We start from the raw sequence: 72,089 nt of genomic DNA, 5'->3' as shown, positions 1-72,089 counted from the left end.
TATCCCTTCAATTGTGACTACATATACCTTTCTATGCATACATAAAAGATGATCATGCTGAGTCAAACCAGAAGATTTATCTGGCACAGCACCCTGAAGTGGGGAACAAAAAGTGCTCAGGGAGAGAATATACAAAACTGGCAAATACGGATTCTCATGTTCTGGGAGCTAGTTGTTTAAGAAGTGTATCTAATCTTTTCTTCAGTTTTGTCTTCTAAAACCTTTTACAAAAATGAATTTCTATAATTAACTATACATTGTATGTAAAATATTTTTCCCTGTTATATACTTCTTGCATGAAAGAACAATGATACCCCGATGCATACAATCAGTTAATTGCAATACTAATGTGCAGATGTTAGCATTTGGAAATTTTCATGCAAGTGTATGTATGCGGAAGCTTGGGCCAATTCCCCACTGGAAAACAAGCCTTAAATGTACATTTCTAAGTGACTACTCAGTTATAAATTCAGATAGTCATAGAAAAAAGATTATTTATGAGCAGTCTTATTATGTCCCTGTCCTACAGAAACTGACTGAAATGGTGATGATACCTAGGGAAGCAACATAAATGCTCATGGCTATTTTTTTACTAAATATATGGGTGTTACTCCAGTTACATTAGTGAGAATTATGTGTGCATATTCAGAGGGAAATAAATCAGCCTGCAAAGTACTGAAAGTGCACAGGTGTTCCCACTTTTAATTTTTTTTTCTCATTAAATTGCTCATTTGTAATTTCCCCATGTATTTATATCCCTTAGAGCTCTCAGCTGAACATTTTTCACACAATAAATCCTCACAAGCATTTATAGCATCTTGATTCTCTGGTAAATAGTCTGTATTCCTTAAGAAAAAGGGGGAAAAAAACCAAAACAAAATGTAAATATAGCAACATGGAGGAATCTAAGGAAAAAATGATAGATCTCATTGTTTCAATCTGCAACATTTTGTGGGAAAGTGTCCTCTACTTGTATATAGACTATAATTTCTTTCCTCTGACAGAATAAGTTTTTGAAACTGAAATGGAACCTGAGTCTGTCAATCAGTTATTCAGATTATTTCATATCGCTCAGCCTCCATTCAACCCTCCAAATTAAGGCAAAGTCTCCATCTTTCAGATCTTTCTCTGTATGACAGTTTAACTCTCTGGACCTTCCAGTCTATCTGTGCATTAAGAATGCATTCATACCATCTCGTATTCTCCCATGTCATCTAGAGAAAAAAGGAAAGAGGGTGTATCTAGTTTATTTTAGAAAGGTTTTGCCCTTCATAAATATAATCTTTTCCTGTTATATCTAACCAAATTTTGAAAAGATAATTTTCTTAGTTCAAAGATTTGTAAACACTCTTACCAGTGGGGGCACATGACTTGCTTCAGTTTGGGTTGCAGAAGAAAGCTCTCTCTTGGTATCAGGTGCTAAGTATAGCTGCAAATGCCTCTACACCGTGAGTTACCTCAGAACCACTGCTCTCTGCAAGGCCTGCATGTATCCAGCCATAGCATGAATGCAGCTGGGTCCGTGGTCTGAAGCTTGCGCAATGCATAGTGCAGGAATCCAGATACTGTCAGTGTGAGCAGACTGTATAGAGCAAGAATGAAGGAGATGATAACCTGGAGCAGGTGAGATGGTTGAGTTATGCCCCAGTATAATGTACCCAAAAAGATGCTTGGCAGCAGGATGGGAGAAAAAGATGAGCTGAGAAATGACTAGTCTGCCCAGAACTCAGACTTGCTGCTACTATTGTAATTAGTCTCACCTGCAACTTTCTCTGTTGGTGGTACCAGTGTAACTGAAATGCAGTAACAATTATTCTGACCTGCCAAATGCTGATATTGGCTCATTTACCACTATCTCAGGTAGCAGATGTGCAGAAGCTTCTTGTCTTAATTTAAAAAAAATCCTTCAAAGCCTCTCATCTTTCATTCAGTATCAGAAAATTATTTGATTTCCATATCACAGGCCTCTGACCTTCCAAATGTTACCTGCTAACTGAATTTTCAAACAAGTGTGCAGATAGTCAGTCCTGAGCAGTGCAAGCATATTTTGCACTTCAAATTTTTGCCCATATTGGAGTTAACAGGAGCAGTGACACATCATTAGTCTTAGGCATATGGCAGAACTCCCATCTCTCTTTCTCTTCAAATTAAGCTTGAAAGTATTGCTTAAAGATATGATTTCTTACAAGCAGGATTTTTGATCCATTTACATCCAAGGTGAAGTTAGTTGATCATTTTAGGCCTTTAACTGTTAATTTAACAATTCTTGAGTGTAACATAAGTTGTTTAAGTGCTTAATTTTTTTTGTAAAATATTAACCTTCATGTGAAAATTATATTTATTTTTCTATAGATTTGCTTCTTATAAGGTTATGATACCAATATTGCATTTAAAAAGAGGTAACAAACCAATATGACAATAAGAATGAAAACAAAATACCGCACATCTTAAATACAACAGAATCTCATACTGGGCTTCCACACTCAAAGCATATACTGCCTTTATTAACAATTCTACTAACTTACTAAATATGACAAATTCTTCCACATACGAGAAAAAAATTCTGTCATATTACTACACAGTTCACTTGGAAATGTGTCCTCTGCAAGCTGTTAAATAGGTAACTGGCAAAATACATTTTCAAGAAACTTGCTGGTACCACAGCACTGAATCTCAGAGTATCATAACTTAAGGAATGGAAAACAACTTTTGCTGCTATTAATATAAAGCACAGCTGATTTTAGAGTCACCAACTAGTTCTTAGATAATTCTTACACAATAGTTGTCACCTACATTACCATTTATTACACCGCATAATTTCAAAATTTATCCAGAATGTAATGAAAATTTCCTTGTTAATCAGTTCTTGGTAAAAATAAAGACTAGAGCAAGTTTAAAAATTACAGGAAATTGTATTAACCTAGGCTGCTGATTTTCTATCAAAGCCAATAACATTTTCATCAGCATTACAGCCATTTTGTTGTATTAGTTTCACTGGTAGGATGGTGAAATTAGAATGTAATGAAGAAGGTTATTAATGAACAATTGCAGCCAATTATCTAGAAAAGCAAGGCAGATAAATATTAGAACAAAACAATCATTTTATGATTCCAGCCTATGTCCTTATTTCTGTGACAATCATACCCTTCCTCCATATTACATATCTGTACAACCAAAAGATGGCAGTGCTTCATCAACAATTCCTACAAAGTTGAAGTTTATTCTTAGGTCATCATTTACAATATATAAAAGCTTTAAGAAAACGCAGTTTTACAAGTTATCCAGTCTCTGATCAAATATCCAAGGGAATGAAAGGGCTTCCAGTTTGTTTTTAAGGTGTTTAGTTCTCTGGCATCTTACAAAGCTTACTAGATTAATATTCTCTGTCTCAATTATAAAACAAAATTTTGTAGGATAATTAATAAATATAGAGAAGTCAATTTCTCTTATTCTCAGATTTAACAAACTTAGGCAATTCTGTATCTGCAAATCACTCATCGTCATAACTCTATAGTCCTTCTTCATACTCATGATACAACAACTGATACCAAATCCTTAACCATTTTAAACAGAGACCAAAGACAGAAGTTTAAAACTTTGTATTAACCCAGTGATGTAATTTGTAGTTTTTTCCTCTATATTTAAAGAACAGCATGTCTGTGTCATAAACACGAAACAGATCTATGCTATTTATCATGGCCCTAGATTTTGTTTATTTTTATGATGCTTCTCAGAGATACATTCTATTTCATGTAAAACATCTTTCTGTAAAAATAAAGTAACAAAATACCAAGCCATATACTTACAAACTAATGAATAACCATGTTAGAATCAACTAAGTTGCTCTGTTCTAATTCATTTATCAGAAAAGGATTATATTTACTTTTGATCAGTAGTGTTTGCTGTTCTAATGGTTTTGTTAGAAAGTTAATTCAGCCCTCTATGCTTCATTTTTTCTTTCTTAAAATAAAGATAATGATACTAATATTTTATAAAGTTTTTAATTATACTGATAAGACATATATATAAACATACACAGACACATAAACACAAATAGGCATGAAAATAGGAGCTACATACTGTGAATAGTCTTTTTTATATTTCAACCTCAGTACAATCTTTGTTGTGATCTCAGGTCTACTTTTTAGAAATTGAGTAATCTAGCCTAAAATTCATCATCTCTTAATTTCCTTAAGAAAGACAGTCATAAACATAGAATTACTAGACTTCTTATTCCTTAAAGGTAAAGCATAAATATTTGCAAGCTTTTTTTGGAAGTGATAGCCCGGAAATGCTCAATGAACTGCACATCAGAACATTATGTCCCTATTCCTCAATATAAATTCAATTTCTTGAACAGATACACATCTCACTTTTTTGCTAATGTGACTTTATGCATGAGGGGCTATGTATAGTGGCTTGAGATATCAATAATGCAGTTTCCAGAAGGTACTACAATAGTATTTTTAAATAAAAATTACTTTTCTGCCAGGTGACCTGCCAGCTTCTCACATGGTTGGCTATCATAGACAAGCAGCCTTTGGTTATTTTGGTTGCATACCAGCATTTATATTTGCTTATCAGTCTATATTCACAACAGAAATGCCTATTTCACATTATGCAAATCCCTGCTTTTTTACCCCTTGTACTTTTAACAGGTGTATGTCTGTTTAATTTTAATTAAACAAAACTTTATCTATTCAGGACAAAGTAACTCGTTCCCAAGAAGAGCTTGCCACTAGACAGTCAGCATCTTTTATATGAACAGTTTCTTCCATCAGATGGTGATAATCTGGGGAGGGAAATATTGTAAGGGTAGGCTTGCAGACAGAAGAAAGTGAAGGAGCAAAAATGCCTCTGTTTCTTTAACAGTCTAGTACTTAAAATGATACAGGCTGTCTGAAACGTTCTTTTTTAGCTTGGGAAAATTTCAGTGCATGCTCTCTTTCACCATACATCTGTTTTAGATAAGACCCAAACCAAACTGTTTAAGTTTACTTTACTGACTTAAAATATCTTCTAACAAAGCCTTTCATTCAAAAGAGCCTTCTAATTTAAGATGGATTTTTTAATCTAATGCTATAGAAATAAATTTCTTCAAGTAATATTTTCTAAATTAAAAAAAGGAACATAACTCTGCAATTGCTGATGGCAGCAGATTCCTCCTATACTAATTATTTGTCCTCCTAACCTGTATGTGATCAGTGACACTTTTTGCCTGAGCAGATTCTTTCTTAAGATAATGATATTCAATAACTGTCAAGGCTTCTTCTCCCAGATTAGATGAATGCTAAAAAAGTCTAGATATCCGTATGCACTCAGTGTGCAATCAAAATTAACTTTCTTCCTAATCTCAACAAAGTATATCTGTTAGCTAATTTGGATGTCACTTGGATAACGTCAGCATTTAGACACCACTTAAACAAATATTTAGTCTAAGAAATGAAACTTTACAAAGCATATTATGAAACTTTACATTAAGATGAAAATTAATATTTACAATCTGAGGACTAGTTTGTGTAACAAAAGGAGATGATAAGGATGGTACCATATGGTAAAGGTTTGTATTTTTATTTTATAATTTTTTATATATTTATACAGGCATGCAAGGGTAGCTTCAGAGAAAAATGAAACATATATTTTCTCTTGGCTATCATTTATGTGTACAAATACAGCTCTTGCTCAGATTCCCACTGTCTCCCACTTCAGCACATCATACTGTAATTTCACTTAAATTCTTAGGATATATTCATCCAGAAGATCCTTTTTCTTGCACCTCTGCATTCACCATGACATTTTTTCCTGCTTTTCTTGTTCTGTTACACCAAACACAACCTGATTACCTTTTATTCCACTGGCCTCATGGCTTATTCTATTGTGTTTTTTCACTTGTCAGTACTGTCCAGCATGCCAATCTCCATTACAGAGAGTTTAATTTTCCAGCAAGTATCTCCATGCTTTGTCTCTAACACAAAAGTGGTAAACTGACAATTTGTAAATAAAAATAATAGTACTAGTCAAAATTAATAACGATTAAACTTAATTGTTAACTTAAGGAAATTAATAAATAAATTAATAAATTATAATATAATCTAATAATATAAATTAACAATAATTAAACTATTATTTATGTCCTTCACTTGTTGTGAAACATATTGTTAAAAGGTTGTGTGCAAGAAGCTATCATCAGTGCATTAGAGGCTTTGCTGCAGTCCATGGAATTAAGATGAATACTTTTTATTAAGGTATAACAATATTTTGTTTACCTAAACAATAATTTACAGAGTTGCTCAAATACTCTGTGTAGTGGAAACATCTGGACAATGTAAATACAAACATAAAGTCTACATACCAGAAAGCAGAGCTCAGAAGTATCCAGGCTAATGCTGCCTAAAGCCAACTTGACATGGCAGAGTGTGAGCTTGTGACTTGTTTAATAGTTGCTAAACCATTCTGGACATGAGTTGATTCCAGAGGAAATATAGCTGCTTTAACACAGTGCTACAAATGGGTTACTAAGTCCCCTAGATTCAACCTAGGTGCATTGTATTTAGCCATCTACACCACAGCATGATTATTTCTCCAAATTCAATTACTTGTAAACAGATAATCAAGTGCTGATTCTATATTGACCCTCCATTTTTAGTGCACTGTAGTGACATAAATTGTTTTTTCCACTTCTAGTGTTCATGCCTTTTACAGTGGCGGGTTGTATATGGGCCCTTTAACCTCTTTGTGCTTTTGTTTCCTTGTTAATGTGTAGGGGAATAGACAGGGATCGGCGACCGGAAGATCACAGGATGTGACGGAAAGATAGACTCCTCCCCATAGGAGTGGCAGGAACAGGAAGCTCAAGAGCTATATAAGCGTGTGACGCAGTTAAATAAACGGACATTTTGTATCCATCATATTGATGTCTGTGCATCACTGTCCCCAGGGTGGGTAGAGCCCTGTGTCCCGGAGATACGCTGCCCAAGATAAGTTCTCCCACAGAAGCGTACAGCTACATTAAGGGACATAAATTTATATCAGTTGCAAACTTCATGAGTAGATGAAGATGTAAGTCAATATTACTAAAAATTAGTGAATTACTATGGCAACAAAAGCTATCAGCAGACTATAAATATAAGACAGCTAGGCAGGATAAAGCCAGCCTAACAACATCAAGCCATGTCTTTTTCATGCTCGCATTTTTGTAATGTGTCAATGGAGAATCTAAATCAGTGGACTTACAGCAGCATGGAATAACCACAAGTGCGTCCTCCTGAACTGCACCATCTGTCCACTGCATCACACTTACTGTCCTCCTTCAAGATCAGATTTTATCACTATAGTTGGCATTTAGTTGCTTTTATTGCTTACTCTTACTTTTTTATACCTCTTCCCTTTCTTTTTTTTCCTACTATGCACAAATCAGCTTTGCTACTCCAGCAGTGAGAATCATCCTACCTACTGTATGATGTTATAATTATAGTCTGTGCTCTGAACTATCAATCAGCTCATCAAGAGCATTATAAGCATTAAATGGAGATGTTTAATATATTTTTGGGAGTATTTCAGCTTTTCTGGTATATCTATTTTTGAGAAGATGAAAAATTGTAGTCTGAGAACCATAATAGAAATATTTTGAAATATCTCATTTTTAAAAATTTAAAATCAAGAAAGATAAAAAATGAATAGCTATCACTGCTAAGCTTAGAAACAAATTTTAATTGGGTATCCTTTTCAATATATTCTCAGTTTTAATTAATTGAATAGTTTGATTGAAGTGCAGATTGCTACAAATGGATATTCTCACTCTCTGATTGGTCTTTTCTAAGAAAAAAGGGAAAAAGCAAAAAAGTCTTAATTGTACTCTACCTATGAGGATCAGCCTTCAGACAGGTGCTAAAATGCTTTTTAACCATGCCCCAGTTGCTAATGGATGTTCTAGAAGTCTGAAGAAACAAAAACATTCTCTTTATTGGCCCTTATTTTAAGGAATATCCATACTAAGCCAAACCCAAGAACTGGGACTATCTTTGATAAAGATATCTCTTGTCCCATTACACATACTATTTAATGAGGAAACCTGCAGCTTGCAAGGAAGCTAAAGCACTTTTATATGACATAATTTTTAGGTTGACTGCCCACAGATAGCATAAAAGCAGGTCAGATTCTTTCCTAAAGTAAATATTTTAAATCATTGGAAACACATACTGTATATAATTAAATCTTTAAATTACTCTAGTACTATTAAACACATTATTTATGAATATAAATGTTCTCCTGAAAGCGAAGCTTTTAAATATTTTAACCGTAAGCAATATGAGATACCAATAAATCGTGTATTCATCAAGGTTTTTTTAAGACAGTTCATATCAACAGAAAGTACACTATTACACTCAGGAACACAAGAAATTACACATGCACAGTCAAGTGGCTCTTCCATGTACCTTTAGTTATCTATACAGTCTTTTCTACACATTCATTTTTAGAACCGTTCCAATCTGCAACACATGTACTATGACTATTTCTGCATATTCTGAGATTTTTTTCACAGATTGTTGGAATTTTTTGCTAACTACTTTCTGTTCAGTTAAGGACATACACTTTTCAAATAATAGCCTCTCCATGATTCAAGTAAATAAAAGCTAATGTGATATATATTAGATTTAATCATTGGTAACCATGAAATTATTTACTATTCTAAGCATTTAGGGTCAGATTGGGGTTCTTTTTGTTAGAGAGAGGGCTTATATTAAAAACAAACTCCACTAAATATATACTACTTGGCTGTTTTTGGAAATTGACATTTAAATATAGATTCATAGAACTTGTGAAAAAGCAACTTTATGAGTCAGCTCTTAAATTCCTGTAAATCAGCTTACTCTCATTCAGCTAACTGAAGATCTGATTTTAAAAATACAGCATGGAACTCTCACTTGTCTTAGACATGATCAGCAACGCTCAAGTATTTTTTTCAGGAAATTTTGTGCTCTTTTCACTTTGTCAAATGGCTGTACTACAGACAAATGGCATAAGGCATAGTGACATCTGAGAAATGCTAAGAAGCCAGAGATTTACTAATCCTCTTTTAAGAATACTGAACAATGTGGAAAAGGGAAAGAAAATCAAGAATAGCATTTTTATGCACATCCAGCTCTGCCTCTCTAGATAGAAGTGTGAAGTGAGGATTGTTTAAATGGGATGGAAGAAGGTGATGAAAAGCAGCATGAAATCTATCCACCATGTGACCAATGCAGGACACATTATACAGCTAAAACAGAAAGGCTTAAAACAGTAAATATTTCCCAAAATTTAAAAAGAATTTAAAAAAAACAAAAAAAACAAAAAAAAACTAAAAACTTTTTAGATTAAAAAAGAGCCACAGAGGTATATTAAAATATACTCCACTTTCTTTGATTCATCATCTGTATTATGATGTTATGACAAACTCTCCATATTTTGAATGAAAAGACCAATGAGTCCTCTCTAACCTCACAGGTTTCTCTGTTTCTCCTCATCACTCTCCTAAAGTTTGTTTTTTTTTTCCCACCCCAGAATTTCCTGCTTTAGTTTGAAATTTTACCACTTCTTGATGAGTGAATCTTTAATTTCTCCTATCGTATTCAGAAAAGCAGAGCTAAGTTTAGCTGAGAGCTAAATTTAGCTAGATATATGAACTCTTATTCTCAAGAATGATTCATGTGCATGAGGGCATTTTCTTGACCACCAGAAATCCATGAGCATTTCTTATCTAATGCAGTGCAGCAGGGCACAGCAGGGGCCAGCGGCTCCCTGGGGGAAGGGGTGCTATGAGCATGGGGTCTTCCCCAGCATGGGCAGGCAGGCTCCTGCAGCCAGGGCTGGTCCCACTCTCCCAGCCTGGCAGCAGAGCAGGCTGGGTGGCAGCCCCAGTCTCGAGCACTGGGTACCTCCCTGGGGACGGGGACAGGCCAAGGCCAGGCCGGGATGGCAGCCTGCAGGCAGCGGTCAGGATAAAACCTAATGAGGGGAACTTGGGTGAGACACAGAATGGACATAGAACAGCATGGCTGTGGGGATGTGGATGGGGTGAGACTGGGCTGAGGGTCAGGATGGGGGTCTGGGTCCTGGTCAGACCAGGGCATGGCTGCACTCAGCTGCGATCATGCCTGACAGCATTGGCTTAAATCTGCTCCTGAGCAAAAGCAGGGGGACCCCTCACTGAGCTGTCTTGATGCTCTTTACCCAGGCCAGCCCTGCCTTGTGTCCAAGCTGGCTCTGACCCCCAACAACCAAATCCCTTCTAGCCAAGGTGCACTCAGGTGCCAGAAAGCATAATTGCAGACATTTTCATGTTTTATATATGTACTGCAGGAAAGAGCTGTGACCAGCTGTTATAAATTTCCTCAAATCTGTGGTGGCATCCAGAACACTAAGAAGGAGGAGGAAGGTTATTCCAACCAGGTGCCATTTACATGGGGGAAACATATGTGTACCTAAATACATATTTTCAAGTTTCAACCAAGTTTGAGAAAGAAAACAATTACATCAATTCATTTTTTCCCCTTCTTTCAACTCTCAATAAGGGTGAAAACTCAGAATATACAAACTGCCTATGTAAACTGAGATATTGTCGTATTTACCATAAATATTATCAAAGCATTATTAGAACAGTTGCTATTTTTAATTCAGGGAGGTAATATACCTCTGTCTGTGTAGATGGATATATGGAAGCCACTAAACAATGTCTGTGCTGGATTTCTACTTTTGTGTTATCAGTACAAGTGCTAGTAAATGGACATCTAATTTAAGGAAAAATAGGAGAAACCTCTGGTTGAGTAGCATGAATGGATAAAGGTACCTTCTATGGAGAATACACACCTCTTCTATCCCTAATCATGTGTTATCTTTATGAAGCTTTTCACTAGATCAGTTCTTTGTGAAACAAATGTTTACAGATCAAAAAATGGATACTTACATATGAATATGCTCAATATTTTTGTCTATTTTGCAGGTGTTATAAAAAGTCTGGTGAAAACAGGGAAGATAACAAAAGAGAGAAACATATCTTAGAGATTGTTTACCATTCCATCATTGAAAATCAAAATTCTACACACTGATCTTTACTTGTTATAAGAGCAGACTGGCTTCAACTGCATGGACTTACAGAAACACATTATACAAATAGCAGAGGGAATGCTGCCTGGACATTTGTGACATTGGAAACACTGCAGTATAAATTCTGGCAAGCTACTTCAGTCTTTCCCACTCATTATGAATTCCCTAAACCACTAGTAAATTAAACAAACAAACAAACAAAACCCAGCTTCAGAACAATTCTTTTTGATTGTTTGTTTTTTAATAATTAACTCAATTTTATGTCTTACTTGCTTTTTATGACACTAACAGCTGAATCACATGAAATGTAGTCTCCAAGCACTCACTGACTCCAAGCAGCTTTCTACTCTACAGTTTAAAAGGGTAGTATCTCAACTAAATATATTAATTTTCTGGCATCAGAGATAGTCACCACCATTTTTTTGTTATTCTTGCTAATTACTTATTTAAATTTCCTATATATTATTTGATATAATTCTTATATCAAAAGAATTATAAGCAAAATTTCTCTGAGTGGTGAAGCATTTTATTGTCAGTTTTGTATTAACTTAACCTGCAGCAGACAACACACCAATCATTGACTTCCTAGAAATAAAGCACTGTATAGAAGACAGTCGTGCTGTGTCAATTGTTTAAAAAAAGATATCTTGTGATATGAGATCTTAACTTTCACAGTCACAATAGTTTAATAATCATTTCAAGTGCCTCTTACAAAAGTTTTGAAGGCTGACAGATAACTTCTAAATATAGTGTTCCATATGTAAGTCTCTTGTTCTGCAAAGAGTTGTTTGTTCCGTTTTTAAAATGCTAGCCAGTTATAGAAATATTACGTGTCGTCTTTATGGAATATTCCACACAAAGAATTTTCTTAGTCAGAGGAGTCTGAAATCTAAGAATTATGCACAGAAAAGTTATCCATTGAACTTGATGAAATATTCAAAGCAGGAGTGGGTGGTGGGGTGGAGGTGGAAAGGATGTTGTTCTATAATATAAAGATTTGAAACGAGAGCATAAATTCTGTTCAGTCAGTTCTTCCTCTCTCTTTAAATCAATATTGTACAATTTTAAGATACTGAGGTGCTATACATTCAGGTTTCCCTAGACATATTCACTACTTCCTACTTTACTCCAATTTTCCTCACTGGGAGAAAAATAACTTTTAAAAATAATCAATTTTGCTGGGAATTCTAGTCATTGGATCACAAAACTTTGCATTAAACAGCTACTGCAGAGACTAATGGCGGATTCAGTATAGTCATTTGGTACCTATCTAGTGTTTTTGACACAAGAAAACACATTTTTGATAGTCTCCTTGTTTTCTTAAATGCCTCCAACTTACATAGCTGAAAAAGTCCCATTTATTTTGAGTTTCTTCAGTGCAAAATACACAGTGTATTTTTTTGGTTTATTTGTTTTATTTTAAAAACATAATTGAAGGAAACTAATTGCTTCTCTAAACTTCAAGGAAAAATCAATTATACATTGTTTTTTGTCTTTAATATTTAGTTTTAATTACAAATCCAAGCAAAACCCAAAACTCTAATGATTTTAAATCAGTCTTTATATGTGAAAAGCCAACTCAAGTTCTGACCGTAAATGGTACTTTTATTAAAGGTCTCCTATGCTGCATTGAACACCTGAGTCTGGAGAAGCCAGCTTTTTTATACAAAGCTATAGGTGACAAAGTAGTGTCTGAGATAGGTATCATAGCAGCAGTTGATTAGACAAAATGGGGTACGGTACTTCATATGAGGATTATTTAATCTACCATGAAGCAAAGTGCTTTTGTTTTTTTAAAGGGTTTTTAAATCTCAAGATGAGGATTTTGTCCCAGCATACTGCATCAATCAACACGGGTATGCTAATATTAGCAATATGAATATCTAACAAATAGTTCTGCATTCTACTGCCTAGGTGAGGTACCTAAAAGCTATACATTTCAATATTTGATTTATATATACCAAAATCCTTTGGATTAAGCTTTAACTTCCTTGTAAAGCACACAGACCTACAGCTAAAAAGCGTAAAAATAACTGTGTAGAAAAATTGTGATGTGTTATTATTATTTTACATGTTTGTGCTTCAAATATTCTAATTCTAATTATTGTGCCCACCTACACTGGACTGCGAATGTTCAAAGAATAATAATAAACAAGTTATGTCCTCAAATCACACAGACTTTTTAGCAACTCAAGTGCAATAAGGTAAACAATAACTGCATACTTTAAATAGGTATAGACAGAGAGATTTTGTAATTATCCATTTTCTAATATTTTAGTGTTTAATGAAATTTTATTTTAAGAGTTCTATTTAAATGATAAACATTTTTTTATGGTATGTTTTAGGCAGGGGAGCAAACAACAGAGGAGAGAAAAAGCCTTGAAAACATGGTAAAAAAAATACATAGAGTGAAAATATAGGCCAGAATTTTACTACCTGTACCTACAGCGACATTTTTTCAGAGTTTTGCAGTTTTTACAGAGTGAGTTTCAAATGAGGGATGTTATTTCAGACAATACCATTGTAATAGTAACTGGTAGGAATAATAATTTTTCTAGGTTCATGTATACATGTGAGTGTCTCTGTGATGATATTACAAAATTATATTCAGGTTTTTATGCCTCATTGATTTATACTTGAGTTTTAAGCACCAGCAAGCACATTGTCTAGAAGATTGTTGTGTGATCAGTGTTTTTTAAGATTATTTTTGGGGGTTTAATATTATTTTATGATGATTTTCAAAAATACTTAAAATACTTAATCACCCCCTTGTGCTGTAGTTCACCTCTTCTTGGGTTTCTTTCTGCTACCTCTCATTGGAAAACACATGCTAGACTGATAGTCTTACAAACTGCAAATGCATCCAGTCATCTGTGTCTGTCTCTGATGAGCAGGGATGACCTGGAGATGGTCACAGATGTCAGTGAAGTCTGCAAATCCTTGATAGTGCTGCCAAGATTGCAAACAAGGGAGATAGTTACTGCCACTAAAAGAAATGGTAAAGATGTCCTGTGATCTGGACTGCAACAACCAGTTCATCCCAGCCAAAAAGAGGTGAAAGTTCCTATCAGCATCAAAACACCAGACAGAAGTAATGAGCTACCTTACCTATTTCCATCATTCTCAGATTTTCATGCTGTGCTTTTTTCGGGGGTGGGGGAAGGGGCTGTCAGCTTTACATTTCAAAGGTAGTAAACTTCTTCAGTTTCTTATATTTAGCAAGACATTATCACAGAAGTTTTCTGTGTAATTTGTCACATAGTTACTTCTTATTATTTACAGGCACACCTGTCATGCCAGGGCTCAGCTCTACATTGAATATTTACTGTCACTGTGAGCTGCTTTTTTTTATTTTGCATGAATCTGAGCTCTCAAGCACTTTGTGACCTAAGAAATACGTATACACGATATTAAACTACCTTAGCCTATATTTCATGCTTTGCTACTATTTTTATAGCATCAGTGAGTCTAAGGTATACCTGGATTCTTACACTTTAATGAACTACTAACTAAAAAACTGAGAAGAGTTGTCCATTGAACACCAGATAGGAGGAAGATATAAAGCTCATCTATGCGGGAGACAACAGGCAGTCAGAAATAGATTATTAGGCCAACATGCATGGTTTCTATGCCTGATAGAGCTGCTGATTTCCAATGATCTTTAGCAAGTCACCTTCTTGCTTTCTTATCTCTCCCTTTTATTTTTAGTCTATACTGGCTGTAAAAAGGTCAGGGTAAGGAATGTCTTTTACCTCATGTATAAGGTAAGATGGTAGGAATTAGGTTGGTTTGGGGTTTGGGGATTTTTTTCACGTGTTTTTCCTTGTCATAGCCTCTAAAACTAATTAGCCATGCCAGTTCTGAAGAAAGGGAGTCTTTGTTCCATGGGGACATAATTTTTGTTAAAGATCAGAGAGAATCACAACCCAGAAGTTTATGGATCTGTGGCTAAGATGTGTGTGTAGGACACAGAGCACTGAAATCATATCAGTGGTCTAAATAACATTGAGCATTAAGACATTAAGTGTCTGTGTCTCCATTAAAAAGAATGTAAGTATCTTTGAAATGCCTTGGCTTGATCCAGATGTGAAGCAATGATTTTTCCACGCTTATTTACAGATATTTGTCAGAGAGGAAAATTGATCTCATGCAGGTTTAGTGTTACATTCTGCCAAAATAATAATATGAAATCTCCAAATGCTACTGTGGTACAAATAAAGTAATAATAATAATAACAGCAATAACAGTAACAATGGATTTTATTACTTTTATGCACAGAAACAGGGTATATCTTCCTTGCCTTTAACATGTTTCCAAATTAAGTGATCATTGTAAATGTAAAATCTTCATATATTTACTGCTATAATCCAAGTCGATTCAGAAATAATTTCAAGGTCAAATAGGGGCCTATGTCAGCTATCTACAAGAGAATAATAATTTTTCTTTAGAGCAACCTCATCCTGATTTTTATGGTGATTACAAAGGAAATTTTGTTTTGTTTTCAGAGTAATTTTTTCTGATAAGAGGCAGGCTGGATACTTATTAGGAACAGTCAATTCAATATGAGTAAATGAAGAATAAAGATTTCTACCAAGTTTCCAATGTCAACAGGAAAAAACTTATACTGGAACTCACTTTATTTGATCTTACCCTTTATTTCTTCCTTCACTCTGAGAATATACTGATGGTGCAGGTTTAGCAATGTTTTCACACATTCTCCCTTACCAATCAGTTACTGGGGTGGACAAAAATTATATTTTCTGGAATTGATGAGGACAGGAGTAATTTGGTCACTGAAACTCTCCTTTTTTTTATTCATGATCTTTTTTCTCTCCTTATCTTACTTATTAAGAAGGATTTTGATTCAAGAGATAATGAATCCATTCCTGCTGCATTATTAATTTTGCATTAGATATTAAACAACAGTTCTTCTGAAGACCATATAATTCATACTAGTGCATTGCATTAATTCTGATTATGTATATATTTAAAAACAGATGGCCTTTATCAGCTCCTGTATTGATATGATGTATTTGCTCATATCTGCTCACTTGTAAATATGGCTCCAATTGCTGAAGAAACCTTTAGCTAATAATCTTGCTCTAGCAATTCCCATCAGCTTTTCTGCCTACTAGCTCTGGATTTCACCAGCCTAGCAATTCCATTTAATGATTTTTTGTTGCCAGCTCTTGGCACCATATACTCTTCATTTAAATTATAGTCAATCTAGTAAAGAGCAATCTCCAAAGCTGGGGAAAAAATACACCACTTAAAATATTCTCTCCCCTCACCCCTGTTTTTGGCTATATGAAGCCCTCTTCACTTAGGGTCTAGTTCTTATGCTAACTTTTTTAAGCCTTTCACTTTTTAAGGTGTTCATTAATTTATTTAACAAAAAAAACCCTGTAAGCAACTGTAGTCCGCATAGTCCACCTTAAAGCATATCACTGGAACTTTTATTAGATAAATTTATGACTTTCATGCAGATATGACTGATAAATGGATCATCTCTTCACAAAGAACTAAATTCAAAAGCTGAAAAGAATAGCAGATGAAAAGAAGGTCATTTCGTTTGACTTCTCTCAGCAGAAAAACAACGTGTAATGTTTGCTTCAAGCAGTTCATTACAACCACCTCTGAAACCTAAGAACAAGAGTATAAATGCACATATTACCTTGGCTGCTACCCCTCCTACCCCAATTAAAATGTTTTTTAAAGGTGTTTAAAACATGCAATAGCAAAATTTATCCCTGGCAGTGTTCTACTTGATTTCAAAGGATGATGGCTAAGATCACCTCAGAGTACAGTTTGCCCCTTAGTAATGTATGGTGATGGAGATGTACACTAGGGATTGTTTGTGTGGATTGCATTGAATTTAGTCCTAGGACAAGACAGAGAAGCCATCTGTGACAAGGACTGGTATCTCACTTGGACATGTGGTACTCAGATGTCCAGATAATTCTGACTCCCTTCTGTAAGCACTATACTATTTTCATACCTGCTCCCCCTACCTCCAAACTTTTCCTCATATTTCTCCTATTCAGTTACAATTTGCCTTCCCCAGTGCATTTCTTTCCCAGGTCTTCACAGTAGAGACAGTCTTATCACAAATAAGATGTGCATCTGCTCCTTGGAAAGCCTCTCACCTATTTCCCTACTACTTAATACCACTGACAGCAATACACAAATTCCAATTCAATATTTTAAATGTCACTGCATTCAATGGGATTACATGTTAATGTTTTATTAGCTTACTAATTTGCAGCCTAAACAACTGCATTCCACTGTTTTGGGTGGTTTTGGTGTTGGGTTTTTTTTTGAGGGGGGAGGGGAAGGTTGTTTTATTTGGAGATTTTTTGGTTTTTCTTTGTTTCAAAAATGGCAAATCATTGTTTCTAAAGGATATTGAGAACATGGGACTTCTGCAGGGCTAGAATCATGGAGTTTGGATGTAGATTTCAATAGTATGAAAACTAACTGATTAAGGCCACCATCCCTGGTAGAAGCTACCTGTAAAGCCTGGTTGACTTCTTGCTTCCATATCAAAAGGGACATCTTTAGACTTCACAGCTAGCTGCTAGTGATTTCCCTCTATTTAATTCTTCTCACTGGGAGTTCTAGGAAGACACTGTTGAAAGAAATAATATGTTCTTAATTACTAATTCCTTATGGTGATAGAAGTAGACACTTTCCCTTCCTTTGGTGTAACCCTCTGCTGACATTTCAGATCTCAAAAATCTCCTTAGGAGTATGTAGGGATACTATGGACCATTAAACTGATTTAACACATCCTAGGTTCAGCTCTATTCAAATGGTGGAAAACAACAAAATTCCTTTATTTATATGTGTGCGCCTAGAATATGTTTAGCTGAAGAAAATAGGAAAATTTTGAAACATATACAAAAATAAATTCATTTCCCCACCTAATTCTGTAGTTAATGCATGTTATGGGTTGGTTTGGTTTTCTTCTCAGAATAAACAGAGCAAAAAGAGAAAAAAAATGTTGCCCAGGAAGAAGAATTAGGCCTTTGATTTTACATTTTTATACTATCAACCTATTTTTTAAGTTAGACCAAAGTATACAAGACTGGGCTGACACAATCTCATAAATCATGTCTCATTTAAATGAACAACCAGGGTTTTTTCACAGTATACTTAATGTTTTATAATCAAATAATTTTTACCATTGATGGGCTAAAATGAGTAAGATACTTGCAGCTATGGTGCACTATTTTCAGCACACAGAAACATAATAAAATTATAATTCAAGATTGACTGTAAGTAATTATTCCATTACTAACTTTAAAAGAGGTAGTTATTAACAGACTCTACACTGCATAAAAAGAGAAGACGCTTTATTTTAAAAAACAGCTACTATGCAGTTCTAAAAAGCTGATAAATCAGGTTTGATTTATGTTATTAATATTCAAACAAATCTGTTAAAACCACAAGCTGATACATATATTCTGCAATCCATCAAGAGCCAGATATATATTGCATAAAGTAAACCCACGCATCCTAGAAATTTTATGTGAACAGTTATGCAATAGAGCCACTGCCACAGTGACTTTGACACTTAAAGAAAATCTATGTAGTAAAATAGCCAAGCATTGAAAGAATCTCGAAGTACCCTCTGAGTTAAAGTACACTTCTGTTTCTCTTGTTACATGCCAGAAATTCATCCTGGTCACTTCTGATTGCTTCATTTCCTGACTTCTGTGACTGCAGCTCTCCACCTGGTCCAGACAGTTTTTATCTAGGAAACACTTTGTTCCCTTTTTTGACAGCTGACAGTGGCTAAGGTACCCAGTCTCTCACTGTGTGCATTTGTCAGACTCTTCAGTTAGGAAAACCTTGTTGGCATTTGCAAAGTCATCCTGAGCTCAAGACAGCTTGCAGTCTAGTAAAAATAAAAGTGTTCATTCACAGCATCCAATACAAACAACTATGTTCTTTGTTTTGATAAAAGACGCAGTTGAAGAAATAAAAGTAAAGTAGCATTAAGGCAGAATTGGCAAAAGTGCTTCAGTTCCTCTGTCCATCAGGCTTTGTGTATTTGACACTATCATGACAGGGTTTCTGTCTTTCTACATTACTTCTTTCTAAGGTTACATCTTAAGTGACAACTCTTGTATCTTGGCATCTAGGTTTATAACTGATTTGCTTTTGAAGTACTTCAGAGGCCTAGACTCTTTAAAACCTGCTGAATGTAATTATTTCTTTTTTTACTAGAAGATATAGACTAGCCACTCTTTTTCACTGAAGTATGCATGTCTTAATAGCTGTGGAGATGGAAATGCCTCTCTTTTTAGACTAGATATCAATTCTTGGACTTGACTGGCCAATTTATGACTATTTGACTCCAGACAGGGAAAAAACGAAGTCTGTCTTTACTGGCCTAGGCACAACTACACATGAACTACAGCCAATCTAGCCTGGGTATGTAGCAATCCTACCCTTTGCAGCCCTCAGCTGCATAGCTGAGTTGTTGGTGCTAGCTGCAACACTCAATCATTTGGTGAGAAGTTTTGTTTAGCTGTCCTGGCTGAAAACTAACCGCTTTGTTTTATAGGACTGTTTTCAGGCAGCTGAGCTATCTCTGAACTAACCTGCTACATGTGTTCAGAAGTGCTGGCAAAAGGGAGGACAGAGTTATTCCTTGTAAATGGAACAAATAAGAGTGTTGAAGCAGGACCAAGGGAATTCTGATTAGTTTTGGTTGAAGATGCTGTGAAAGAACATCCTCATCATGTGTGTGTCAGTGTGAAGCACCTCCTCTACTGAATCTTGCCTTCGGTATTAGTTTGTACATGGGCTAAAACATTTATTAAAAAGCTGAGTAAAATCCATTTTGATCACTGATAAGCCTCAGTTGATTGAGATTTCCACCACATAAAGCTGACCATGTGTTTGCTGTAACTGATCATTTACTACCTTTCTTTTAAGAGTAGTACTGCATATGGCACAAAGCAGTTTATCTGTAGACAGGAATCAAAACAAAGCATTTGCCTTACAGAGATTTTATTAATTAGGTTATAAGCTTTCCTTAATGCAGAATGAATAGACAAAAATATGATCTAGAGTTTCCATCCAAGGAACCAACTTAACATTTACTGACAGTTTGATCCTCTACCAGTTGTGACTAGATTTAGCTGAGTCAGAAATTTAGTCATCAGTCTTGCTGACTGGATCATTCTGACAAGATAGACTCACCTCCCAAGAGTGTGAGGTCTGAAATGTTAGGGGTGTTGGGACTTTTTCTAAAGCTTTTATCTTGCTGTTTTAACATACAGGTAAATCTAGTCTTAACAGCTGCAATAATTTTTCAGATAATTTGAAGAATCAATAAGATCTGAAGAACCTAAAAACTTTAAAGTGAGCAGAAATGAGCTGTTAAAATGACTGCATGGCTGGAAATGACAGTCTCTTCAAAATTTTGCCAGGATGAAGATGATATATTCTTAAATAGTTTCAAGTTCTATTTGCAAGTAAGGACAGAAAATGAAGAATTTAAACTAAATCAGATGTGGTGTGTTTTGTAGAGAAAAAATAGATAAGGAGAGGACAGGATCATAAAGAGACTGAACAAGGCAACAAATACAGTAGGACTGATAGTAGAAGGGGAGATATCAGTAAATTAACTTGAAAGAGAGCCAGCAGATGTCAGGGACACATGAGAGAAATCAGGTTTCTCTTACTACCTCTGGCCACCTTTCCATCATACCACCCATTTTTTCCATGTCTAAGCCCTGGAAATAAAACTTAGAACAAGGATGTACACTTTGGAAATTCCTGACATTGCTACCAGTTTCCTTTGGGATTCTGAGCAAGCCCATCTTCTACAGGACTCAGCTCATATTCTGTAAAAGTGGACACTTCTACATAGCACTTCTCACCAGCAGTATCATAGGTTATTCTGAGAGGCATATTAAGAAGTATTCCAGAAACTGTAGCTAAATTCAGAAATACCAGCAAAGACATCTGAAAGCATTCTGGAGTTCAGCATATAACAAATTTGCATAGTTATTTAGCCAGTATATCATAGTGTCTGCCCCACATATGAACTGGGAGTGTAAATAGTTTAAAACAAGTTATAAAATTCTACTCATTACCTGAAAGATAGCCAGTCCCCATCTACAGATTGTGGCTGAGTCCTTTTATAATCCATTTACAATATTTTAAATAAAATTTTATTTCCTTTATGCCTATTAAAGTCAATAGGGTTTTGGTAGGATCTTTTTTCAGATTTGGTTTTCCATAGTGGCACCCTACATTCAGCATTGCATGAGAGGCATGGCAACCACTTACTGTTGGACAGTATCAATGCATGAATGCAGTAATCATCTATGTCTCAGAAATACATGTTAAAAACAAAGGAAAGTGAATGACTGAAAAAAAGGAAATACTATAAAGAGACATAGGAATCATGCCGGAAAAAGAGGCAAGGATCAGCCAGAAAAAAATCTGCACAGATCAGGGAATTAGAATAAATGAGGAAGAAGCCTAGTGAGTACAAGCAGAGGTTAAACACTCATAATGAAGGGGTTTTGTGTGTACAGACCAAACATAGTCCCATGTTGTAATCTACTTGGTCCCAGAAAGGAACCTGATATATTCTGGCAATAGTATTGCTGTACCCATCACTCTGATATTGAACAGCTAAAGAGAAAAGTCAAGTTCAAACCTTCCTGACTCAACAGAAAATTGGACCTACTATAAAGAATCATCTAATATATATGTCTTGCATTAAAATATGATGTCTGTTTAGTAGGTGGACTAGGAGCTGAGTGGAAAACTAGAGATATAATTCAGTCAAGCACTGCTCATAACGCTGATTGTTCAATTGGTTTTAAGCTCTAGTGATCATTACACACCTTTACTTTGGTATAAGTTTACTCTAGGTTCCTCTGATTCATATTAAGACTTCTCTTGAGTCAGTCTATTAGCACAGAGTATTCATGTGCATTTTATCTTTAGATTATGGCACTAATTATTATTTGTAGGATAATCCACTTATCCAAAGTAGTTAAAAAATACTTTTTCCACAAACCTTGAATTCTCCAGGGCCTATATGTTTGATATTCACAAGTAGCTGTCAAATGTAGAATATTACCTTTCTTAAGATCAAAGCAACATTCTGTAAAACATGATAAAGTTCTTTCTTTCAATAAAACACATATTTATCAATGTAAGGTGAGTATTGCAATATCCATACAAAGCATTTTTGGCCCAAACAGATGAAATAATTTAGCATTCACAAGGACTGAATAAGAATAAAGACATATATATGTATTAGTAGTACAGTCTCTATTCATTTTAACTCATTAATATTAATCAAACTGAAGAGTGAGATCCTGAAGTACCTTAGAAAATATCAACCAGTGCACTGCGTACTACCAGGTATTCTTTCCTCCCTTAAGCTGTCATAACTGACAAATTGTATTTTTAATATAAATAACAGATATATCCCTGTGTAACCTTTATGTCTACCTTAACGCATAATGTCTGAGTATCCTGGATTTGGAAAGAATACGAAGTGTTGCAAACAGCCAGTTTGAATAAGGCCATGTTGTATTTACTTCCTGGTGTGTGTATCTTCTATTTCTACTATTTACATAGTTAGCTTATATATTTATTTATTACTATATCTTATTGAAACTGAGCAGAATCAGTAGGGGGAGCTTTAAGACCCATGAGCTAAAATTGTTTTTGCGTTCTGCTACTGAAGGCTTAAAATGCCTGAGGGCTTTAGTGTTAAACATATTGCTCTGCTCAATGAATAGTGGCACAGAGATTTCTACAAATGTATGTTTGTTTCCAAAGCACTTGTAGGGTGCCTATAATCACCTTGTCCTTTGTAACATTGATTTCTAATATATATGGTTAGCCCAGGATATTTTATAACCCAAATGAAAAGCTCCTGGAAGTAAATATCACAAAGGACTGGAAGTGTATAGTTCATGCATCCAGAAATAGAAAATCATTTGTTTAAATAAACTCAAGCTGAGCACAGTAATTGATGGCTTCTTTACCCCCTGAAGTTCTATGAAATGACTGTGCCTTTATATAGTAATTAAAATGTGCCAACAACTATTTTATTGTCTCCAATGGAATTGTCAAGCATTGTTCCAAAACCAAATCAGAGGCAAAGCTGCTAAACATGGTATTATCTGCCATTGTAGTTCGCAGACTTGTATTAAAAAAAGACCAAATGTAACATCACACTTATGTCTCTATTAACAGTTAAGATCCTGAGACCCTCTGTTCCTTTCTTATGTATTAGGTAAAAGGTAGTTAATTACTTTTTCTTAAACAAAAAAAAAATCTGTTCCAACTGTCCTTTTCCCTTCTAAATCACCAAGATGCTGTAGGCAATGTCTTATTTATTAAAAAGGAGAATTATAAACCAAATTTAAAGAAGTGTTCTGCTTCAATCTTATTTTGGAAAGAAAGGTCTACATACCAAAGTTTACTATCAAAATGGTCTGGGGAAAAAAATATGTTAAACTTAGTTGTAAAGAATTCTGGAAATAAGCACACTAAATACCCATGCCCTATACTGATTTAGTTTTCTTTTTCACTAAAACGCAAGACTAGAAATGTACAGCGTCTGTATATATCAGCTGGTTCTTTTTTTCCATGGAGCCTATAACCAACCAAATGACAAACCAATAAATTCAAAACAGACTCAGGGATTCTTATTTTTTAGCAAATGTTATTCTAGTAACAAAAATTTTACTTGATTTTAAAACATAAATACATTTATAAGCATTAAATACTTTGAATTATTTTTATTGCTTACTTATTAAAAGCAAAAGTTATTTCTCTGCCTGACAATCATACTGTTCCAAACATAAATCGTTTGATGCCATCAGGTATATAGAAATATGAAATATGAAATATCTCTTCCACAGAAAGCACACTGCAGTTGTTAATAAGCCTAAAAATTACACATGTAAAATTCACATACTACCTCAAATCTTTAACTTTTTATTTTTAAGCAATCTTAATTACACAGTGTGCCTTCTGTTACTTCTGCAGGACTTCTTTCTCACACAGTGAACATGCCAGAATATGACCATTGAAGAAGGTAATTTTAGAGTATATCCATATATTCTTAATCTGTAGAAGTAACGCATCAGTATACCATTCTTCTTACTTGTAATTTAGAGGATCATGGCACAGTATCCAGCTTAAAGGTTTCACACTAATATCCTCCAGTTCTGTTTTCAGTTAAAATATTGTACATCTTTAGTCACTTAAAAGACTCTCAAAATAGATCTCAGAATTTGGTTCCAAGTGATTTGTCATTACTTTATTGTTGAGATCCCAGAACTCTAAGGAGATGGAAGTGGAGTAACTTCAGGGTTTCAGTATCCTTTTTTAGTACTTATGTGTGTTTATTTACAACTTTGACAATTAGATCTTGGCAAAACAAGTCAACATTGAAAAAAATGCAAAGAAATAAAATGTCTCCTTAGAGAATATATTTTTTCTACCCAGACACCTAATTAAAATATGAATTATATTTCCTAGAAAGGTAAATGGAATATTTTTATTATGAAAAACCTATTGATTTGGACACAGCAGAAAGAAGAATGATCATATCTTAATGTAGTTTAATTAAACAGCAACTTCATTAACTTTTTGTAATTATATATTTCCAAGCATAATTGACCCAGTGTGAGCCAAACTTTTCTTAATAAACATTCCCTGAGGAAAGCTAAATTCACAAATATTTTGCCTTTATCCCACCCTGCAGCAGTCCTACCACCTGTCCTCATTGAGGCTGAAGACAGAGAACAGGAGGCTGCCCTTCCAACTGCACACACGCCAAACTTCTTGGCTTCTCTTATTCTTTGTTCTCATTCCATTTAACTCGGGATCTAAACTTCTAAAGCATTCAGTAGTAAATGTTCATAAAATTAAAACAATGTGAAAGTGTAGTCACATCTAGTCTCTCCATCCCATGTTTTTGTCACTTCCAGGTGAAGGAACAAATTTCCTCCATTGCTGTGCATCAATTTGTATCTAAAATAGCTGTGCTAATCAAGAATGAGGAACTAAAAAGGAATAATTTTGAAAGCAGGCCTAATTCAGCAACCAAATAAAAGTCTCTTTCACCCTTTAAAAGAAAAGAACAAATACATAAAAAGGCAGTAGCTCTCTTATCATAGCTGCCTTTCCCATCTCTGCCGAAACTGATGTATTATAACTTCCAGATAGTCTATTTAGGAAAAAATGCTAAAGAGCTAAATTAAACTGTGACAACTGTCATTTTGCTAAATGGCTTCCTGAGACCTGAGATTTTTCACCTTCACTTTGTCCTATCTGAGGCTGCTTGCCATGGAAGTAAGTCCCAGCTCTCTCATCTCCAATGAGCTGGCTATCTTGTAGGCCACATTTATGTGGCCAGAGGCAGCATGCCTAGAACATACGGTAGTCTTAGCCCTAAGGTATAAAAAAAACCCCTTTGCCTTTTCTTCTGCAATGTATTTCAACATAACATGTAGTTATTTTTCAATTAAATTTTGAAATTCATTTCCAACTGCTACCTTTATCAGTTTTTGTTAAGTTTTGCTAAAAAGCGAAGCTATGTTTCCTGTTGTTTTCCTCTTTTCCACACTGTTTTTCACTCTTTGCTACTTTTCTATCTCTCTTTCCATTCTGTTTATTTAAAACGTCTTAGCCTTTGTCGTCTAAGAGTTTTTTTTACTATATTGTATTGGGTTTAAGTGGCAAGGTGGCGTGAGGCAGGTGTGCTGCAGGGCGGCCTCTGTGAGGAGAGGCCGGGGCTGCACCGCTGCACATGGCCCGTTCCAGCCCGTTCCAACAGACCCGCCACAGGACACAGCGGACCCGTCATCCAAGCTGGTGGTGCCTCTGCGAAAATAAGCTTAAGAAAGGGCAAAAAATACTGGACAGACAGACGCAGACAGAAAAGAAAGAGTGAGAAATGGTCAGAGAAGGCGCAGGAGAAGGTGCTCCAGGTGCTGGAGTACGTATTCCCCTTGCTGCCTATGAAGAAGACCATGGTGAAGCAAGTTTTTCCCCTGCAACCCATGGAGGACTACACCGGAGTAGATATCCACATCCTGGAGGACCCCACGCTGGAGCAGGGGGATGCGCCCTGAAGGAAGCTGCAGCGCATGGAGAGCCTGTGTACTCCTTGTAGGAACTGGAGCCTGTGGAGGACCTGTGCTGAAGCTGTCTGTTCCCAGTGGACTGTGGAAAGAACCCATGATGAGGCAGTTCGTGAAGCACTGCAGCCAGTGGGAAGGATAGGCACTGGAGCAGTTTGTGAAGGACTTTATCCCGTGAGAAGGACCCCACACTGCAGCAGGGAAGAGTGCAAGGAGGAAGGAGTGGCAGTGGTGAATTTTTATGAACTTAGTGCATAGAAGTTCCCCATCCCATGCACTACTTGACAGGAAGGAGGCAGAAAAGTCAGGAGTCAAACTGAGCTTGGGAAGAAGTCAGGGAGGGGGAAATATGTTTTCAGTTTTTGCCTTTGTCTCTCAGCAACCTACTCTATTTTAAACAGGCAATAAATTAAACAAATCTTACAGCTGAGCCTGGTTTGCCCATGATAGTAATTGGTAAGCAATATCCCTGTCTTTAGCTTGACCCACAGCTTTTCTATTTTATTTCCCCCCCGTCCTGTTGAGGAAAAGGAGTGAGAGAGCAACCGGGTGGGAAACTGGCAGCCAGCCAAGGTCAACCCACTGCACACTGTTGTGTTCGGATGTCCAGAAATGCGGGAGGGGGTGTGGGGGGGAAATATTCAACAGCCTGACATTACAAGCATGCTGTGTCTTGGAGTGGCTGCTAAGACAATGCTTTTTCCTCATGTTTCCAGGACCAAAGGTGCAAGCAAGAAATAGCACCACAGGCAGAAGATTGTTTATGCTGTTGTTGTGCTTTTCTAATTTTGTGTGTTTCTGTTTTTAATTTTCTTATGTGTTGTCTTCCAGAAGAACCTGGTCAGACTTCTCCCTAAAAAACAAACAAATATATCTGACTATCACTCTTCATACAAGTAAGTATAACAAGGAGTTATTTCTTTATGTTTGTTTTCTGGTTCACCTCGCCTTCCCTCACTCCACTGTAAATTTTGTACAGCCAGAAGAAGAAGGAATCTTTATCAAAAGCTTGTCTTCTTTCTTTCTTCCTCTCTTTCTTTTCTCTCCTTCCTTCCTTTTTTCCTTCCTCTTTTTCCTTCTCCCCCTCTACCTCTCTTATAATTCCTTCCAACCTTCATTTTTCTTCCGTCCTGTGTCTATCTTTTCTCTATATCTTTAATGAAAAATTTTTAAGAGCTTTAATGGTGGCTGTTGCTATGGAACTAAATGGCCACACTGTCTATTCTCTGAACACTGAACCATTTTGTAACATTTGTAGCTGTTTAGTATTTGATAACATTAGGGTCAACTTAGATGTTGTGTCCTATCTATTTCTCTAAAATTAACAGAACAACTCTAAAATTAAGCAAAAGTTGCATGGCTTAACAAAAGATAAAATAATTGCTGAATTTGGAAAAATTATCTGAAGCATTTAGAACACTGGAGAATGTGAAATTTCTGATACTTATGTGGTTATTAAATAGCTCTTTCCCTCCCTTTGTTCTTAAAGGAAACTATTTCCTGAACACCTGATTGAATTTACTGAAAATAACTGAGCAGAGAGAGGGGAAATTGAAAAGATACATTAAGAACCTGTGTTATTATAGTGAGTAGAAAATGCAGCCACTGGAAATAAAATAATTCTAAAATATATATTGGAAAGAGGAGTCAAATCCAGAATGGGGCAGGGAAAGCAACAGTCATTGATTATCTGCATTCTAAACAAACTAACCAGAGCTACAGTTAAAGATATCTAGAAGGCAGGTCCTCCATTAAGTTAGTAAAAATTAATTTCTCTAGGCTACATGGCAGAGAGAAGCATGGAAGCCTTTATGCAGCCATAAAATGGAGTTAACATGTTCATACACTGAAATATAGCACTTTGCACACATTTGTTCCCAAAAGAAATGTAGTTAATGCAATGCTATGCCAACACTGATGAACTGTGCTGCACCTGGTGCTGGAGTTCGCACAGTCTGTACTGGCTTAAATATAATCATATTTCTCTGCATTGCACATATTACTTTTTTAATTATTTTTTACAAAGCAAGCTAACCTAGTTCAAGAACAAAGACAGCAAAAAATAAAATTGTGTGTGTGCATAAAAATGTGCAGCTCAGCTATCTGATTGTGAAGCTAACAGTAAAGAAATTCAAGTTTATCTGCTTGGAGATAGCAAGCATGAGGATGTATGCAAACTATCCATCTTTTGAGCCACTTCACCTTCCTGTAATTGTGCTATAGAGTCCAGGAATGCCTATAGATCCATTTACACTCTAACTCAAGCCTGATTCAGAAAATCACTTTGCTAAACTCCTAAACCAAAGCAAGGAGTCCTATAATCCCAGGTCCTGAAACTCTCCAGGGTCCTGGTCTGGTCTCCAGGTCTGGTAGACCCTAAGGTAGTATGCTGCAGACTACTTTATTTTGGATCAGCCTGAATGAGTTCGCCTAAGGGGCCCATTGATTTAATAGAATTCTCATTTTTTAGTTCTTACAGGTGTTTCTGCATTTTTCTCTCTGTTAGTCAACTGTTGCCATTATCCTTCAGGACTGGAAAAAAATCTTGTCTCTCTCTGTCATCTCCAGCTTCTGGATTGTAAGATGGTGACAATAGAAGTAGGAAACTAATATACACTGGTCCCATAGTATTTAAAAGATATTATTAAGCACATTAATATTATTAGCAAGTAGCCAAAAATTATAATTAATGGGACTATTGTGATGGGCTGACCTTGGCCAGCTGCTAGATGTCCACACAGCTGCTCTCTCACTCACAGTATGGGGGAGAAAATAAGATTAAAAAGCTTGTGGGTTGAGAGAAAGACAGGAGGATCACTTACAAATTACCATCATGGGCAAAGGAAGCTCAAATTGGGGAAAAGTAATTTAACTTATTACCAATTAAAATAGATGTGGATAGTGAGAAACAAAGGCAAACATTAAAACAACACCTTTCCTCCACACCCCTCCCTTCTTCCCAAGCCCAATTTCACTCTTCCATTCCCAACACCTCTACCTTTCCCCCCTGCGTGGTGCAGAGGGATGGGGAATGGGAGGTTGCAATGAGTATGTAACAGTTCCCCTCTGCCGCTCCTTCATCCTCATGCTTTTCGCCTGCTCTGGAGCGGGTCCTTTCCATGGGTACAGCCACTCAGGAAAAATCTGCTCCAGTACGGGCTCTCCGTGGGACACAGTTCCTTCAGTAAATATGCATCTGCTCCAACACAGTCCTCCCCAGAGGCTGCAGGAAAATACCTGTTCCACCATGTCTGTGTTGTGGTTAGCCCCAGCTGGCAACCAAGCCCCACAGAGCCGCTGTCTCACTCCCACTCACTCCCACCACTGGCGGGATGGGGAGAGATTCAGAAGAGTAAAAGTGAGAAAATTCATGCGTTGAGATGAAGACAGTTTTATAGGTAAAGCAAAACAGTAATAGCAATAATAATAATAACAACAACAATAAAAATATAATGAAAAAGGAAAAGCAAAAGCCGCACACTCAATCAAAACAAAACAACAGATTCACTCACTGCTCCCCATGGGCAGGCAGATATTCAGCCATATCCAGGAAAGCAGGGCTCCATCACATAGAACAATTACTTGGGAAGACAAACGCCATCACTCCGAATGTCCTTCTTCTTCCCCAACCTTTATGTGCTGAGCATGACGTCCTATGATATGGAATATCCCTTTGGTCAGTTTCGATCAGCTGCCTTGGCTGTGCCGCCTCCCCTCCCGGCCTCTTGTGCCCCCAGGCAGAGCAAGGGAAGCTGGAAAGTCCTTGACTAGTATAGGCATTACTTAGGGACACTTAGCCACTACTTAACAAATAAAGCATCAATGTGCCATCAGCACTATTCTCATACCAAATCCAAAACACACTATACCAGCTACAGTGAAGAGAATTAACTCTACCCCAGCCAAAAACAGCACAGGCTTCTTCTATGGGCTGCAGGGGAATATCTGATCTGGTGCCTGGAGCACCCCCTTCCCCTCCTGTTTCTCTGTATTGCTTCTTCCCCTGCCCCACCCACCTGCCCAGTTCAAGAAAGACACAGACAGACTGGAGATGTTCCAAAGGAGGGCCATGGAAATCATCAAAGGGCTGGAGAGCCTGACCTGTGAGGAAAGACTGAGGAGTTTGGTCTTTTCTCCCTGGAGAAGAGAAGGCTCAGGAGGAACCTCAACATAGCATCTGGTATTTAAAGAGTGACTACAAAGAGGACACAGGCTCTCTCTTCACAAGCCACACGGAGAATACAAGGGACAACAGGTACAAGTTGCACTGCAAGAGGCTTTATCTTGACATTAGAAAGACATTTTTTCTAGTGAGAACAACCATTCATTGGAACAGCTTTCCCAGGGATGCAGTAGAGTCCCCATTGCTGGAGGTTTTAGTGATGCAGTTGGACAGGGTGTTAGAAAATCTCATCTGGGCTCTCTTTCCCACCAACAATTGGACCAGATTTTTCAGCATTTCCTTGATTGGATTTTTTTCCAAGGTTAGCTGCAGCTGACAGAGTCCCCCTGCACCTCTGATAATAAGATTGTCTTAGTGCATAATGATTTCTAGGTTACAATTAACCGAATATTACATGTGAAACAGCTATATACTATTCAGTATACCTCTATCAGTATCAGTAACGAGCAGGCAGTACCTTTCTACAATAGAACTGGGATACATCGATCTACAAGTTAACACCACAGACAAATGAAAAAATACATCTCATTTTCTAGGTATGGCTGGCTCCAAGATGAGTTTTGTTTGGAATATAATTTGAAACACACTACTTGTGATTGAGCTGTGGATCAAGTGCTATATATTGCTCCTTTCACTTAGGATTAACTGAAATATATGCAGGTCAGAAGAACTTTTAAATATGCTGCTTAAATGTGGTCTTGGAGCATATGAGCAGAAAGGTATGATTTATCTCCATGGTGCTATCAGAGGAGAAAACTGAAGCCATCTCCATGACACTTCTGTGATAATGATAAGTCTCTCTTCTGAAGGTCTTCACTTGTTGCTGCATTAGATATGAATCAATGACAACGACTCTAAATGAGCTTTTGTTCTGCAGATAGAAACTGTGTTGGCCCATTTATCTTACAGAAACCTTTGAAGGTTCATATCACTCCATAGTCCATATGCACTCGGAACTTTCTTTGCATATGAAATCAGTTGATGTTTCTTCATAAACAAGTGAAACTCACATTGAAAGACAAAGTGAGTTTTGCTTTTTGACCTCTCTCCCTTAGTACAAGGCAAGACAGCTCTGAATCGAGTCTAGAGACTATAAAACATCTTAGTTGTGAGAAAGGAGTATTCTGGTACTCATGGTTAAAATATTGATTTAAAAATTTGTACATGAATTTGAATTGCTTTCTGTGATGCTACTGATTTTGTCAACTAAGGATACTGATGAAGACAATAGCATTGAAGACAAGAATTATATTCTGTTTGCCTGGGGATGAATGACACAGTGCACACTACAGAAAATGACTAAGTGCTGCTAGTGTCTGACATCATGAACTGTCATGTATGAAAATACATTTTTACTGTCTTGCTAGTAAAGTGTATCAAAGCAGATATTGAGGTTTCTTAGTGTGTGGACCGTATTTATTATTCTAATGAACATTTAATCCTAACTATGACAAGAAGCAACATGGATATTAAAAAAATGAAGATTTGCTGCCCATCATAAATTGATAACCCAACATTTAAAATGGTAGGCCAGCTTCCAGACTGACAGCAGCTGTGAAGTTCTTACTGCTCATGCGGGTTAGTACCAGGTTGGTCTCTGAGTTGTTTTTCTTTCATGGTCCAAGGAAAGTTTGATCTATTGTCTCCAGGAAATAGTGGGTGGAAATTAAGGACATGACTACAAAAAAGTTAAACAACATTTCCATACCTGTTTCAAAGACATTTTATGGATAGAAATAAAGAAACACTAGGCAGTAATGGCAGCATCTCTTTCTTAATGCAAATGGCAGAGGCTGCAGAAACCTGGTACAAATCTGAGTGACTGGAAAGAAAGTTACTGTTCTTTGTATGATCAGGGAGTTTACATGTATTTCCTGCTGTATAGAAGTCTCTCCAATATTTGTCACCCAAACAGATGTCCTGCTCTGACAGAACCATAACCCATTTAGTAGGCACAGTGTCTTGAAGAGATGAGCAAAAAGAAGAAGAGTTATGCATAGCCCTGGGAAGATGCATATGAGATACCTTTCTCACTAAGTGAAAGGGTGGGGGAGTGAGTGAGTGGCTATGTGGTGCTTTGTTACTGGCCAGGGTTAATCCATGACAGCAAACAAATTAATCCATACTAATTTTGAAACAGTAAGGAAGTGTTGCACTGGCAAAGCAGAAAATAGCATTCATGGAAAATGAAAAAAAAAATTTAAGAAAGAAAAAGCGGGCTGTAAACAAATCATTATTTGGCTGTGGCTGAGGAATAATTAAGTTGATGCATCACTGAAAAAGAGGGAAGCCAAAAAATACTTTTTTGGGGCTGCTAATACATTTCAGAATTCTGCTCTTGGAAAGTTAAAATAGTGTGATATAACTTATGCTCTATTGATTTAAAATGTGATAAAAATTATTGTTAAAGCATAAGCATAATATGGTAGATGTATAGAGCGTTCTCATGCAGCTTCATTGATTCTTTTGTCAGCTGGATCATTTATTCAGAGATAAGATTGGCTATATCCTCACATTTGTATTCTTTATTATCTAACTGTATCTATTTCATTGTTTTATTATTATTATTAAACATGAATTTACATTCCTATATGTGTTGTCCCATTGAAAATAGCAAGAATAACAAGAAAGTATCTGATCAATTTCAAGGACTTGAATCAGGTCCTTCCTTTGTACTTATTTATGTTTTTTACAATAGTTTGGAAAAAAATTGTGCCTTTTTGCATTAATCTCCTTCCATTTCCTGAAGACAATAAAAGAAGCTTTCCTTACGCAATTAAATGGAAACAAAGAGATCAGAGAGAAGTGTCTGATCTTCACCTTCTTGAAGAATGAGTTCCCAATAGCTAAATGTTCTTCCATTTTTCAGTTTGCAGTTCAACTCTTTACCAGCCTAGTTATCAAAACGTAAGGGCTGTTGTTGAGGAAAGATTGGTCCTGCTAATTCAAGTGTGTCACAATGCTGTTCTTACAAACAAAGAATTATTCTGGATCAAATAAAGGCTATTCTTTTAATTGTTGGATTTTTGTTGCATGCATTTGTACACTTCTTAAGTATGATAATAAGATCCTTAATAAGATCTGATGTATTGTAGCAAGATAAAATGTTTGCTAATATGAGCCAGAATTAACTGCTCTTGCTGTAGGAGGGAACGTCAAATCATAGTAGATTTTTGTTTTTCTTCCTTCATTTCAGTGGTTATGTACTCTGCTTCACTGATGATCAAATTAGTGTGAAAAGAAATATTTCTTTATTAAAAAGGATGATTTTCCACAAACTCATCATGATGCAAGATATCCCAGTTTGTTATAAAATTCTGAAAAGACAAGCAGCTGTATGGAACAGTTCGTATTTTCTAAAACACTAAGCATAAAGAATGAGTAAGCAATATGTTTTAATGTAAAGAAGAAATACGAGTTTTGAACAAGACATATTTAATCTTTTCACCTCAAATGATTTCTTATTTCTCTGAACCTGTGAACAACAACAACAAAAAACCCCTCTGTTATTTACAACAGAGCCAAATTAATTAAAATAGGAGCATAATTTGTATACGATTTGGGCAAACTTCAGGAAACTCCAGAATGTACTTGCAAATAAAGATATGTGCACACATATGTAATGCATACACTTAGGTGAAACAGTAGACATTTTTATTAATGCAAGTCATTTTCTCACATATTCAGAAAAGTACAAAATAAAAGGATTTGTCAAAAAGAGAATACTGCACTGGTCTCAAATGTAGAAAAATCACATAATTGATAGGCTTAAGGCTTAGCGGGAATATTTGAAACAAGGATTGTTCTATGGTTGTACAGATACATACATACTGCAGTGAAGATTCAGATGCTAACCAGATCCTCCTTGCAATGCAAATACTGCAGTGCAAAATCTCATAGAAGTGATAGTCACAGCAGCAGTAATGCATTGGAGAAGAAGCTATATAAGGGGGATATTGTAAATGTTAAGAGAATTTTTTTGTTTCATTATAAAATTGAACATTAAAATTAAAGTTATACAGCTGTAATGCAAACCAATATTACTGCTACATAAATGAGGAGAATGATCTAAAAGTTAAACTATCTGTTCTGTTCTTGTACAATGTATTACAAATAGAAACACCAAGGTAGGGCAATATACTTTATACTCTCTAGTACTGTCTATAGCTTCTTAAAAATACAAACTAATGTTTAAAATGTTTGTTATGCAGACAGCAGCATTCACCTTCAGGCAAAAATCAATGCTGTGTAAATAAAGCCCAATATGCACCCAGTCCTACACTATTTTCTCCAGCAGCCATTTCTATAATAACAACCAAAAGATGATAGCATAGGTGCTGTTATAAAGCCTTTTTTGAAAGCTCTTCCACACAAGAGAGATTCTACAGGCACAAGTATTTTATTAAAAGCTACTTTATGCTACTGAAGTTATCTGAATTTTCCGGAGCACCAGGGACTATTACTTCAAAATCTGCACTTCGACATCCTCAGTTCATGTTGTACCTAAAAGGTTGAAAGCTCAATAGAGGAAGGAATGTTGCTTATTTGCTTGCTTTTTAAAGCCAGGAGAGTTAAGTATGAAACAGCAAAGAATCACAGGGTGGAAAAGCATAAACAAGGAACTGCAACAGAAACAGGGAGCGACTACAAGGAGACTTTCAGAATATGATACCAAAAAGGGTAATAGTGACCTTCTGTTCCCTTCTAACCCAGGAAATTAGTTATATCTCCTTTATGTCAGCATTAGTGATCATGAGGATGTGCAGGGGATGAGTTCAGTCTAATAATCTTACTGAAACATTCTCCTTTCCCCCAGTTAATTCTTAGCAGAATCATCAAACTCCAGGATTACCACATGACTCAATAATTATTAGTTTATACACAGAAGAGGATATGCGAAAAGCTGGGCCATCTCTTTGAAAGGATTGGTTTAAAATTAATTGTAAAACTGCACCCACAGGAAAGAGAGATTATTTTTCTTCATCTGGAAGGAAGTTATGAGGTGAAAGTGAGTTAGCTGAAGAGTCATTCCAACTGTGGAACCCATTTTAGGTATAATCTTTTCTGATGGTTTAAATCACATGTTCAACTCAATACAAATAACAATGGAACACTATTAAAAAGAGCTGACACACTCCTAAGTTGTTTTTGGTAGATAAAACTTTTGATAATGACAGAAATGGATCTTCTGCATATACCAAACTAATGCAAGAGAAATTAATAATTGTGCAGGAAGATTGAGTGAAAGAATGAAAGCTGTTGTCAAAAATATCAAAAACTAATAACACTTTGGATTTCAGCAAAGATGACCTGAAAAAATATATATGTATCCTTTCATCCTCAAGGAGCATCATTCAGAAAGACAGGAAAACTTTAGCTCTGGGGAATCTGCTAGAACTCATATACTTTTGTTGCTGCAGTGGTATAAATAAAATTTGTTATATTCTCTGGTTAAACTGGATCCTAACTGATTCAGTCATAAGGTATTTTAACCAAAGATTACACACTTGCTCCAGTTGTTTAGGTAAAAGATCAGATCACAAAGACAGCCAAACACATTTTAGCAACGTTTTTCCTCTATAGTCTCATTTGTTGTGTATCCATTGAGCCAACTTTCTACAAAGAAGTGCTCTTCTGATAACTGAGCTCAGTATTTTGCTAAAATGTGGTGTTTCCAGTGTTCAAAAGTTTGCATGCATTGTCTTTGTCAAACACTTTGTGGGAGTATGCCTCAAGCTACAGAGGGCCAGGTGGACTATCACCAAAAGATGTAATATGCAATTAGTTTGGTAAGCGGTATTTGTTCTTCCCATTATTTAGAAGTTCAGCATCGACTGAACTGTAACAAGTATTTAAAAAGCTTGTGTTTATTGGCCTCTCAGTGTTAAGGAAGTAGTTAACAAAATCACAGGAATACTGATTTTCTTATTTTAGGTAGATATAGTTTACCTAAGCATTCTTGTACTCACTGTAGGAAATGTCATAAATACTGCAAAGCTCTTTTTGTTTTGTTTTTTCTCTATTAACGTTTAAATAAATTAAAGCGATTTGGAGACTGACTGCTGCCTTGCTTCATTTGGGACAGATGGTAGAGTTTGCTCATAGCTTTAAATAAGAGGTGATACAGATTTGTATCTCTACACCAGAGAGGTGTTAAAGTGTGCAAGATAACATGAAAATGATTTCTTCTCTATATTAGGCAACATAATTCTCCATTGGATTGGGAACAGGGAAACCATTGCATAATTGACCCAGGTTTGAATTTACCAACTTTGTGACTGCTGTGTCGGAGCCAAGCCTAGGAGGGTTCAGACTCTGAAAGGCAGAAAATATTAGCAACTAGTTTTTCATATCAGACTGTTTTTTTCTCTTGCATGAAGTAAGATCTCTTCTGCTTTGATCTACAGGTAATTTAAAGGAAGCTGTTTCACTATCAGCACCACGTTTGAGAGACAGTTGTTGCCAACAACCCCATTCTAGTGCCTGCCACCAGCTTAAAGTAAAGGGCTCATAGAGTGAGGACTCATGTAAGCATCAGTCTCATCTTGGAAACAAAGTTTCGCGGTGCCAGAAACTCTTAAATAAGACTGAAACTTTCCTGTATGAACCTTCACTGGTTTGAAACTTTCACCACCCTTCACTGGTTGGTTAAGCTATGGTACTTCTGGTACATATTGGAACAGCAGAGAAGCAACCACACAGCTGTTTTGATGAAAAAGCAAGCAAAGAAGATATGAGCACCACTTCCCAAGTTAGAGGAAAGCCTGGCTGCTTGGATGATCTTCCTTCTCAGTCTGTGAGAGCACAGTTGCTAGATTTAGCTTGCAGATATGACTATTGATGAACACCTGTCTGAAGTGGTAAGGAAGAAAATCTTGGTTAGGCTCTAGTTTCAGCTGACATTCCTAGGGGTCTCTCAACCATCCATGCTGGATATTTCAGCTCTGTGGGCTTAGTTCTGATCCTACATATATTTAGGGAGTGCCGTAGTCCAGGTTAGAAATTGAAACTCTGTGCACCATAGGTTTCAGATCAGATAAAATATGCTATGGGTCAACAGTGTTTGTTGCAAATGCCTCCCAAACTGTACTAGCTGGTTATGATTGCTAGAATAACGTTATGGCAATATTTGCTTCTAAGTTTCTGTACATGGTAAAACATCCAGTGTATATTTCTTATACTTATTTCTTCATGCTATTTTGCAGTTATTACTGTGAGAGCAGCAAAGACAAATGTTATTTGTACACATAGCTGTTGGTGCTGGTGTTAAGTAAACATGTACAACACTAAATCAAATCAATCAGTGTTGTATGTTGTATGTATGTATATTGTATGGAGAGGTTAGCAGTCCATAGGGAAAGGGATTTCCCTACCCATGACAGACCAAGTCTGGACATTAAAAAATGGGTAAAAATAGAGCAGGTTTTGGAGCAAACTGTAGGAACTTACTCAGATTCATAAGCCACTTTTTGAAGAAAAGTAGCTATAAACCAATAATTATAAAATGGCCAGAATGGCCAGAACAAAGGTCCATTTAGCTAAGTACTGTTTCTAACAGTGAGTGTATTAGGTGCTTGCAAAAAGGGTATGAAAGAAAGCAAGTATAAAATAAGCCTTCTATAGCACAGCTTCTCTGCCTATGGCAGTCAAAAGCTTAGGGAATCTAACTATATGGTCAAGTATTAACCCTATCACAGAATCACAGAATCACAGAACGGTAGGGGTTGGAAGGGACCTCTGGAGATCATGTTGTCCAAGCCCCCTGCTTGAGCAGGCACACCTATATATACATATAATAATCTTTATGTATGTGCTTTTGGAGAAAATAATTGAACTTTTTTGCATTTTTCATCCCTCTTGTCCTTCAGCACTAGCCTATTCTTTTAAAAATGCATTTGTACAAGACCTAACAAAATGCAGTCCTGGTCTTAGTGGGGATCTGTAAATATCACTGTAATTTAATTAATTCTCTTCAGTACTAGTTCAGGATCTAGTTTTATTCATTTTGTGCAAAGAACACCAGAAATGTACATTCAAAATTGCTAACGAAGCAGATTGAACTTATCAGTGGCTGCTGTAAGACAGACTAATTTTGTCCTAGAAAATCAATATGCATAATTCTGCATAACTTGCCAAACTTTCCTTCAGTTCAGATTTGTTTAAGTGGTCCTTACACATGCTTTAAATCACATACCTAACAAACACTACAAGAAGTACTTTTTTAACATCCTTGGGTTTTATTTGAATGGCTACCACTCTACATTCTTTTCTAATTAAAAAAGCTCTAAGGTAAGAGCAAGAACATATTGCAAGTGAAGTCAGAAAAAGAAATTACCTGTTGCAGTGTCAAGATGAAATTCAAACATTTCATTGCAAGGTATGATTGAGATATGTAGTACCTAGATTCAACTGTGATAACAAATTTTGATTACCCAAGGAACTAAATAGCTAATGAACTCAGTAAAACTTCTTTCTGAAGCTGACTGTGGTGCTGCAGTGCAACATACTAAAGGAACTGTGTGCCCCTAAAACTTTTAAAGTCGTCATATGAATGATGCATTAAGAATGCTGTGGGCTGAACCATCCTTTGGTGGCCCAGCTCATATGGATCATTTACAGGCAATCTGAAGAATATTTCTGTCCTGGAGAAAAGAAGTGAAAAACCCTTTTCTTCCTTCTATTTTGATTAAAATAAAGACTCTGAGATGGAAAGAAATCTTTGATTATTTTCCCAGGAGACAGATCTGGCATCATTTGCCAATTTGATCACTAGTCCTGCAGGATTAGAATAGGTCCACTGTTCCTTAAAAGTTTAAGGGTAGCATATCTTAGCATTAGTTTCAGTTTATTTTAAAGGAAGGACTGCTATTCAGAAATAGGTACAATCACTCATTTTGTCCTAATGCTCATAGATGTTACATTATGGAATGAGATGAAAGTCAATCTCTAAGATAGTTAGGCCTAACCAATTAATCTTTAAAAATGCCAGTAAGTTTGAAACTGATTATGAAGAAAGAGGACTTTTGGTGTGATGTGATATTCCAGCCATTTTTGTTACCAGTGTATTAATTCAGCATTTGTGTCTAGTGCTGTCATAAATTGGTGAGCCATGAAATGGCCTGTCTCCTGGTGACTGAGGAAGATGAGACATTAGTGTGATTTGCATTTGAGAGTAGTTATTGACATACATTTGCAAGCATTAGTTCTTCTAACTTTAAAAAAATCAGAACACTAGAAGGAATAACAATATTAATACCTTCACTGAATTTGCTGTGCAGATTCTCTCTTCCTCAAGATTATCTAAAGTTCGAAACCATTTACACTAAATATCTTAATTTAATAAATGTACAGAACCTGCTGTAAGAGGTTCTTTTTAAAATTAAAATGGTCTGGTAAAAATAAAGCTTTGTTATTTCCTCTTGAAATCTGTATCATTGTCCTAGTTCTTCAACATACCGTGTATATTGATGTACTAAGATGGTTATGCAGGTCTCTCCATCCTACTATTTGAACACCTCCCACATGAAAGAAACAAATTAAAATTATGATGTTAATTTTACATCAACCCTCTTTCATTATTAGTCTTTCCCTTTTTGGCATCAATAATAAAATATTTTGATTGGGGAATGCAATAACAAATTCTCAATAGAGCATGCATGTCCAGAATTACAGAACTATAAAACTTTATTATATAATTTAACTTCTAAATTTATAATCCTTATGGGAGGGAAACTTCTTTTAAACTAAGGAACCTAAATCTTTTTACATATCATTAAGGTTCTTGCAACTGTTTTAAGAGTTACACTTAGTATTGAAAAAGACTTATTATAACCTCTTTTTACTTCCTTTTAACTACTCCAAATATTCATTTTCTAGGCTGGCATATTCTTTACTTGATTTCTGTTTGAACATAAATTGCTGTTAAACAAGTTTTTGAATAAAATTTCTTCAGTTTGGATTTTTTTAAAAAATTATTTAAGTTATGCATTTATTTATTCTTTTCAGGAACATTAGACAAAAAAAAAAACCACAACATTTTCTTAACAAAATCCCAACTGCAGTTAACATTTGAAAGCAAAAAATTGATGACATTATATTCTGATTTGGAATATAATTACATGAAGTGTGAAGCATTATTTTTCATTAAATCGTCACATGGTGGACGGCAAATAAGTACAAACTGACTGCTTTTAAAAGTTGAACCTGTTTGTTAGCCACTCTTTTCACTGAAAATGCTTTTTGGCATGAGTTTTTTTAGTTTAAAGTTATCAAACTTTCACTGTCTCACAGAATTTAGAAATACCATCAAGTTGTTGCATGTCAGCTTGGAGGTAATAACTGCCTGTGTACACATTCTTAGTCCAGCATACATCTGCAAGTCTGTTCAATAGATAACTATTGAAAGTCTGTTTCTGAACACTGTTCCCAGTGTGGTTTGATTTCTGATGTTCTTATTTAACCTTCAGTATCATACCTCCTATTGTGCTTTAAAAATGGAATGTAGTAGGTATTGTGTCTGACCTTTGACTCAGTTACTTTTGATGGTTCCACATATGAGACAGCAAGATTTTAAATAACATTGTTTTACAGTTTAGCCTAACCAGTCTGGTAAGGGAAAAACTGGGAAATAGAGGCAAAACTGAGTTCCTCCACTATCCCTGACTTCTGATAAGCTTGAAAGCTGATACTCACTCATTGCAGGCTTAAAAATATGTTTGACATTTCCAGGTCATTCCCAGACTCTACTGGTTAAAATATAGTAACATAGTTTGAACAATATATTTGGAAACAGCATATGCAAAAATTTTGTAGCCATATGCATATACAACAGAGTGTTGTAGGGAAACCAAATTCATTCCTCAAAGGATGATTTTTCAAAACACATGGTTCATAAAGAAAGACTGGACACAGACTATGAAAGATCTATTAGTACTCTACCTTTCATTCAAATTTTTTTCTGATTAAGGACAATTGTTTCCTGCACAAAAACATTTGCAGATTACATTTGGACAGGTTTTGTTAGGTCAAAACCTGCCATTTAATTAAGGCACACTTAAGGCATGTTTTTTATCAGAAATGCTGTTTAGAACTACCCATCTTATTTATCCAGACTCAGTTACACAAGACAATGGAAGAATAAAACCATAATTTGAAAGAGATAAAGAGAAAAAAATAAATGAAAGGGTGCTAAAATATTTTATTTTACGTTAAAGACTCGGATTACATTTAATTATTATTGTAAGAGATTCCGGACTGAAATCTATGGTGCCGACTGTTTGTTCACTCTCCTGTCAATTTGTTCCATCTCAGAGGGATGACAGATTTTGCAAAAAACAGATTTTACATCCAGCAGATGACAGTATAGAACCCTCCTGAACATATGTAAAGGCACCATGATTACATGCAGCCAGTGTTACTAATTGAAGTTTGTTTCACATATCTGTATAGATAAACAATATAAACACTAACTTCATTCATTCTATACAATATAATTAATATTAATACTGAGTTAGAATTGTTGTTGTCAAGGTTGGTAAGAACAGCTTTCTCTTTAATTTTATGCTATTTTATATCTACTAATTTTCAAAATAGGAATCCATTATTTGTGTACTTTCTTTACTGGCTTTTTGAATTCTTGAACTGTAAAACTGAATGTATTATTGCTTTTCTCATTTTTGCAAGTGTTACTGTCGGGGGCTGTATATACACTGAGATAGTTCCATGTTAGTCTAATTTGCCCGATAATATCTGAAAAAGTTTTGTGTGGATGACCTGTAGAGGGAAAATTTAGGAACATCTGATTTTCATTCCTAATTCTCCTATTTGTCTTTTTAGTGGTCCTGAAGAAACTACCTTGCTTAAATTTGTGTTTAAAATGGGCCCTTATCATCTCTGTCTCACAGGAACATTGAAAGCTATTTCACTAAGCCTTTAAGAAAATTTTTAATGGAAAAACATTACAGGTTTTGTGATGTCACAAAGTCCCAGCATTTAAAGCAGAACGGTTCATCAAGTGTTAAACAATACAGGACAGTAATTCTAATGACAAATTTTAAGCCTAACTTTAGCTAACTATTGTAATAACCATTGTAAACACCACAGTTTTGAGTAATTCAGCTGTTCTATTAATCATGCCCTGAAATAATGTCCAAGGTTATCACCTTTTGAACTTTTTTTTTAAAATTCCAGTTAAAATGATTTAAGAATATTATTAACTTGAGAGCAGTATTAATGTTAATGGGAGTTACAGCAATGGATTGACCGGGAAAATATTATTTTATGATATAGCATTTGTATGATAATATTTGCCATAATTTTGCTGTACCTTTACCTTAAGTAATTTCAAATACTAAAACCACCACAGGTAAAAATAAATGGGGTCCTAAGCCCGGTATTGTTAGTCCCAGGGTTTTTCAGGGAGCAGAGTGAGGACGGTGTCTACAAACAAAATATTTTTAATTTGTGCCCACTGTCTAACTTCATTCAGTGCCTTCATTTTTGAAAGTGGGCTTCATAGCTATCCAATTCTAATGCGTATAAGCCACAGAAGTCTAGTCCACCACTGGATACAATTCTCTGTTTTCTTCCTTTACCTCTTTGGATCCTCTGCTGAGCTGAGGTGTGTTGAGGTTCTCAGATTAAGGGGTCAAGCCTCTGAAGTATTAAGGTAAGAGATTCCAGCTCTCTGAACGTTTTTAAGAAAGAGATGATTTATCTGAAGCAATAGAAGAAAATTAATGTTTGACAGCGCTGAAAATTATCTCCTCATTGTTTCCTACTGGCTAGTTTAGATAGATTTTTCACTTCTTGCTAGCATTGAAAGAGTAGTTATCTTGGGTTCTTGTGGACTGTACTGAGGACAGGATTTCTTTTACTGTAGCAGTGGGTTCCTAAGTAGCCAGGTGTTTCTTTGGCTGAATTGCTTTACTGATAAAATTGCTTTATTGAGCTACCTCCAAAGTACTTGCCTATACAAAAGATAATATATCTTTCAAAATGGTTATGAGTATTTTTGCTTTATTTGTTTGTGTGTGGGGGTTTATTTGTTGTTTGGTTTTTTTTTTTCCTTTGGGAAGCTATTAATACTTGCCTTGTACATTCTAAGGTTTCTTATTTTCTACAAAGAATTCTAGTATGAAACTTAAAAATAGATCAAGGCAAGTTACACAATTAAAATGGAATAGCATTCTGTTCAGGAAAGACTTTGAGAAGCACTACTTGAATTTAAACCATTGAATTACATAACATCTCCTTGGGATTCTTAGTTCCAATACTATTATTTGCATTTATATTAAAGAAGTGCCGAGCAGACCAAAGTAAGTACAAATTTGCTGTACTTTGCACCTTCTGGATAAACAGCAAGAAGCAGACTGTATCCAAAGAGCTTAAAAAGTAAACAGGCAAGACAGACTAACAGAAAGGAATTTAAAAAACCTTTTTGTTCCAAGTTTTATAGGCAGAAATGGGAAAACAAGGCGGTCTGTCTAGACCTTTGTTTAAGTACTTTGGTTACCCCTGAAAGAACCTTCCTCCCTCTGATTAGGATCTGCAACAGGGAAACTTGCCGTGAAGGCAAGCAACTGCTTCATTTCACTCAAAAACTGAAAAGGAACAGTCTTTCATTTTTAAACACAGCCACAGAATCTGTTACAAATATGTAAGAACAGATTACATGTAAGATAATTCTCAAAGAAAGGGGTATCTGTGTGTGTACATGTCTATATATGTTTGTGAGAAAAAGAACAGCTTACTCATAATAAAGACACTTAAACAGGAACATGGAGTCCTGTGCTTTAATTCCTGATAGTCAGGAAAATATATAAATCGTTCCCTTTGCATTGAATGCAAAGGGATGTATTTAACATTTTCTTACATACTGTGGATGAAAGGTGGCACCTCCTCTTCTGTATTTTAAACAAAAGCCAGGGTAACCATTGTATTTTTCCCCACAGAACAGTAGATGGGTTGAATACCGTCATGCTGGGTAAATGTGATTTGACTAAATTTCTCAGGATTTAGGTGAAAAAGTTTCTTCTAGACCCTAGTTGGACTTAGAAATGTGAATAGTAATGAACAGTAGTAAATAACTCAATATAAAGAGAAGAGATTTTTACTAAGAAGGTTAAATCAAAAACAAGTTCTCTGCATTATAGCAAAGTTTTTAAGGATCACAGTCTTGGGATTAAACATCTGGGCTGAAGTTTAGCTGCTCAATCTTACCTGTCTAGTGACATTTAAAATATTCTTTTTATTTGAGGCATCTACAAAAACTATGACACAGGAGCTGTGAGATGTCCCAGCTGGAGGCCATTTGTGTGGTTTTAGGACATCCAAATTGGCTGATTAACATGGGCATCTAGTGCCAATTTCCATGGATAATATATGTACTAGATCCCCAAAATATTTACATTGTCTTTCAGATTTTAATTTTACCTTTCACCTTGTCCTTAAATCTAAGGCCAAACACAAATCCGATGGCAAAAACTGTTGAAAATCAGAACGTCACATCTTGAATACTGCTGAGGTAGTTTAAACATAAGGCAGCCTTTCTTGCTTTTTATGTTTTTTCTTGTTGCGTTGTTGGCTACATGGGTGCTAGAGAAGTCTCTTTTTTAAGACTCCAAAACTGACCTTGAGATGACACAGGTAGAAGTCACATTAAAAAAAAAAGGAAAAGTTAAATACAAATCTACCATTTATTTATTTTTATGTAATATATAAATTATAATATATTATTATTATTTATTGGCATTTCAAATTTGGGTAAGGTAAAGGGAGGCAACAATTGCTTCTTCTGAAAGTGTCACACAATATTGAACAATAAATTTGTTTATACATTCTGTGAAATATCACTGAAAAACACCATTTCATAAAACCTGATTTTTCTCAGTTAACATTACTACAAATTACAAATGAATCAAAAAGACTACTATGTCTTGGACATAGCTGGGAAAAACAAACAAACAAACAAACTAAAACCAATAAAAAAACCCAAACTGAAACCCAATTGTCATTAGTCCTCACTATCAAATATTGCTTATTTGAAGTTCCTCCACATTTCAGTGCATATTAACATTATCAACAGAACATAAAATGCTGATATAAGTAATGAGGGTCCAAGCGATGAGAGTCTTGCTTTGTACAAAACAAATTATTTTAGTGGACATTGGATCTATTGAGCACAAAAATATTACATTGTCTACAGATTGTTTTTATTAGGTCTGCAGATAATTAATTAAGCACAGATGTCTCACCAGAACATGAAATGGAATGCATTCAGGGAATAAAATAAGGAATAATGAGGTAGTGAAATACAATAAATCAAGGAAGGTTGTGCATCTAGGATTCAAACCTGTACAACGCAGCTCCACAGATACTCCACAGCCTCTAAGGAGGGCACATTTAGCTGATTTGGGTGAATTTTCTGTAGTAAGAGGGACAGCATATGCAGGCTGGCAACACTCAGGATTTTGCACTTTTCCGTGTTGGTAAGAATTTCCAAGTGACTTCAGAGGAGGAAGTCTTACAACATTAAAAATGAATGCTGCTTCTCCTAATTGCACCACTTTATTTCTTCTCCAGTTGGAAGCCACACAGTAGCCCAGTGCTAATCAGGCAATACCCTTACCACTGAGCACATAGTGGGCTCTCAGAACATGCAGCCAGCCGATATTGCTTTAGCTCTGAGTCTTCTTCACAATCCTACCTGTTGCAGAATTTCACCAAAATCAAGGCAAAACTTAAATATAGAAATGAGCTTTCTCATTTAACTTTAATGAATCATAAATGAATCCAGAATGTTACAGACTGAAAATGGTTATTTTTTTAAAGCAGAGAAGTCATAAATTCAGCATGCCTCTAGTATCCTTAGGATTAAATGAAGTCTAGTGAAAGATTGTTAGTGAAGTGAAGTGGGACAAGGATTCCAAAACAATTATGACCTCCATCAGAGCATATAGTTGTTACAGAGATATTTCTTTCTGCACTATGAGCACTGACCTAGGAATTGTGGACATTGCATATTGTATCACTAAGGACTGACTGAGATTCTAATTATATACACTGTACCTTTATATTACTGATAATAGTGGTTTTGATAGACTGCTACCAGAAATACAGCGAATAGCTGTACATATAATGTTAGTCATCACTTTCCTTGGGGTTTTTGGTATCAGTTTAGGAAGGAATCTAATTAATTGGTGACTGCAACTTTTTCTGCATATCCATCAAAAATTATATTTGTTAATCAAATTTGTACTGTACTTCTAAATAAAGACTCATCTTTGTGTCTGTGAAATTTCAGATATTGCTTTATATAAATGTATAAAGAAAAAAAATATTTAAATGTTGTATTTTAAGTGTTCTATAACAGTTAGAAATTGTGAATCAAAAAGTTATTGAGGTTTAACCCCAGCCAGCAGCTAAGCACCAAACAGCTGCTCGTTCACTCCCCACCCTGCAGTGGGATGGGAAAGAGAATTGGAAGGGTAAAAGTGAGAAAACTTGTGGTTTGAGATGAGAACAGTTTAATAATTGAAATAAAATAAAGTAAAATAGTAGTAGTAGTAGCAGCAGCAGCAGCAGCAGCAGCAGTAGTAGTAATAATAATAATAATAAAACATACAAAGCAAGTGATGCACAATGCAGTTGCTCACCACCGACCAACCAATGCCCAGCCTGTTTCTGAGCAGTGGTGATTGTGCCCCAGCCAACTCCACTGAGCTTATATTCTGAGCATGACATCATAAGGTATGGAATAACCCTTGGGTCAGTTGGGGTCAGCTGTCCCGACTGTGCTCCTTCCCAGCTTCTTGTGCACCCGGCAGAGCATGGGGAGCTGAAGTCTTTGACTAGTGTAAGCACCACTTAGCAACAACTAAAATATCAGTGTGTTACCAACATTATTCTCATGCTAAATCCAAAACACAGCACTATACCAGCTACTAGGAAGAAAATTAACTCCATCCCATCTGAAACCAGGACAGTATCCAACCGTTGTTCTATACTGTATATGTCATACCCAGGTCATACACTTTCCAATACATTCCAATCAATCAGCACCACTTTTCCTGTCTTTTGGTATATACAAACAGATATCATTCCCTTAGTCTATGGGTCACCCTTCTAAAAAGTCCATTGAGTCATGAGTGCATGGATTTGGGCTCCATCTGTCATAACAGTTCTTCAGGGCAGGAGAGATGGTGTGTAGTGCTGGATTGTTGCACTCTCAAGCCAATTCTAGTTCCATCACTGCTGTGCTTATCTGTTCTATCATCGCTGCACTTTGTTCGGTTTCATCAAAATTCATTCTCATTAATCTGTGTGATTCTTACTCTAATACCACTGACATGGCATATAGCCAATGATAGAAGTTATTAGATAGCAATTAACATAATATAGTTTAATTCATTGTTTATTCACACCCAAAATCAAATTGCCTTGGACTTTCCCATCCTCCTGCATCACCCACCAAGTGCACCCAGGCCCTTGAACAAAAGCAATCCCATGAATGGGTTTGCCTTTGCCTGAGGCAGGAATAACCCAGACTGTCTTCCCCAGCATATTTTTCACGTGCATTACAGGGACTTTATCCCCCTCTATGTAAAAGTGCTGACTGGGCAGGGCCAGCTCGACTGGCAGATCCCCTAGGGTTGACTAATCAGGTGGCTTTTGCTAAATGTGTATCCCAGTTCCTGAATGTTCCAACCTCCCATTGCTCTCAGTGTAGTTTTTAATAGTCCATTGTATCTTTCAATTTTCCCAGAGGCTGGTGCGTGATAGGGGATGTGATACACCCACTCAATGCCGTGCTCTTTGGCCCAGCTGTCTGTGAGGTTCTTTCGGAAATGAGTCCCGTTGTCTGACTCAATTCTCTCTGGGGTGCCATGTCGCCACAGGACTTGTTTTTCCAGGCCCAGGATAGTGTTCCGGGTGGTGGCGTGGGGCATGGGATATGTTTCCAGCCATCCGGTGTTTGCTTCCACCCATTGTAAGCACATGGCTTGGCAAACCTGGGCAGGTTTGTGGGAGTGTGATATAATGTCTGACATATTTATATTTCAGCCATCATCCTCCATACCAGAGAGGCTTTAACCATCTGTCTTATGACACGTATTTGTGTTGTGCTCAGAATATCACAGTATTCAGTGCTTAAGAGACCAGAGTGTGGACACATCCCTATATTAAAAGGGTGTGGACTAATCGAATCATAGTATCTAACTCTGTGCCACCTTCTCCTCTTTTTAACTGGTGGGGAGGGCAGAAGTGGGTGAGGAAAAAGCCACTGAGAACACATAGAGCCTTTCCCTTTACTTACACCAATAAGTACATTATCTGCTTTAGTACTTTAATACGTTTAGTACATGTTTATCTTTTGTACATTATCTACTATAGTTGCCTCATAGAGATTATAATGTTGCTGTTCTCATCTTAGAGAATCACGGGCAAATGATTCCAGAGAACACATGCACAGCTATACTCTGCTTGCTTCTTCATACAGGGGAAGCTAGATTATTTTTAGTGGAGAAGCAGTCAGAGCAGTGATGCGCTGTTGTTTTTATGTGAATATTGCAAAAGGAATTATAGATAGCTGCTGAGGTCTATATTAATGTCTTCAGTTTCAGTCTTTACATAGTTTAAAGAGCAGATTCAGCAGAGCTAGAAAGAGATAGAGTGACTCCATTTTCTTCCATTGTTCTTTTGTTCTATTTTTTTAATAATTCCAGGTCACAGCTGTGCAATCACAGCCCTAGTTTCAATGCTTCTGACTCAGGTAAATCATACAAAGAGATGTCACACCATTGACCTCATAATCAAAGTAGCCAAAGTAGCTTCACAATCAAATTCACTCAATGAAAGAAAATATAGACAACATGAGACTGGACAGACAACTGTACATAAAGCAGTTTGAAATGAAATTTTATCAAAGTAGACAAAATTAATGAGTTTAAATAAGATGCTCTGTTACATTTTGAATGGATTCTGTTCTGTTTCTAAACTTTACATCAGTTTTTACATTTTCTTTTAAAAGATGGAATACTTATTAAATATTTTGATTGAGATGAAGCTGAACTTCTGAGAGAAAAAGTAGTTCATCAGAAATATTTATACACAATGGTTACAACAATTTGTTCCTAGAAGTTTTCAAGGTATTTTATAATCATCATTAAATATTGAAATACAATAGCATTAGAAGTTTGAAACTCCATTAACAGTAGTAGTATAATCCATTGTACACACACAATAGATCTGGTATTCATATGCTTTGATTTTATTAATTGTACAATCTAATAAATATTATAGAAAGACACTTCACACTGACTTGATAGTGGTTCAAAACCTGGTGTACAGGGTTGTCAAAATTCCTGTGAGAAACCAGTTTATTACCAGCTGCTGATTGCTGGATCTGGAAAGTAATGTTACAGGTATATAATGCTGATTACTTGGAAGTAATTGATTACAGATTACTTTTTCTTTGCTCAGTACAGCTGTTACCGTGCTGGCTACTATGACTAAGTACAATGATATTGCACACAATCAAGACAGGAGTGGTAAGATTGCCAAGAAAAGCAACAGAGAGTAATTAGAGTTGCTTTTTCACTTGAGAAGTGCACAGATAACATCTTAGAGCAGCACTTTTTAAAATCAGTTCACTTGCTGTTCACTATTCTGTCAAAGCTCCTGCAAGTAGTAGTCTGCCTTCTTCATCTCTACTATTCTGGTGCTTTGGAAGGATAGGTGTTATAAAACTGAGTAATTTATGTACCCTATCAGACAAGTGTATCCCATGTATTAATTCTTTTTTTATCTGCCCTAACTTATACAGTTAGCCCAGGATTTTTTTGTCTCTCAGGGCTGTCATATTTATCAATCCCCCAGGACTGGGCCTAGCCATATTGAAGAAGGGGGATTTGTGATATGACACAGTGCAGCTTCTTCCCTCTGAAATTATGTGGAACATGTGACACACTACACAGCACTGATTAGGGAACCACATTATCCTGAATCACCTCACTTGTCATTATGTCTTCCATATCCCTTCAATCTCAAATTTTGTCTCCCTAACATGTATTAGTAGATATCTATAACCATATGATCTCCAACCTGAGAAAGTTTTCTGTGGGAAGATCTTGTGCTAAATAAACAAACGATGGCTTAATCTTAATTTATGTGAATTATCATAATAAATTATGAATAAAGATTGCCCTTGCTAACCCCTTATTGTGATGAAATTGCTCAGTGAAAAAGACAAGTCAGACATCCCAAGGACGTGCCAGTTCTGCTGATTTGTCTTGTTGATTTTCAAATGATTGGTTCCTATCACCCATGGAAATGTTTATGCACTGTCAATACTGAAGTATCACATAAAAAGAAAAGATAGCAACATCAGATTATTAAGACTGAAATGGACAGACCAAGCTATGTACCTTCCCTCAGCATAAGGTGGGTCTATATTATATATAGACTCAGAGAAAAGTCTACTCACAGCGTACTTTACATATAGGCTTAAAGAAGCTATTTTTCTGATTCTCTTCAACAGCATCACTACACCAGGCCTCTGTCTAGCTTTCATCCTTATTCCAGAACTGTATCAGAACTGTTTTTGCAGAAGAACAAATAATTCTAAGCTGGAAACCTATACTGATCAAGAGCCTTTCCCTCACCCCACCACCTTGATGTATATCTGTCTTTTCTTATCTGCAGCAAGGGACCTGCACACCCTCAGTATATTCACTGGGAGTCTAACATAAGGCATGTAATCTCACTCATATCCTACCTGCCTAGTGAAAGGTATATTATACAGTATATTACATAGTAGTGTGTTTATACCACTAACTTTGAGCTTAATGTACAAAGTAAATTAGATAACTTTATTAAGGTGATTCTTATATTGAAAAGGAACACAACCACAATTTAACTGCTTATATTTCACCTTAAATGAAGCAAAATTAATTTCCTACTAAAAATGGCAGCTAACTTTAGAAAATAAAAAATACAGAAATAAAGATAAAAGCTTTCTGAATGTAGTGTTTTAGTATTTCTGAAGTAGAAGAAAGGGAGAAAATCATTGTTATTTGTCAGATTTCTAAAGAGCCATCTTAATTAACCTACAGTAACTAACACAGGTTTTCAGTACATTACAAGCTGGCAATGTCCTCTCTCTCTGATGTTTCATTTATTTGTTTATTTTTGCCAAGTGAATTCTTTTAAAAGACATTTATTTAAAAAGACTCAAGAAATGTGTAAACAGATTCAGGTTTGGTACATGAGTAATGTATCCTTTTTAACAAAGAAAGTACTTGAAAAGAAGCCTTTATTGCAGCTTACATTTGATGCAGAGGAGGCTTGCTTTTTTAATAGGCTTATTCCTTTTAATATATGCTCATTTAACTGGACTACACTTTCCTTCAGTGCATTATAAAGCATACTTGTTAATAGAAGTTGGCAAGATAGCATAAACATATTTTTCTTAACGTTAACTATGGATTGGTGGCAAATTCATGCAGTAAAACTTTTTCTTGTGTCTTCATCCTAGATAGTGCTATATAAAGAAACATCTGTGAATGTGCTATTTGCTTTGCATTTCATTCTGCATGATAGATTCTGTTGAGGTGTGTGTTAAAAAAAGAAATGAAATAAATGTCAATAACAATAGTTTACAACAGAATGGAATGATTCCTAGAGAAAGAAGCAATGTGCAGATTGTACAGGTAATACAGACAATAATAGGTACAGAGTTTGGACACAGATAATGGTTAATACTTTTGACATTGTTTTCATTAATCAAAACCAGTTCCTTGCTGTAGTGACATATATAAAGATAGGTAAGTGTTATGAGGTTCATGGTATTTAGGAACACAAATTAGGTGAAGGGTAGATAAAGTTAGTATATTTTACACCCACGCATTAACATATTAAGCAAGTAAAATTGAGAAATAATGTCCATGAATTGCAATACCTGATTGATAAGAGTCAATAGTATCTTTTGAGAAAATTTCCTCAGGAAGGAGAACGAAGTAACATAACAAGAAATAATAACTTTGTGGAGCTAAGGCAAAGGTCAGTAATGACTGGCTAAGGGCTAGTCCAGGGACAGCCAAAATGTGAGAACCTGGAATGAAAAGATGATGATAACTTCTCCAATTGACACTACAGTCACTGTTCTTCAGGACTTTCAAGGCAGAGCTATAAAATTTTTTTCATTTATATGAAGATTCCATTGCCTTTGATGGGCCTTCCTGACCTGTGAACCTCATGTGTTGAGTGTTGCAACTGATTATATGTATCACTTAGGAAATTAGAGACTGTTGGGATGGGAATGCTTGGAATACTGATAAATCAGTTTTAATCTATAAAATAAAACTAACTAGACTGGCATTCATTAATGACATACTACATGTTTATAGCTCTTCCATATTATTTATTATCACTACTTATTCCAAAGAGTCAGTTCATAATAATTGTATCCTATATTAGCTGTTAGTATGCAACAGTATATCACAGCTAACAGCTACAGCCCTTTACAAATCTTACCTATCAAGGTAGTCAGCCTTCTGAGCTTATTGATAAGAGAAGTTGGAAATGCAGTAGTTTGGTGGTTTTTTTCTCCTCACCCCCCATCTCCTCAAATTTGGTGTCTTTTACTTTTGTAAGACGGTTGAGTTTCCAGAGGATTGCTAACCCTTGGCTTCCCCTCCCTCTAGACTATGCACTGTGCAACGCTGAGGCAGGATTATTTTCCCAGGCCATGGCATGTGCCTTCTCTTGTTGCTGTGCTCTTTTTTAACTTTGTTTAACTGCTGCTCATTTTCTAAAAGCAAAACCTCTCTTCATCCAGCTCTCAAGGCTATGTTTTCTTAGTGATCAGTAATTGACCATCAGGGAATTGTTCATTGTTCAACCTGTGCCCATATTTTCAAGGCCTTTGCTGTTATCCCATGACAAAATTGTGCAATGTAAGACAAGGCAGCAGATACCAAGCTCTGTTTCACACAGCTTGATAACTAGTTGATAACAAGCCTAACGGACCACAACCAGGGCCTTGGTCAAAAGGTACAGTTAGCATGAGGCCTCCGTCCCACAACAAAGAATGGAAATTCTATTTTTACTGGATCACTGGGTACAAAAATGCTTATACAATTGTAATATACTAGTGTGCTTAATATTTAAGTTCAAAACAAGCTAGTGTTAAAGTCTGCTTACAGTACTTCTACTTGTGCATGTGCAAAAGGCCTCTGCTTCTGCCAGCTACACACATTTAAACTTTCCAAGTACCATCCATTTACTACTGGCAATGTGTGCAGCACTTGCTTAGGAAGCATAATGTAAATTCTTTGTTAGCATACATTTTACAATCAGAAGATCTTTGGATACTTAAATACACAGCTGTGATTCACACTGTCTGTTCTGCAGCCATCCAACCCAGCTCATTTTGCCCAGGGAATTCCCTGAGCACTTGAAATTCTTTGTAGTGTTCATGCCTAAAATTACACTAGAGGTCTAGGTCTTGCATAAACCACAATCTGACTGTTGTTTAAACAGTAGTCAGATTAGCCTGTTCAAAGACCTGATCCATTAGGAGTGCAAACTTGCTGTTACATTGGTACAGACCTGTTTGTAATCATGGACCTAGTGGCTTAAATATTCATATTGCATATATATTAGCTCAAATGTATAATCTGTTCTGGAATAAACTGAACAATATAACCTGCTTAATATTTTAGTGCATGGGTGTGTTATTATGATTTCAATGAAATATGAGCAGGAAATATATCAACTAGTTGTGCTTTAATAATTCTTTGATAAATGGACTATGAAATCATCATTCATAAGATCTGTTTACATACAGGGTTATATCATGTGTTCTAGCTGCAATCTAAAGTCACTGAAACTCATGATAAGGAAAATGACTATCCTATTTCTTATGGAAGAAGCTATTTAGTTGTGTCACCACACAGTGCATCAAAACAGTGAATATTTAATATGAATGTGTCTAGCAAAAGACTGCATGTTATCAAAGGAGACTTTTACTTCCACTACTAGCTTTGACCATAATTTGAAAGAAAAACTTGATTCATTCTTTTCAGAATTATGTCAGTATTCTAATTCTTGCTATTTAAGGGGAAAAAAGAAACAGGGAGAGAAAAACAACAAGAGTAGAACAGCAGAAAGCATTCCAGAAGCAAATGTCATACAGAAATACAATACAATAATGCACTTTCTAAAATGTACCACCACAGGAAGAAGGAAATATCTTTTATGTTTACAGTGTTTATGTATTTCTGCTTACGTCTAGTCTCCAGTAATAGATTTCTGCAAAGCCTCAGTTTATATGCCGTGGTTTTTCATCTGGTTGCAAACTACATGCTTTCTCAGAATCCTGCCTCACTTACAGAGATTTAACATCTGTAGGAGCAATCTGAATAATTTGTTACAAAATATGCTATCTTTCCATAGAGGGAAAGAATACATTTCTTTTAGCCATAGTTTACTAATTTCCATTTATTTTCTGCATATTCCTTCACAGATTACAGGTATTACTGATTAACACTGAAGGCTGAATAAAGTCCAAATACAGCCATAAAAATATAAAAATATCTAACATTTTAGATTTTTGTTCTGAAGCTTCAAAGCAATTTGAGATTTCCTTCATGCTTGAAGGTGTTCCCTCATGTTGTCATTATGTGCAACTGACAAAATTTGGAGAGAAATTCAAGACATAAAATTATATAATAAATGATAACAATGCAATAATTCTTTTAGTATTTTATTGTGAAACTGAACTAATGAGGTCTTAAAGATTCATACCTCAGAACTGACCTCTTACTCTGGTCCTTTGAAATCTACTAAACAGTGCATCCATTCACAGTTTTCCCCTGTGGAGTGATCCCATGATCAAGCTCACTGCCCTGTTCTGGGTTATTCTGCAGTATAAATATAGCTTAATAAACTTTTTCTCCTCTAATTTGGCCATGTATTTGAAAAGAAACATATGATAATCTAATATTCTTGAAACTTCTTGTCCTCTGTCTATTAGGACAAAAGTTATTTATCAAGCTGATTAATCGTACTACATTCTACCAGAACTATGTCAACGTAGATTGAATTCAATGTAGTTACACCATTTTTGCACCAGCTAAGGGTTTGTCTTGGTCTTCCATAGTATGCTGCATTCAATATTGTGCAAACACACCATGTGCAAACATATGCATATGGTGAGTTTTTCAAACTAAGAATGGTGGTGGTTTCACTAAAGTATACTCACAAAAACTGGTTACGTGGTAGGCTATGTTGATCTAACACCATACTATCACTGAAAAAAAACCAGCTTTTTTCTTTACGGTATCCCTCTACATTTTACTGTTCCCTTATAACTGCTGTTTATATTGTACTAAAACCGGAGCACAACAGAACTCTTCCATGAACTAGTTTAAACTAATATCTTTCTCGTCCCTCTCCCCCCAGAATGAATAGTATTCTTCTGAGTCAATGAGTAACTTAGTAATAGTGCAAAGAAGAGAAAAAAATGTGGTGTCAGAACTAGGGCAAGAGGAAGGAAGGAGGGGGAGTAGGGGGCAAGGTAGCAATAGGGATCAAGACCTCTTCTTTGATAAGAGACTGGCTCAACCATCTTGTCACTTCAGCCTCAAGTTGAAAGATCAGATGTCATCTTTAACTCACTGTATCATGTTTAATAACGAAAAACATCTGATGACATTCCCATTTAGTGAGTTTTCATTTACAGGTGCACATTAAAATAACTCTTAACCCCTACACAACCTGGTATCCAAAACTGATTTGAAACACTTTCACAATTGAAACAGAAGACACTCCCTTTCATATTCCACTGAACCGGTATCTGGATATTCTGTTAGTCATCTGCCACAGTGTTTTGGGTTTTGACACAGAAGGTACTATTTGAAAGTGACCCAAGTATTTTGGCTATCTGGGGTGTCTCCTTATTATAGGTTAGGCTAATTTTCATGTCCACCTTAATGTCTCTGACCATATGGGCTTTTAAATTGGCAATCATTAAGTAAAAGAATAAATATTCCTTAAGTCAGGTCGAAAAATATGCTCCTATGCTCTAAGGCCTAGGTTATTTTGTATATGAAGAACAACTAAGTTCTTCCCTAGTAGTTGCTAGTGTTTTCTTTTTCTGTTCAATTTTTCAGTTTTGTTCTGAAGACGCTAACTCTAGATGAGCAGGATGAACAGTTTCATGAAGCACTTTCTATGTGAGGAGAGACTAAGTAGATGCCATACATGAAGAAAAGAGTTGGCTGAAAGGAAACATCATCTGAAAAATCATGAATGATAGAAAGGAAATATTGTTTGTAAAACCATGAATGAATACAGACATTTTAGATTAACTTTAATCTGAACAAGTATTACACTCTTCTCTGGGGAAATTTATGATAAAAAAGTAGGATTGCATGGATATGTTTCAATCTGTTTATATACATAATTGTGCAGTTTTTGATTAAAACACCGAAGCTAATAAATCTGTTCTCTGGAGTGCTAGGAAGGCACACTGCAGCTATACCAAAAGCAACTAGAAAAGCAAAATTAGAAATATATTCAGGTCTTCTTATGACCCAACCGTGAGACCATTTTGTCCTCAGTTTCTTTTGATTTGCACATTGAAATAAATATATTTATTTCTTTTTTTACTTCAGAAAAAAATAAAAATCCAAATCTTCAAGTCAAACACTTTGATTTGGGAGAGATAAGCATTTGCTATCACAGAATTTGCCACCTGTCATTGTCCCACCATCTTCTCCCTCACATTTAGCAGTATGCTGGTGATTTGAAGAATGGGTAACATTTTGCATTTTCACAACGATCCCACTACAGTATTTACTCCTTAACATTTTAAAAAATATAATTTTACTGTACTAATCCAAAGTATTTCAGCTGTAAAGCAGTTAAAATATGTCTTATGATCTCATGAACCTGTGGTTTAGTGATCAATTGGTAAGCTCTTGATTAGCAGCTATTGAAGTTTTTAAAAGTCTATCACTTCCCAGAAGTCTTTGACTGGCTTTCCAGGTCCTTGAAGACAAATGAGAATCTCAAATGAATCAAAAGCAATAAATCATTGGGCTTTCTGCTGATTGGGAATCATGTCTTCTGCTTTTCAGGTTCGTTGTCAGCTAATATCCTACTGAAACATCTAATGTCTCTCAGGGGGTTTTCTATAAAAAGTGTTGAAGAAAAATTTTGGTCTGCTGAGAAAAAACAAAATAAATTAATGGTTAGAAACCTGTAAGAAAATTATATTTTATGCTCACACATACCTATGCCCAAATTAGAATAATTTTACTTTGTTTGCTAATACTAATTAATTTAATTACAGCTACTAATTGGAATAAAAATTATTTATTTTACGTTAAAACAGATTTCAGACTTGACCAGACACTATGTAATCCACTGAAGTGAATGCAAGCTAAAGCCCCAGACATAACCATATTCCAGTATTTAAATATGTATGAAAGATTAGGTGCAGCTTTTAAGGATTTCCTGGTATTACTTAAATTCCAGACACTGTCTGACTGCTGAGTTTTTCACATACAATCAACCAATTGGACTGATAGACAAACAAAAGTAATGTGTTATAAAACAGGTGTTAATCTTTAGCAGAAAATACGGATGAGGCAGATATGCTATGCTGTTAATGAATAATGTATTATTAAAAGATGGTTTTCAAATGTCTATTATTTGAAATATGTCAAGGAAATTTTTAGATGTAAAAGCAAATCTTTGGAAAGCAGTTGATTAATAGTTCAGGTTTCTATAAGGAGTATTAATATAAATAATATGCATTAATTATTTTTGCATATTGAAAAGTATAGAGGACTGAATTTTCATGGGCTTATCTGTTTAGATCTGTACTTCTCAGATGCTGAATCCTACATCATACAATACAGTTTAAAATGCATAGACCTATGACCTTCCCTCACTCACCCTTCTCTTAAATAGAGTTCTGTTCACCTCTGGCTGACAGTGCCATTGATCTGAAAGGAAGGAGGGGGCACATAATATTCTAAAGAAAGCTGTAATTTGCAGGTTGAAAACATTTTTGATACAGACAAGGCCAGATAACATTGTATTTAAAAAAATAATGAGGGTGAAGATAAGTAGGAAAAGTAAGTGCAGAATATTTTAATGTTTTATTTTAGCGACTACATAGACATAGCTTAGGTATTATACAATTAAAATCTGAGGGTCACATTGACATGCATGAGCTTTTGGTCTTGATCTTGCACCCCACTTCTGCAACTCCACTCACTTTATACTGACTGTCCCTAAGATAAAAGAATATGAACCTAAAGACAAAACACGCAGTAAGCAATCAGGCATACTTCAACATCCAGTGAACTTCAGGAGGGAAATTACATGACATATTTGTTTTTCTTCAAACCTGAAAATCTCTGGAGTCATTCTAATAATGCTAAATCAACTTTGAGGACCTACATCAGGCTTGTTCACATGAAGTTTCTATAAAATTTAAATTTTCACTGGTTAAAATTTTTCTACAGCTGCTTCATAGGATTGTATTCTATGGTGTACTTTAATTCATAGCTTTATTTTTCTGGGGTAAAAATATAGAAGAATCTATGGGAAAGAAAAATTTGGCACAAATACTTGGAAAAAAAGACCTCTACCTTAAGAAATTTTAAAGAAAACCAGTTAACTAACTAATCTTATTAATCTTTTCACTGCTTTCTTTTTATTCCATTTATTATTGTTTTATAGTTACTATGATGATTATTATAATAAGTTATGATGGGTATGATCTAAAAAATTGGGGTTTTTGTTTGCTGCATTCAGTATTCATTCTCAGGTCTCTTCTGACTTCAAGAATTTGACAGACTGTTTTTCTTTCTAATTGCATGTGGGCACGGTCATAGATGTTTCTGTCTCCGTTCTATCTCTTGCACCATTTTGTATTCTCAATAAGAAAAACAGATTACCCTTCTCTGATGTGTTAGCATCAAAGAGTTTGTATTACCTATCAAGTTATAAGTTATCTTTAGGTTGGCTGCAAGGTATATTGGTATTTTTAAACTGCATGTGACTCTGTTAATACATATTTTACCTATGAGATATCAAACGGTTTGTTTCCTAGTTACATTTTGTGGTTCCATGTATCTTATAATGTGTTTATTTAGATTTTTCTTAATGACATGTATCATTTCAGAGGATTAATTTAGGGCTATAATAAAATAGGCAAAAAAAGCCTTGAAGTTCTAAAACAATTTTTTTTTTGTCTTTACAGAGAAAACATTTCTTTCATCTCAATTTGTTGAGTTAATAGCAGGCAGTGGTCACAAAAGACCACTGAAAATCTGGAAAGTTTTTTTCCAATATGTGGACAGAAAGAAAGAATCATAAGAAGAGGTCAAAAGGACCAAGAAAGTGATACATATTTTAATGAATTTACTAACTTAAACGTGTTTCCTGTATTATAAGTCAAGTAGCTTTCACTGAAAAACAAGTCTAGGTATATTTTTTATTTTCCTAATATGTCTGAGACATTGTATTTTATTTAACAAACTGCTGCTTTGCTTATTTACAGTTGGATTCCAATTTCTTTTTATTGAAAGTGACAAAAATAATGAGTAAAAGTGAACCACCATGTAGGTATAATTAAGATCTTCATTCCTTACTTGCAAACAAAATAGAAGGTTGGAAGTATCTGCATAGGTGCACATTAAGTTACATAATTGCTTAAAAAAGAACAAGTGTAAAACATAAAGTTGGTAACAACTTGTGTCAGCTAGTGAGAAATGGCATTTCCTTGGGAAATACCTAAATTACAAAGCAAAACATTGAAATTTATTATTTAAATCAAGATTCACTGCTTCCTTGCTGAAGTCAATCCACTCCAAAATGAGACACCTCCAAAGAAATAATAAAAAAAATATACTTCCCAATAAGCTGCTGCAACCAGTAGTTTTAGAAGCAGAAGTGAGTTCTGTGTATTTCCATTCATAAAAAAATAAAAGATCGGTAAAGCTTTTTGTTGAGAATTTATATTAAGGGACAAAGGAGGAAAGAAAATGCCTTTGAGGTTGTTTTAGATTGTTTTTTTTTCGTACCCTAAGCAGATATTTTAGCGACATTGGGCACAGGAGGAACAGTAAATATTTCTAGGAGACGGCCTGCCATTCCTGCTGTGCTTGACACACACAGTTCATCTCCCCAAAATTGGAATCAGAAACAGATTTCATTGCTGCACGTTTCCCTTGAGAATAACAGTGAAGAAATTAAAGATACAGAGATTTACATTGAAGTCACTACACATTTATTTGGATCAACATTTATAAATTTAAGGATTTAGTAGGAAAAAGAAATAAATGAGAACATAAAAGAGATCTGATGCTTATTCCATTCCTTCTCAAAATATAGGAATAGAGAAAGCTACTGTACCATAGAAGCAATAGATTATTTAAAAACATACCAAAGGAAGCACATTGTTAAATACTCTGCAGCAGTTGTGAAGTATTTTACCATATGAAAGCATTAAGACAAATAATAAGTTAAAGGTATTAAACTTCTTTGCACTATTACAGGGCAAAGATAATATTTCTATGTACACGGTAGACAAAATTTTGTAACCTTATTGGAAGGTTGTGATTTAGAATGGTAGACAAATTGTATGGGAAGCAGGAAGGTGTTCCTTTTGATCCCAGAACTTGATAATATGCAAGATAATGTTTAGTGAAATGGAATCTTTTTTTTTTTTAAATTATGTATTGGATGCTATCAGAGACAACCTTAAATTAGGCATAGTGAAAGATTATACATCAATTTCTTATGTGTACTTTTCCTTCTACCAAGTATATTAAAAGAAAGCCTTTATACACCCACAAATGTTGTCCATAATATCTGAGTTTTATGCTTTTTCGTCGTCTTAATTTTTGTCCTTTAAAACCACAGTCAGAAAGCAAACCACTTAGAATCTTTCAAGGGGGAAAAAAAATCCCAACTATTTCATGTGCTTTCCTCAAAAAATAAAAACAAAACCACTTTCACAATCACAATCATTCAGCTTTGAGGAAGTCCATTTACTTAGTTTTTCTTTAACCATGAGTGAACAGTCCTGATAAAAGTATTTCTGCTAGAAACAAAAATGAGAGAAAATATATGTTCACACTGCTAGTCTGTAACTGTCTGGCAAAAGAAAATCTAAAACACTGAGTCTCCTGCTAAGACTGAGGAAAGAATTTCAAATGTCAGCAAGCTACAGTACAAGCGGATGAACTATTATTAGACCAGAAATACCCATGATACCTAAATGTACCTAATAAATGTAACTCTTATGATACAGTGCTTATGTTTATAAATCAGATCTATTCAAACTGACGGAATTTTATTATAACTAGACATTTTAACACTATAGACAAGGAGACACTATGCTTTTTTAAGTTTATATTGTATGTAAATTCACAGGAAGATGAAATACACTTTTTTAAAAAGAACGCAAGTAAAAACCCTTAAGGCATTAAGTTAGAGAGGTCTGTTTTGAAGTAGGATGAATAGTAGTTACTGTATGTTACATGGACTGTTAAGTGCTTCAATTATTTTCTTCTGTCAAAAGGATTTCTAGGTGAGATGAAATTGCAAATGCTGAGTCCTGTCTTATTACACCTGAAGTTAACAGCAACAGCTTCAAAGCCATATGCACAGTAATATGTCTAATCTGTAAGGATTTAAATGGTTGGATAAATTACATGATGATGCAAGCCTCTATATGACACAAACCTTACACATCCACTTATGGTCATATCTTTACAATTTCTGGAAGATTAAGTAAAGAAAAAAAAGAGACTTGTCATCCTAGTGCAAGGAATAAAGTTTGCCATGTGCAAAATGGCAGTGCAAGTACTTTTTCCATTCTCAAGATGGAGAAAAGAGAAGATCTGATGTTAAGTAGGGAAAAGGTAGGAGCACATGGGAAATATTAACTTGCTTAATTCCTTTCTGATCTGTTCTGGATCTTTGAATATCCCCTCACACACCTGTTTATAATTTCTTGCTATAGCGAATGCTTTTATTATTAAAGAGTAACTACTCAATGTATATGCAGTACCTGAAAGATGATAGAAGCTAAATGTTACTTGCAAAAACATCACCTCAGTCAGATAGCTTCATAAAAACTTGTCCTAATCTTCTTAACTTTGGGAAGATTATCCAAAATTCAAAGCTTCCTGAGCTTCATTCATCCCTAATTACAGGATGAAGATTCCACGTCATCTGGTTTAGACAGATTCTGTAGCAAGTTTCATTTCAGTAACACAGTGAAAAAGAAGGAAATACTGAAGTTAGTTTATATAAAAGCAATTTTTCTAAAGAATAACATAGTGAAGCAAAATAAAACAAGAACTGCTAACCACTTAAATAATCTTATTTGCAACTGTCTTAAATATAAGCCATAGCAAATACCTATTTGCAAAGACAGTCAGCTGACCGTACTTACAAAATCATAGCAACTATGGAATGTGCAATGTAAACGAAAGCTCCTGTTCAGTGAGAACCTAGAGGAATCATGCAGTCTTGCCTTAGATTGCCATATCTTGCTGCTAGTGCATGTTTTGAATAGTTTGCCATCTACACTTCTGAGAGATCCTCACAGACGGTATGGCAAGCAGTGTTCATATTATTCAGAAAGATCTTGCTAAGGATAATAACAAGGTCTTGCTAAAGATCTGGAATAAAGAACTTGCCTGAGAATTTGACGTTTCCTGAACACATTATTCTTTTGTTTCAGGTAGGTAGTTAAGCAACAAGTGTGAAAGGTTTCCTACACAAGTCCAGAGTGTTCCAGGGGACATGCTGGGATTACCTGTTCAACCAGCATAGCCCAGTATAGACTTCGCAAAGGGAGGGTTTATATGATCTTAACAGTTCACCTGTCAAGCAGCCAGAGTACTGGAAGAGTTTGTGTCTCACCAGATTCAGCTTTATAAAGGTAAAATCACAAATATAACCAGACTGAGAGTGTTCCTATCACACAGCCAACTTTTCTCCCTCCCTTGCATTAGTTAACACTTGACTAGTTGAGGAGACATGCTACCAAAAGTGTTTAATATATTGCTACTTTGAAAAATAAAAAGATAAATGAAAACAAAAAATTATTTAAGAATTACTCGGCTGAAACAAGCTTCTGTGAACTCAGTGAGCAGAAAGTAGTTAGGATGAGAGTTCTTAAATGTGATATATGCTTTATAGACTAGGTATGTCTGTGTCAGTGTCAGGGATTCTCCACTAATCATACAAGAATGGAAATATTTATCTAGAAATAAATATCATCAAGATCCCTACCTATTTTTCAAAGGTAGCAATATAATTAGATCCCATTCCTACAGCACTTTATGTGCTGGTACAATAATAATATTTATTAGGCATTCTGTATCTCTTCATCCCATCAATTCTCTGATAATCCTGAACCTGAGAAACCTCACAAACAAGCAAGAAAAATAAAACAAATATTTTGAGAATTTTATACTCCAGCCTACACAGACATAATAAATGTTTTTAAATTGCATTCAAGTCTTTAGCTTTGAAGGATTAAATATTGGCCTTTTTAAATAAATAAGTATGGGAAAATCCTATTACTTCTTTAGACATGGGAATATAGGAGCATATAACTGGGAAAGAACTTCCTGGAATACTGAGTTGAATTCCTTTGTCTCTTTTCATCACTTTCATGCAAGCTTTAGTCCAAAGCTGCTTAAGGATATACTTCCACCCCCACCCACCCCCGCCTCCGTTATTACTCCCCTGTAAGTGAGGTGTTATTTCTTATTGCTGAGGCCAGCAAGTAAAGATCTTGGAAAAGGACCAAAAGATATTTTGAAGCACAGTGTAATCCACTGAAAGCTGCTTGTTCTTTCTGAATGGAGAGGCAAAGTCCAGCTACATCTTCCTTATTTTTGGATGGAAAAGACCAATAAGAACATGACTTATAGAAAGAAATAACAAATTCAAAGAAAGTGTAAAACTGAACTATTAGGAAACATCATTAAAATCAAAGAAATAAGTTCAATAGTGTCTATAGCATTAGGCTTGTAAGAATCAAAGCACAATACATAGCAATAACACTAACCACCTTCCAACATCTTCTTCAGAACTCAATAGAGTAGGTTGGAATGTTTCTTTCAAAGCATTTTTTTTAAATTTAAAATTACTTCTAAAAATAATTTTATGTTTTCTCTTTTTAAAATTAACTTAATTTCTAAGAGGAATTCAAAAATATATTGAAAAATAAATTTTTATGTTTAGCTTTTCTGCAAATTCTCTTTTCAGGATCTCAGAAAGAGTCTTTCCACTGTACGAAAAAAAACTTTCAGAAAACAATCTTAATCAAAATTCTGAGTAACTTTGAAGCTTCCTGAATGTTATCTTGAAAATGCCAACTGTTTCTCTTTTTTTCTTATTGAAGACTACTGAGGAAACTGCAGGCAACATTTTGGCCCTTAATGTCATACTTTTGAAAAGGCTTTTGATACTAATTGTCTTAGTTGTGATGAGTTTCAAAATTTGGCCACGGTGTTCAAAGATCCTGCACACCTTTAGTAAAGGTTCCTAGAAAGTCTTTTATTAAAATATTTTAACTGAAAAAATTACAGTTTTAATATGTGAAAAAATGCAGGGATTATATTTAAAAATTATTTTCATACAAAAATAGAAACCCCAAAAAACTAACTAAAAATATCACTTGAAACAATTTGTGGTTTTCTTACTTGTTTGTTTTATTTTCCTCCCCGTGTCTGTTTTCCTTCACCTTTTTCTGACTGTTAGTCTATCCCTATCTATTTGAATCAATTTTAGACTAGATATAAGTCCAATGTTATTTATTTGATAAATCTTAGAATTTCCTATTGGAAACACTGGGGGAAAAAAACCTTACTTTTCTTAGAAAAGGATCACTGAGAAGTAGTAAATTCATCACTTCCATTTGTAATAGTAGCTAGTATTTCTGAAGAAAAGTTTTTGAAGTATCACTTTGAAAGATGCCTGACAAGCAAGCAGCTAAGACTGTCAAGTATTCGTGACCCAAAATTGCATGGTCTTAACTGAAGATCACAATTACACATAGTAGTCATTTATTTACATGTAAATAAGTAGCTATTTTCAGATTGTTAGATTACATACATCTAGCAGTTGCTCACATAACACAGACCTGTATTCTTCCAACCTTGGCTTTCTTATATTCAAGAAACCCATCTGAGTAAAAATTTTTATTTCAAAATTCTTTGTCCTGCTTTGTTACGTTTGTTTCAGCTACAGAAATGCGTTCCTGCTTTGCTTTGCTTTCTAAGCTATGTCTTTCAAAGACAGGCTGCATATGCTTCACTGACATTTCTATTGCAGCAATGTCATTGGCAAACTTGCGTAATAAGCTTTTTAAGGAAGTTTGGTATTTTAATATGATTTTTCTTTATCTAGCTGTTACCAGAACCTGTCTTCCCCCTCCTCAAGACCGATTACCTAACGCTTAAGAGGTGAGGGCTTTGAATAGCTCTGTGTGATTACTGAAAAGTACACTCTCTAATCCTTAAGGATGTGTTTGTTTACGTATTTCTGTATGTGTATAATTTATTTAAAGTAAGTGTATACTTTTTTTCAAAAGTTAAACCAATCTAGTTTTAGAGAGCCAAAGATTAATCACAAGGTAATAATCAAGATTTTGGGTGACTGATGACAAATCTAGTTTTCAGAGGTTCCTTCATTTGTAGAAATGTGCTTACTTTAAGGAAATACAAACTGCTAAAACACAAAACCAGTATTTCAGTTTACCTTTTCCAAATACTAGAATACTACAATAAAGGCAATGATTACTTCAAAATAAATGAATATTTAAGTCAATGTAATAAAATCACTAAGCTTGTCTCATTTAAGTATTAGATCAAGATATTAGTAATATTAACCAGATATCTACAAATTTCTTAGGATGTGTTTCACAAAATTGCAATTGATTTTGCTGTAGAAACCAAATAAAATTTTTTGCCATTGTTGATTTTCTCCAGGTCCATCAGATACAGTTATACTTCTCACCACAAAACACAAATGTTATTATCTAACACTTTTGTCTTAACTGCAATACCAATTACAAAGATTAACCTGGAAATTAAAAATTCTATTTCCATTTACAGTATAGACTTCCACAGAATTCTCTTCTTTGGTATAAACTTGGTAGGTTAGTTACACTGCAAATCTAACTAAGACATTATAAATAAGCATCTCCGGACTCAAGATTTTCAAAGATAAAACTCAGGGCACACTGAAGAAAACAATTAAGAAATGGTATTTTACTACTGCATGGAAATACTTATGGTGGGGAAAAAAGGACATTGGGACATCTTTGTGCAACCCACACCTACATATACAGATAGGTAGATTTAGAAATTCATGTTGGTGTATAAATGGTTTCCTACACACAGCTGCCAATTTATTAAACAACATATAATTTATTAAACAATTTCAACAGTTTCACACACAATTTAATCCACTCTTAAGCATTTGTCTCAAAGTTTTTCATTATATCCTGTACACTTATATATTAAAATCCACTTTGGATTTTAATTTGTGTGAGTACAGGACAAACTTTTATGAAAGCATGTGAATTTTCTTTTTTTTAACAAACCAAACCCTTTTCTGTCCTGGGAGACTCAGAGAAGCAGACTATCCAATTATAACTTCTTAGTAAGTTCATAATATCACAGCTAGTAATGGGCAGAAAGCTTTGAAAGTTCCTCTGGAATTCAGCAAAATTCAGCAGCAGCAAAAGACTAACTAGCATTTTTCTTTTGGGAATGTCCTGATTCCAAGCAGCTTCATAAAACACCCAAATCCATGGATGCAGTAAAAGAATGATCATTCCCTGATCATTAGACACTTATATTCTGTTATGTGTCATGAGTAAAATATGACTGTCAAATATCTGTCATGCTGCCTAAAATTCACTCACTAGGAGTAGTAGCAAGTAATAAGACGGCTCAGTAGCTAAAGGGTTACAAGTCCACTTTAAAGTGAAAGGGGAAGTTTTAATTTCATGGGTGGATTTTGATGAAAATGGCTTTGCTTTAGATTTCAGTTCAAATCAACCAAATATCTCCTAGCAAAATCTTGTTGCAATCAATGGCAGGGTAAAGTTATTGTGATCCCAAAAGTTTGGATACTTTTAGCCAATAAATGGTATTACCTTTGTTTAAACATCCTGTTCATAATGAAGCCATCTGTATATACCTGTTTATGTATACGCTAATGAATATATATATATAGTGGTACTCATGATACTCAGGAAAAGTGTTTTAAGTTGACTTTGAAGAACATGCATCTAAGTGGCAGCACAAATTTGGAGTGCATGTGAATTTTACAGCAATGCTTTCCACCCAAATCCTCATCCAGATTATCAAAACAAATTACTCACAGATTTACTTAAAAGGTCTCGTGGATATAATTTCCAGCTTTTCTACTGCTCTGTAGAGTTCTTTAATAAAGAAGTAATGTAATAATAATAATAATAATAATAATAATATGTAATCTCAGTGCTTAAGGCATCTATGTTTTGTGCTTCAGTTAACAATCACATCTTTGTTAAGGTCCATTAGATGCTTTTCCCCTCTACGACGACCCAAAGAAAATTAATTTTTGATCATAAAAAAAAGCACAGCTAAATTTGTGCTGCCCTAGAAACTATTGAGGAAAAGTAATCAGACAGCAACTTGCTTCATTGCATCTTTATTCTCACAGAGTCCTTATTATTCATGGTATACTCATTGCCCTTAAAACTACTGTTGCAATCGATGATCTGAAAGGTCTTTTCCAGCCTAAATATTTCTGTGATTCTATGGTTCTGTTTAGCTGGTGGTTTCATAACAGAAAGATATCCTGCCTAGCTAGAGCTGTTGCAAGCAGCCCGCTGGCTGAAAACGTCTGGCCCTTGTAGATGGGCGTCACATTGCCAAGCCTTGAGTCATCTGTGACCTCCCCTGTTAACCCGGACTGGGTTTTCATAAACCCAGCCAGCATGGATTTATGAAAGGGAGGTCCTGCCTCACTAACCAGGTCTCCTTCTATGAGAAGGTGTCCCACTTAGTGGATGAGGGGAAGGCTGTGGACATTGTCTGCTTGGACTTTAGTAAGGCCTTTGACACTGTCTCCCACAGCATTCTCCTGGAGAAGCTGGCTGCTCACGGCTTGGACAAGTGCACTCTGCGTGGGTTAAAAACTGGCTGGACGGCCGAGTCCAGAGAGTGGTGGTGAGTGGAGTCAAATCCAGTTGGTGGCTGATCACAAGTGGTGTTCCCCAGGGCTCAGTGTTGGGGCTGGTCCTGTTCAGTATCTTAGTGCACTGATGATCTGGATGAGGGGATTGAGTGCACCCTCAGTAAGTTTGCAGATGACACCAAGCTGGGTGGAAGTGTCGATCTGGTAGAGGGCAGGAAGACCCTACAGAGGGACCTGGACAGGCTGGATCATTGGGCGGGAGCCAATGGTATGAGATTCAGCAAGGCGAAGTGCCGGGTCCTGCACTTCGGTCACAACAACCCCATGCAATGTTTCAGGCTTGGGGAGGATTGGCTGGAGAGCTGCCCAGTAAAGAAGGACCTGGGGGTGTTGGTCAACAGTGGCAGAACACGAGCCGGCAGTGTGCCCAGGTGGCCAAGAAGGCCAACAGCATCCTGGCTTGTATCAGGAATAGTGTGGCCAGCAGGAGCAGGGAGGTGATCGTGCCCCTGTACTCGAGGCCACACCTCAAGTACTGTGTTCAGTTTTGGGCCCCTCAGTACAGGAAGGACATCGAGGTGCTGGAGCGTGTCCAGAGAAGGGCAACAAAGTTGGTGAAGGTCCTGGACAACAAGTCTTATGAGGAGCAGCTGAGGGAGCTGGAGTTGTTTAGTCTGGAGAAGAGGAGGCTGAGGGGAGACCTTGTTGCTCTCTACAACTACCTGAAAGGCGGTTGTAGCAAGGCGGGGGTCAGTCTTCGCCCTAGTAACAAGCGATAGGACAAGAGGAAATGTCCTCAAGCTGCGCCAGGGGAAGTTTAGGTTTGATATTAGAAGAAACTTCTTCACCGAAAGAGTTGTCAAACTTTGGAACAGGCTGCCCAGGGAAGTGGTTGAGTCTCCATCGCTGGAGGTATTTAAAAGTAGGGTAGACATGGTGCTTGAGGATATGGTTTAGTGATGGACTTGGCAGTGATTGGTTAGTGTTTGGACTCAATGTTCTTAAGCGCCTTTTCCAACCTTAACAATTCTATGATTCTATGATAAATGATGGACAGTGGCCTGGCAAGCTTCTCCGCCAGCTCCCTCACTACTCTTGGTAACTGGTTCCTTCTGGATTGTGGGGGGTTTATTCTGGTCCCTGTCCTTCCAGCTCAAGGGGCTGAATACCCTGGGGGTAACTGGTCTGAGTATGAAAGACTGAGGCAAAGAAGGCATTAAGTATCTCAGCCTTTTCCTAATCCTCAGTGGCAATGTTCCCCTCCGCGTCCAATAGAGGATGGAGATTCTCCTTAGCTCTCTTTTTGTAGTTGATGTATTTGTAAAAACATTTTTTGTTACCTCTTAGAACAGCAGCCAGACTGAGTTCTAGACGGGCTTTGCCTTTCTGATTTTCTCTTGCTTGACCTAACGAGATCTGTGTACTCTTCTTGAGCTTCCTGCCTTCCTAAATTGGAAACTCTTCTTTTATTCCTATGTCCCTGCAAAAGTTCCCTGTTCAGCCAGGCCATCATGTTCCCCGCTGCTTTGTCTTACAACACATGGGGACAGCCTGCTCCTGCGCGTTTAAGACTTCATCACATTTCAACTGCCTCTTTTAGTTTGAACTTGAGTAAATTTTACTTTTTCACAAAATAAAATCAAAATTAAATCATCAGTTCTTCAGAATATGATACATTTTCAAGTGAAAAGTTTGTTCCTAGATCACCCAAAACACCACATATGTGATTAGGCCATACTGTTCTTCTCTCGCAAATATCTACTCTGCTGTTAGGAAGAAGCAAAGTCAGAACCCAGACCTCAGTAGGCAAGCTAAATCTGTAATAACTGTTTTCTGGGCAACTTTCACAAAACATGATTTTCATAAAAGCTATAGACAATATTTATATTTCAGAGTGTCCTGGTTTCAGCTGGGACAGAGTTAAATTTCTTCATAGTAGCTAGTATGGGGCTGTGTTTTGGATTTTTGCTGGCAACAGTGGTGATAATGTAGAGGTGCTTTGGCTGTTGCTAAGTTGCGCTTACACTAGTCAAGGACTATTTCAGCTCCCCGTGCTCTGCCGGGTGCACAACAAGCTGGGAGGGGGCACAGCCGGGACAGCTGACCCCAACTGGCCAATGGGATATTCCATACCATATGACGTCATGCTCAGTATATAACCTGGGAAAGAAGAAGGAAGTGGGGAGGTTCAGAGCGATGGCGTTTGTCTTTCCAAGTAACCGTTACGTGTGATGGAGCCCTGCTTTCCTGGCGATGGCTGAACACCTGCCTGCCCATGGGAAGTAGTGAATGAATTCCTTGTTTTGCTTTGCTTCTGTGCACAGCTTTTGCTTTACCTATTGAACTGTCTTTATCTCAAACCATGAGTCACCTCACTTTTACTCTTCCGATTCTCTCCCCCGTCCCACCAGGGGGGAGTGAGCGAGCGGTTGCGTGGGGCTTGGTTGCTGGCTGGGGCTAAACCACAACACAGAGCAATCCCCAACAAATTCCACTTGACATTTCAACAGTATGTAGAGCAAAAATAGGCTAATTGGCTTCACTTCCGTACTTCTAAATAGGAGGATAACAATACCTTCTAGAGGTAATGAGAATTTTTATAAGCGTATCTCTTAGTATGTGTGCAGTACTTAATTACTAAAAAGCATCACGAAAGTGCATAAACAATTATACTCTTTACAACCCTCTGCTCCTTCGTGGCTCACACACACACAATTCCATGTAAATAAGGGAAACAGTCTTAGCTTATTTCACTCCTTCATTTGAGTCTCATAATAAGTGAGTGGTGAGCAAAAAAGCAGCAAAAACATTTGAATTGTATGGAAATCATTTATCATTCACAAGAAGTAGTCAAAATATGACTTTGTTATAATTTGTTGGTTTGTTTCATAATCTGTGTCTACAACCAGGCATGTAAATTTAGTAAAAGAAATAAAGTAAAGCAAACATCTGTGAATTACAGTGTAGTTTCATGTGGTATTTAGGAGCTGTCCCAGTTATATTCATCAAAACGCAGATCTCGACACAGTGAAGTCACCCCATAAGCACTGTTCCTTATGAGTGTAGACCCACCACATTTTTTTATGGCATATGGCAAGTCAATATTAAATCCTAAGGGAAAGCAGCTCTTAAAGAATTCCTCTCCCTGTGTTCACCCCATTTCAACTCATATTTCAGTAATTACTTCGGTAGTTCTTTCTTAGTTCTTCAGTCTAGTACTTTAAATCCTTTTAGCAAGTTATTCGAAAATTACTGCCTGGTCAGTAGAAACTTTTAAATGTCAAGCCTCCCACACCATCACCATCTAGATCTACTTTAAAATATTCCTTTTCACAGGAATGAGTTGTTTCAAATAAAGCTAAGTTTTTTGCAGCTATAAAAAAGATTTGTAAAGGCAAAAAAGACAGACTCCTCTAAAAGTTATCATATATCAAAAA

General features: G+C 35.9%; 1 long non-coding RNA gene across 1 annotated transcript; it reads left to right on the top strand.

The window, feature by feature from the left end:
* The first annotated feature begins 26,867 nt into the window (after positions 1-26,867).
* LOC142056599 (uncharacterized) lies at positions 26,868-40,326 on the top strand. Its single transcript, XR_012660394.1, has 3 exons — positions 26,868-26,952; positions 27,060-27,124; positions 36,819-40,326. It is a non-coding gene; the product is annotated as an uncharacterized LOC142056599 (long non-coding RNA).
* Positions 40,327-72,089: the final 31,763 nt, after the last annotated feature.

Source organism: Phalacrocorax aristotelis, chromosome 4, assembly GCF_949628215.1.
Source record: "Phalacrocorax aristotelis chromosome 4, bGulAri2.1, whole genome shotgun sequence".
Taxonomy (NCBI): domain Eukaryota; kingdom Metazoa; phylum Chordata; class Aves; order Suliformes; family Phalacrocoracidae; genus Phalacrocorax; species Phalacrocorax aristotelis.
The sequence above is the reverse complement of the archived record's forward strand: the minus strand, read 5'-3'. Positions and strand labels throughout refer to the sequence as shown.